Genomic DNA, 72,089 nt, shown 5'->3' on the forward strand with positions numbered 1-72,089 from the left:
ATAATATTGGACAGCGGATGGAGTCTGAAGTGTATGAAAAAGAGTTGTGGACACTGGGATTATATAGACAGGGATAAACAGAAGTGCCTGGATTGGCTTTGAATTTTATTTTATTTTTTGCCCATGACAAAATGTAATCATTCTATTCCAGAGTGGTTGGTGGAATCTGGAATGGTTCTTACTGTATCAGAGGCCCCCAACTCACATGTTTGTGGATCTCAAATGTGGCAATGCAGTACTGATGCAGAGAATACTGACTCTGATGGATAGATGAATCCTGTTGTATACTTCCTCCAAAGTTATCTTCCCCTCTGTCTTTCTCTTTTATTTGTATGGTGATTTAAAATTTCCTTAGAAGTTAGAAGTATGTTCCTTAGAGTTGAACATACCTTATCATTGAGATGAGGCTGGCATTGGTGTCTTTCTATTAAATAATTCTCTGGTGTTCTGCAGTTTTATCGTGGTTTCTGATCTAAAAAAAAGCCCAGGAGAGAAATTACATCATTCCATCTTCTCCGTGGCCCAGGAAGCTTGGAGTTTGGATGTGGGAGAACCTCAGTTCAGACCACATAGAAAGGTGAACCTACCCAAGTTCACACTTTTTGAAACACTGCCTGAACCAAAACACAGCCATCCTTTGCAATTCACACTTCTCTGAATTTTGCAATGCCTTTTCCCAGTCAAGCACTGTGTACAAAAATGCATATATTATGGTAAAGTGTGCATAAATATTAGTGAAAATAATGAACAGAAATCAGATTGTATTCCCAGTCTTTGTCTTCAGCCGTTCCCCCATATATTCATGAAATATATTTTCAACAACAGCTTAGACACACACTATATTATTGGCTACATCCAATAACCAGGTTTGATTTATTCCAGTTTATGTATTTTAGACCATGTTGCCACCACATATACTGCTACTGGCTGTTCTTTTTTTAAAAAAAATAATAATAATAATTTTTATTAACAGGCCAATCACATCACATTATCCAAATCACATTAGTTCCAAATTATACAGCCAAATTTTAAATTTTGTTGGGGGTACCCATACATCAAGCTCTGCACAAGTCCAAAACTCCGAACGAGTCCAAACATCACTTGTATTACTGCTTTAATTAGACAGTTCTATCCAGTTCAATCCAGATAGTCCTTTATTACTTTCTTTCTCTTCTTGTTGTTATCGTATATTCCTTTCTTTGCGATCTCTGATAATTTTCACAAGCAGGTGAGCAGGCATCCTCTGTGTGGGTTTTGTACCCTTCCAAAATCATATCGTCCAGGGACAGCCTCTGTTCAACGCTTCCATAAAAAGAATTAATCTTCGGTCTGTCCTTTACTTTTCTCAGGCTTGCCAAATAAATCAAATGAGTCAGGAGGCTCTGTCAGGTCAAACTTGGGTTCCAACATTCCTTCTCTTTCGAACGATCCTGATTCTCCTCCCCCTGTCCTTCTTTCTCTGGCAAGCCTGTCTTGGCGAGACGCCATTTTTTAAAAATTTCATAAAAAATTTCCTCATTCTTACCGTTCACCAATCCTCCCTCCTGTTATAATCCATCCCACACAGTTCTTGAATTTCTGCTTGTGATTAATAAAAACGCAACGATCTTATTTCTATCTGGGGTGAAGGGTTATTAATATCACATCGCAAAGAAGAAGAAAAAAGTTTTTTCCTCCACCCCCCCTTCATTCCAAACATACAGTCTCCTAGTGGTGATTCATCAGAAGATTTACTTATCCATCCGTCACTCCCGGTCACAGAGATCCATTACTCAGCAGTCTTATCTCTCGAACATTACTTGATATATGTGCTTCAGCTTCATCCAATCGTATGTTTCCAATTATAATTCCGAGCTGAAGCTAACCAGCACGCGCTAATTGGAATCGGCGTCAGGAAGATCTGACTTCACCGAGGGCTCGTGCCAAGTGTTCGGCACCCGCATCTCTCGGATCAGGGGGTGCATTGTGAACACCGCTGGCAAGGCAGCGCCCCCCACCTCCTGGGGGGGAGGGTAGGAAGACTGCATACTTCCCATAGCAGCCCCTTAATTAGCTCGTGTGGGTCAGAGAGATGTTATTATCAGCCATCTTCCAACGCACCACCTGGTTTCCCCCGCTACTGGCTGTTCTTATCTGTCTGGGGTTCTTTGCTACAACATGCCATAACCAATGATTTCAATAAATGGCTGTTTGAATAATTATAAAACTCCACTTCTTTCCCCTGGCCTCCTCTTCATCTGCAGGGTCCTTTCTCCTATCGACAATTCCTAATACAGTTGTCATTTTTATACACCAGCTTCAGACTCATTGATGTCTTGGATTACACATACCCCTTTTCTATTATATTCAGTTTTTGTCTTTAAATTTTGTTCTCACAAACTCATTTTCCCACCAAGCTTTTCCCTTCTCTGCCACTTCTCAACTTTCATTTCACTTGCCTGGATCATCCTCTCAAAATATCACATTATAACAGCAACGTGTGTAGACATCTGTGCCTACTAAGCATTTAGATTTCATCTTTCTTCCTGTTCACCTTCCTTTGCTTCCTCCAAGCTTCTGGCCTGATTTTTAGATCCGGAACAGGAATCCATTGTTTCCTGCCTTGTGGTACTGTTATCTACCCTTGACTCTATGGGACAGGGAAGCCAAACTCTAAATGAATGAAAAATGCAGAGTGCTTCTTATGATAATCATTGCTGAACAGAATGCAGAGGAAAAGGAAAGTCTAAAGGCAATATACAGGGAGAAAATAGTCAATTACTAAACAAAGCAACCAAACTCACCGAGCACTAGTTAAATGTTTTCTAAATGATATGGAACAAAATCAGCAGAGGAGCAAACATGCAAAACTATAGACATATTCAGAACAGATGTCAAGAAACACATTTTATGTTTGGCATATTTCCTCAAGTTTGGATTAATCTCTGGAACCAGATGGTATTTATCTGTAGCAGGAGACCATCTCCCTACAGAAATGCAAACATCAGCAAAAAGCAAAACAAAACAAAATCCACGCTCCCCCCCCCCAAAGCTAACCCTTCCACCCCACAAAACTAATATAGGAAACATAGGTTTCTGGAAGATAGAATGCAATGACAATGGTCACATGCAATATATCAATAAGCATTATTCTGTTTCATCTTCAAACGTGCTGATTCACAGAGATTTTATTTTATTTTTGCCAGTGAGCTGTAGATTCCTTTCGAACAGAAGAAAGTGAAAAGTGACTTTTTCACAGACCAAAATTCACGGAACTGTTTTAATGGCATCAAAGATTTGCGTTCAAGGATTGATGCAATATTAATGTATCTTCTTAGTCATGTGCAAAGTCACCAGGAATAATTTATTTATAAATTTCAATGTCGTGGTCCTAAGCAATATATTTACATCAGTGAATCAGCATCAGTAGTTGATGAATCCCATGGGGCACCAGAGATTCTTCTCTATTATCTTGCTCTCCTTGCTTTCAACTGTCCACTTAGGTTCACATGTTTTCCCACATGCATTTTTGATTTTGAATTGTGGTGCTGGAGGAGACTCTTGAGAGTCCCATGGACTGCAAAAAGATCAAACCTATCTATTCTGAAGGAAAGAAACCCTGAGTGCTCACTGGAAGGACAGATTCTGAAGCTGAGGCTCAAATACTTTGGCCACCTCATGAGAAGAGAAGACTCTCTGGAAAAAACTCCGATGTTGGGAAAGATGGAGAGCACAAGGAGAAGGGGATGACAGAGGACGAGATGGTTGGACAGTGTTCTCGAAGCTACCAGCATGAGTTTGACGAAACTCCAGGAGGCAGTGGAAGACAGGAGTGCCTGGTGTGCTCTGGTCCATGGGGTCATGAAGAGTTGGACACGACTAATTGACTAAACAACAACAATGTATCATGGATTTGGGATGCCACTATGGCAATACACTTCCACATGATCATCTTCTACATGACCTGGAGCACGGGCAACCAATGTGATGCCTTCTAGAAGTTGCTGGGCTATAATTCCTGTCATCTTTAACCAATGGCTGTGCTGGCTGGGTCTGATGGGAGTTGAAATTCAGCATCGACAACTGGAGGGTGTAGTGCTACCTACCTCTGACGTGGAGCTTTTAATCTAACTATAGTGATGTGGGAAACAAGGAAGTATATTCAGTAATACTTGAATAACAACATACTGGCCACACACATACTTCTGATTTTGTCTCATGCAGGTTTACAAATGGATGAAGTCACTAGGCTTTGCTGTGGAAGAATTTTAGTGAAGTTGCTCATCCTCTTGAATCCACCAAGATTCCCAAAATCTCATGGGTTCTGAAGAAGCCAATCGCTGCATCTAAAACGGATGCTAGAATCGCCACTACAACTTGCTGTACACATATAGAAGGTTTTGTGTGGTCAAGCAGTATCGTGGTGCAATGTCAAGAAAGCCAACATACCTGTCTGGCTGCTGTAAATCCAAGAGCTTTGAAGCGGGCAGGTCTCACTATTCTCCAAGCTAATCGTATTCTTAATTGTTTGTCGGAATTGGAAAATGCACGGCAATTTGTATGGGTGAAAGCTCTCAGACAAATGATGAGATAATTACTTGAATATGCATTGATTGTGCAATTGGCCGGATGATTTTCTATCAGAAAGTGTTTGGGTTGAAAGGGAATAAAGGATTGTAGTACCTTGGAGAGATCCAGCTTGCAAATGAGTGATCCAGACATGGAGGACTATTAGCCCCAGACCAAGCCTTCGTGTGGCATGGATGTCATTGCTGTTGCCACCACTGTTTGTACTGAGATAAGAAGGGGAAAGTTTGCATTTGTGGGAATAGCCATCATCTCTCTGTTTCAATGCACCAAGACTTGGTGCAAGCCTAGCAAAGATAAATTTGGGACCGTGTAGACCTTTTTCATAGAATTATAGAGTGGGAAGGTTTCCTGCGGGTCATCCTGCAATGAAATAATCTCAACTAAAATATCCATGACAGATAGCCCTCCAACCTCTGCTTAAAAACCTCCAGTGAAGGAGAATCAACCACTTTCTGAGGGAATCTGTTCCACTGTCAAACAGCATTTTCCATCAGAAAGTTCTTCCTGATGTCTAGTTGGAAATTTCATTCTCATTACTTGAATCCATTAGCTTGGTCTTACTCCCTGGAGCTTGAGAAAACAAGCTTCATATTGCAATGTGACAGCCATTGAGATGTTTGAAGTTGGCTATCATAAGTCTAAGCGGTGGGGTCAACTATAGGGGTGGAAGAGGCTTCAGCCCCCTCAATATTTCTGGGCAGCGCCACCAATATTGAGGGGGCCACCATCCCCCCACTGCCTCTGGGCGAGCACTGGCCCACAGTGTGGAGGCAGAAAGCATGAAGGGTGATTTTTGCCCTCCGTGCCCCCCACCCTCAGGCAAGTGCTGACGGGACAGGCGAGGCAGAATGGGCAACGAATGGGGGTGGGACAGGTCAGGTGATGCCAGGCCCCCACAATGTGGGGAGCAAGTTGGCGCCCTTGCCTCTCAGTCTACTCTTTTCCAGGCAGCTGCACAACAGACGCCACTAATTCCAACCAGGAGCCATCTCAGATGATAATGAATTCCACAATTTGGCTGCTGGATGCTATGTAATGTTATATATTTTCTGGAATCAAGAGCAGTTTTGCATCCACATGAAGATCTTTACAAAGCAGATATTTATATCAACGTATAAAAAACTTCCAGCTTTAAACAAACAGAGGTTGTTGTTGTTGTCAACCAGAGCCAGGGCCTTTTCAACACTGGCTCCAGCCTGGTGGAACGCTCTGTCTCATGAGACCAGGGCCCTGTAGGATCGGCTTTTTTTCCGCAGGGCCTGTAAGACTGAGTTGTTCTGCCTGGCCTTTGGCTTGGAGTCAATTTGATTCCCTCCCCCTCTTTCTTTTTTTCCTTTCTCCTCCTGTGATGAGACTGCATTTTAATGTTTCAATTTTTTAATGTATTTTAATCTTGTTTTTAAGTTGTATTCATTCAACTTGTTTTTATTATTGCTTGTTAGCCGCCCTGAACCCGGCCTTGGCTGGGGAGGGCGGGGTATAAATAAAATTTATTATTATTATTATTGTTTTTTTTAAAAAAAAAAACACCTCCCTTCATCCATCATTGTAGTCAGTTCTTCATGTCACTAATATCTCAGCAACCTGCAATGCCCATTCTGGTACATTTGGAAGACCACTCCCCCCACTATTGCGGGTAGACAAGAAGGAGGGAATTGGTTTGTTTCTCTAAATTTTGTGCTTTAGTTCTCCAAACAAGAAAATATGTAGAGATTTTTGTGTGAAGACTTCTCCCAAAGAATCCTGATAATTATAGTTTGCTAAGGGTGCTTGGGATTTTAGCTCTGTTTCCAAGATTCTTTGAGGGAAGCCATGTACAGTTTCCAAGATTCTTTGAGTGAATCCATGTGTTTTAAATGTACATAAAAGGTAAAAATAAAAGGTAATGGACCCCTGGACAGTTTAGTCCAGTCATAGGCGACTATGGGGTTGTGGCGCTCATCTCGCTTTCAGGCCGAGGGAGCCAGTGTTTGTCCACAGAGAGCTTTTCAGGTCATGAGGCCAGCATGACTAAACCGCTACTGGCACAACTGGACACCGTGACAGAAACCAGAGTGCACAGAAATGCCATTTACCTTCCTGCCACAGCAGGTAGTTATCTACTTGCACTGGTGTGCTATTGAACTGCTAGGTTGGCAGGAGCTGGGACAGAGCCACAGGAGCTCACTCAGTCACGGGTATTTGAACCACTGACCTTCTGATCGGCAAGCCCGAGAGGCTCAGTGGTTTATATCACAGTGCCACCCACAGTGCGGATGAGAATTGAGGGTCTGTGACTCAGCTCCATTTCTCCCTGACTTGCTTTCCCCCGCACTGTCTTTCGGTGGTGCCCGGAAGTCAGTTCTGTCCCCAGGCGGGGGGACAGATAGTCTTAACCAATGCCTAAACAACCACTCACGGTTTTGTATTTAAATAAAATTGTGGACAAAATTATGCCAAAAACCTTAAACAAAAATTAAGTGTGCGTTGTGAGTTATTTGGGGGGTGGCTTGGGGACCTCGACACGCAACAATTGTTCCCAATAATTGTTCATGCCCCACAGTCAACAGCCACAATCCACCATGGATATCTGATGTTCAAGCCACAGGTGGAAGTTGCACAAAATCAAGAAGGGTTTGCACAGGGGACTTTTGCCTTGCCTTGCAATAAAAGGGAATGCAAACAGGAGATCTCTTACCAGTTCTTAACAAAATGCTTCAAAGACTGAGGGCACTGTGAGCATCGCGTGTTTTGATGTATGAAAACACTGGGATTTTCTGCGTAAATTTTTGCATCTCATTGGGACTTTGCCCACAGTGACATTTTCCTGTGCAAAATCTGGCATTTTTTAAAATAAAAAAATCCGTCCATATATAATGGCAAGATCAAAGCTAGAGCAATCAGTATATTCTGATCTGATATCACAAAGGAAAACGTTGTGATATAGCACCATCTGCAGGTGCATAACAATACCATGTTTGCCCCAAGCATCGCTTGAAATATTTATGCTTCCCTACTTTTCCCTCCCTGAAGCAGGAATAGGGCATGCATTTTGCATGGATTTGATACACTGGAGACATAATTGCAATAGCATTATATAACTATAGAATCTGAGCTATTAGCTTATTTATAGTTACACGGCACAGAAGTGATGTGAAACAAAAGGGATTTTAGGATAAGCAATAATGTGGCTGCAAAGCTATCTGTAGTAGTTAAAATGTGCTAGTTGTACAATTTGTATGCACAATAGGATCTACTTTAGATGGTGCACCTTTCTGGAAAAAACAGAATGTTCAATATTAAAAATCAATAAGAAAACATGCACCCTGTATTATATAAGGAAATGGCTTGGCAAACCTTTGCAAGGGCACTTGGGTTTCGTGTGGAGAACTGACTGTGCCAGTTGGCAGATTTTGGCATCCATAGCCATGGTAAATCAAGGGTGCTGCAAGTCTTCAGTGTCCTTGTAAAGAGGCAACTGGAGTGAGATGCAATGAGTCAGAGTCCTTTTCTAGGCTCTAAGCCACACTTAGTTTGTCCAGGTAAGGAACCAGGAGATTGCTAGGAACGGAAGACAGGATTGCATCAGCATAGCAGTGCAGGATAATGCAGCTGTACCATGAAAACTGTTGGATAAGTCAGGTGAAGGAAATTTGCCTATATGGATAGGTGTCCTAGGCAGGTATTCGGCTTGAGAACTACTTGATATGTACATGGAATTGGCAGAAATGACTGGCAGAATCCGAGACCAGGGAGAAGAGTTGGTGAAAGAAGACTGGAAGAAATTTAAAGACTATTTACAGAAATATTGTAAAATTAATGAATGTTAGAAGGATGTTGGATAGAAACTAAGGGGTTTCCAGCTGTAATGGTTTAGGAGATATGAAAAAAAAAGGTTTACAAATGGGTAAAAGTTTAATGGTAAGGATTTGCTGAACTAACAAATTGAAGTGGAATACAAAGAAGGGAGGTATGAGGAGGTCCGAGGAAATAAGTGTATGGAAGTTATGTTATTGAAAATTAATGTGTGTTTTTAACTGTTTTTCATTTTGCATGTTTATTTTTCCTTTTTTGTTGTTGTTATATCTTAAAAACTTTCAATAAATATTTTTTTTTTTTTTAAAGAGAGAACTACTTGATATGCATGGAATGTGCAATAAGCCAGCTGCATATAATGGTTTCGATCTGCACGACAAACAAAGGACTTTTGATTATTTATTTATAAAACTCATATATGCTTAATTGCTGAAAGCTCTAAACAGTTTACATGGTATTTAAAACATACATTAATATTATCCATAAATGTTAGATGATAAACACAAAAACCCAAGTGTACATGAATCTGTACTTTAAAAATATATATTATGTATAAAAAGTAAATTTCATATTAAAATGTATGTCAACTTTGCATATCTGGATAGGGTTTCCAAAATAAAAAGGGTGACAAAAGGGTGCTGCCAAAAAAATTACCATGATACACTTTATGTGAATAAAATGTCTCAAACATGCACTATATATATGGGGAAATAGAAGTATATTTGAGAAGTGAAATAAAGACTCAGATTTCACACATTCCCACCAGTGGAGAAGGTGTCAGCACATTTTTAAGGTGCTATAAATATAGGGATCCCTTCTAGTTAGTTGAGAGGTTGGGATGACACATTAGAGCTGCAACCCTGCACAGACTCCCTTGAAAGTAAGTTCCATTGAAATCAATAGGACTTACTTCTGAGTAGACACAGAATAATAGACTCAAAGAACTGGAAGGGACCACAAGGATTATCAAGCCCAACTCTCTGCAATGGAGGAATCTCAGCTAAAGCATCCATGACAGATGGCCATCCAACTTCTGTTAAAAAACTTCCAAGGAAGGAAAGCCCACCACCTCTTGAGGGAGTCTGTTCCACTGCTGAACAGCTCTTTCCCCTGAATGTTTAGTCAGAATCTCCTTTCTTGCAACTTGAAGCCATTGGTTGGAGTCCTACCCTCCAGAGCAGGAGAAAACAAGCCTGCTCCCTCCTCCATGGACAACCCTTAAGATATTTGAAGATAGCTATCGTCTCTCAGTCTCATCCCAGCTTCTTCAAGCGCTCCTCAAAGGGCTTAGTTTTCAGACCCTTGATCATCTTGCTTGTCGTCCTCTGCACAGCTTCCAGCTTGTCAACGTCCTTCTTAAATTGTGGTGCCCAGAATTGGTCATAGTATTCCAAGTGTGGTCTGACTAAGGCAGAACAGAGTGGCACTATTACTTCCCTTGGTCTGGACACTACACTTCTGTTGATGCAGTGTAGGATAGCATTAGCATTTTTTGCTGTATCACACTGTTGACTCATGTTATCATGTGGTCCACCAAGACCCCTAGATCCTTTCTGCATGTACTGCTAGTAAGCCAGGTGTCCCCCATCCTATATTTGTGCATTTGCTCCTTCCTAAGTGCAGAACATTACATTTGTCCCTATTGAAATTCATTTTGTTAGCTGGCGCCCAGTTCTCCAATCTGTTAAGGTCATTTTGAATTCTGATTCTGCCTTCTGTGGCATTAGCTACCCCTCCCAGTTTGGTGTCATCTTCAAATTTGATGAACATCCCCTTAATTCTTTCATCCATGTCATTTGTAAAGAAATTGAACAACAATCACTTCCTCCCAAGTTTCTGAGCACTTCCACTTCAATCAGTTCCTTCCTATTGGTGAGGACCAGTTCCAAAATAGATGATCCCCTTGTTGGTTCTTCCACCTTCTGGGAAATTAAATTGTCAGCGATGCAATGGAGGAAAGTCTTTGTCCACTGCATGGAGAGCTGTAGCAGTCATGGATTTCCTAAAGGGCATGCAAGCGCTGGTGAAGATCAGAAAACAACTACAGCACACTTACAATGAAATTTAACATCCTACAATAAAGGGTCTTAGGTAGGGCATTGGGAACCCACCTTCCTAAGAAATATTTCTAGTCCTCTTCAAACTCTTTCATAATTTCATTTAAAATTCCTTGGAAAAAATTGCTCCAAGTAGACACTGCCAGATCCATTGTACGATTCCACTTGTTTGCACAATTTGATGGCAACTCTAATATGAGCCATCCATTGTAGATGACGGGATAATACAGAAGGTGATCACTTGCGGCTTTCTCTAGTTCTCCGATGTCTGCATAATGCTGAATGCATATGGGTTGGACACAATTATTGTTGATATGTTTACTATCATCTCAGTGGTTAGCAAACAGCTTTGCGGTGCCTTAGCCCCGAGTGATATTTTGATGTAAGCATCTCTGCAGATCTGCATTCAAACACTTTACTTGCACTGACAGCTTAACACCATTTTCTGATTTAAGATGACAACACTGGGGACAAAGCCCTTTCTGACAGTAATTAAATCAATTAAATCAAACCGTTTTGAACCCAGCATTGACAATAACCTTAGCTGGACCTGAAAGGTTGGGAACAGCAAACCAGGTTAAGCGCTTGGAGGAAGAGGGGAGTGGGGTTAAGTTGAATAGTGAATAAGATTTTTATTCATGTGAACATCAGATCCATGTTTAATACCAGTCTCATAGAGATGTAAGATTTTCAGAAACATCTGTGTATTATTGTTGAAAAGCTAAGACCTCCATCGTCTGCACACACTTGCCAGGGAATGTTCCATTGAAATCTATCACTTGAGGCTGTATCCAAAACTGTAAAAATGAAACTCTGATCAAAAAATGAGTCTCCCCTATCTCTCCTCCATCTGCATGTTCACAAAATCTGCTGCATAGGGTCCCCCAACCCTTTTGACCAGATTCAAAGGATGGGGGGTTGCAGACGAGAGAAGAGAGAGATCTGTTGTGCACAAGGAAATCTGTTGTGAGAGTGGCACAGGATCATTGGATAGAACCCTTGATTGATTGATTGATTTAATTAGTATTTAAATATTTATCTCTGGAGCCAACCAATCCTCAGTTTTCCAACGTAATCCATTCTGGAAGACCGTTCAAGTTCTGAAACAAAACCAAAGACTCAATATGGAAGCCTCAAAACGGAAGACTCAATACGGAAGACGCCTCAGAAATTTGACTTCCAAGGCGTGTTTGAAAATGGAAGCATTTACTTCTGGGTTTACGGCGTTCAAGTTCAGAAACGTTTGTCAATGGAAACATTCGAAAACCAACGTACCATTGTAATTAGAAGCATAGAAAAACAATATAGTATAAAAAGGCTAACATGAAATGAAAAAGAAATCAACAGTACATTGAAATCTAATTCAACCAGTATAAAAACCGTATCCAGAAGCACAGTGATAAAACATTGATAAAATCAACAAATGATCAATAAAACAGCTACAAAACCTCAATAAATCATAACCAAGTAAAGTATATCAAAAGTCATTTGGAAAAGGTGGGTTTTCAAAGCCCTTTCAAATACTGAAAATGAGTGGCCCAACCTTTGGAGGGAGTTCTATATAAGGCCGGAACTGTTTCTGAGTTGTTGTTGTAGTAGAACTCAATAAGATTTCAGAGTAAAGATCAGGCTGTAAGTTAGCTTTGAATCAACTGTTATTGTTTTCCTTGGGACTAAAATGTGCTTTTAATTCAGGTATACATGGCTCTGTTTTCTTTAAATACTAAGAATAAACCCTGAAGATAATCCAGGGAGTGTTCTCATTAGTTCAAACACCTGTACATGATAGAACAGAGGAGTACAGCATGAGAAGACAAGATTATTATCAGTCACAGTTTAATTAGCACCCATGAGACTTGGACATGAAAGGTCTCAGGTCTCTTGAAAACTCATAACTTATGTAAGAAATCATTTCTAAACACTGGGCATATGCCAGACTCTTTGTGAAATGCCAGCTTTCTTTTGAACGCATTATAATACTTTCGTGATCAACGATAACAGAGGCACTTTTTGTCCCACCCAAGTCCACGTGTGGTATAATATCAGTACAGTGGTACCTTGGTACTCAAATGCCTTGGTACTTAAACAACTTGGAACCCAAACACTGCAAACCCAGAAGTGTTCCGGTTTGCGAACTTTTTTCGGAAGCCGAACGTGCTCCGTTTTGAGTGTTACACTTCCGATTAACATATGAGAATGCTGGAGGTGAAAGAGTTAAACAGGTTACCCAATCAGGACCCAGGGGGTGGAGTCAGAGGGACTATAAAACCAGCTCTGAGAGGAGCAAAGGGAGGAGTTTGTTGGGAGTTGGGTGGTTGGTTGGAGTGGGAGTGGGAGTGGGAGTGGAAGTGAATTGGGATAGAGTCTGGGGGTAGGTTGAGTTAGTGTAGCGAAATAAGCTGAGTCAGGAACAGTTAGGGGCTAGGAAGACAAGTAAATATCTGAGAGGTGGTTTAGTGAGTGAGAGCAGGTAGTGGAAGTTATAGGACTGGATAGACACCCCATGATTGCAATTGACTGATAAACTGCAATAAATAAACAGAAGCTTATGTTCCAATTTAACCCTGACTGGACTCAGTATTGTACCAGGTAAGGCCTGGGTGGTGGCAGTGAGAAATAAAGCGGTGGCACAGGGATCAATAGACGGTGAAACGTCCAAGGTCCCTGTGTGATCACCACACCTTGGTACTCACATGCCTTGGTACTCAAACAACTTGGAATCCAAACACTGCAGAAGTGTTCCGGTTTGTGAACTTTTTTCGGAAGCCGAACATGCTCCGTTTTGAGTGCTACACTTCCGATTTGAGTGGCACACTTCCGTTCTGAGTGTTACACTGAGGTCTGTCTGTTATTTTGTGTTTTTGCTTCTGCAGCTCTTTTTGTTTTGCTTTTGTGACTGTGTGGAACCCAGTTCAGCTACCAACTGACTGATTGTGCGACTGCAGTACATTGTTTATTGCCTTCATTTTATGGATCAATGGTCTCATTAGATAGTAAAATTCATGTTGAATTGCTGTTTTAAGGGTTGTTTTTAAAAGTCTGGAACGAATTGATCCATTTTGCATTACTTTCTATGGGAAAGCGTACCTTGGTTTTGGAACGCACTTCCAGAACAGATTACGTTCAAGAACCAAGGTACCCTGTAATACAAGTCTTAATGGGCCCATAAATGATTGTCTCTGAGCATGAGGATCAGGCCAGATTGAAGACATGGTGTAGTAAATGCTTTATTGTCTTTTGTTGTCCTTTATGTTAGTGCTATGTCCTCAGATGTTGTACTTATTGAAGTTGTTCCACGCACACGTTGATTTAGTTGGGTACTGACTGGACACAGCTACAAATGCTAAGGCTGTTGAACAGACTCTTGGGCTGGGGTGTTGTTTGGGTTTCTTTGTTTGGGTTGGGTGTGTTGCTTTTGGTTTCTTGTATATTTCTCTTTGAACTTGTGATTTATGTGGAAATTGTTCAGTTTGGTTGTGCATTTTTTAATGTTTTATTTATTGTTCATGACTACATTTGTCATGTTATAATTATGGATATATATACCATATTTTTTGCTCTGTAAGACTCACTTTTTCCCTCCTAAAAAGCAAGGGGAAATGTGTGTGCATCTTATGGAGCGAATGCAGGCTGCGCAGCTATCACAGAAGCCAGAACAGCAAGAGGGATTTCTGCTTTCACTGCACAGCGATCCCTCTTGCTGTTCTGGCTTCTGAGATTCAGAATATTTTTTTTCTTGTTTTTCCCCTCCAAAAACTAGCTGTGTCTTGTGGTCTGGTGCATCTTATAGAGCAAAAAATACGGTGTATATATTTCATTTTGTAAGCTGCCTTATGCATGGTTTGAACTGTGGAAAGGTGGCATACAAATAAAATTATGTATGTAATTGTTCTAACTCACACTCCAACCTTAGGGTGAACAGTAGGAAGAGGAGGGTTATGATGGTAATGTTAATAATGTTATTCGCAAAGAAATATTTATGATGTAGAGGGTAGGATTATTGACTTAGCATGCTTCACTTTCTTTCCAAATTTCTGATGCAGATGTTGTCCATATAGCCCATTCCCCCAAATTATGAGAAACATTTCAACTAGTTAAATAGTCTACAAAACAGCATAAATTTATGAGAGGTTCATTGAGAATGCTGACTTTAGTGGCTGTGCCTCACAGATGCCCTTTATGTGTAAATGAAATAATCCAATATGAAAATGTTGATCAATTGCATGGCATATTCTGGATGGAAAAACAGATAATGATGATGTGAACTAAAGTTTGCAACAAAGACAACAAAAATTCTCCTCTTATAATTATTACTACACACTAGAAACCATTAGGAGGAAACCATATTTGTTTTTAATGAGAAAATGAGACTTGAGTGTGTGTCCTTTTAAAAAGTCTTTTCTGTCGTTGGATTACTGAGCTAATCCTTTAAGATAATAATAGTCGTTTGCCTACCTGTCCACTAATTCTGTCATGTTGCTGCATACAGAATAGGATTACTGATTCCACAAAGAACTACACTGGTTCTTCTGAAATATGTATTTTGTTAAAAAGAAAGAAAGAAGAAGAAACAAAAACCCACCGGCTTTTAAAATTAGGAATAATGAAATGAAGTCTTTACCTGTACACCAGTTAGAAGGATCTAAGTATACAATTCAGACATGACTCTATGGGGAGCCAAAGTTGAATGCCTTATCTCCCATTTGGATCACTGAATTTAGGAGTTGAAGAAGATTGCCACTTGTCTTGCTGAGGAGCTAATTACCCTAATTGATATGCATGATGGGCTGGACTTCAGCAGATGAATTCTGAATCAAAGAATAAGGCTGCAGTATAGTACCAACAGGGATGCGGGTGGCGCTGTGGTCTAAACCACTGAGCCCTAGGGCTTGCTGATCAGAAGGTTGGCAGTTCGAATCCCTGTGACAGGGTGAGCTTCTGTTGCTTGGGCCCAGCTCCTGCCCACCTAGCAGTTCGAAAGCACGTCAAAGTGCAAATAGATAAATAGGTACCGCTCCGGCGGGAAGGTAAACGGTGTTTCCGTGGGCTGCTCTGGTTCGCCAGAAGCAGCTTAGTCATGCTGGCCACATGACCCGGAAGCTGTACGCCGGCTCCCTCGGCCAATAAAGCGAGATGAGTGCCGCAACCCCAGAGTTGGCCACGACTTTTATAATACCATCAGGGACGTGGGTGGCGCTGTGCTCTAAACCACAGAGCCTAGGGCTTGCTGATCAGAAGGTTGGCAGTTTGAATCCCTGTGACAGGGTGAGCTCCCGTTGCTCAGTTCCAGCTCCTGCCCACCTAGCAGTTCGAAAGCACGTCAAAGTGGAAGTAGATGAATAGGTACCACTCCGACGGGAAGGTAAATGGTGTTTCCATGCACTGCTCTGGATTGCCAGAAGCAGCTTAGTCCTGCTGGCCACATGACCATCTGAGCCATCTGCGGACAAACGCCGGCTCCCTTGACCTATAGAGCAAGATGAGCATGCAACTCCAGAGTTGTCCATGACTAGACCTAACGGTCAGGGGTACCTTTACCTTTATAGTACCAACAAAAATTGTTGGTCATATTCATAACCCTTACAGTTTCTAGTTCATTTCCTTCCATCATGAAAATATGATGGTCTAGTTGACATGGTCTTGCTGGTATGCATGCCTTCATAAAGTTCTCCCTCATTGTTTGTTTATTGGCTGCATTTCTACTGTATAGTACGTGAGAAGCCCATATCACTCAGGCATTTCCCAAGACAAAGGTGGAAAACCTGTGGCCCTCCCTACGTTCTTGGAGCCCAACTCCCATCAGTCCCACTCGGCATAGCCAATTATCACCTCTGATTGGAATTGTAGAACACATATATCTGAAGCCACCACTCCCCATCTTAAGTGCCCTAAAGAGCCACAATGTTAGAAGATGGCAAGTATCAATTTTTTAATGGCGTCTGCCACACTATAACAATAAAATAACTACTGTAGCAACATGGATAGCCATTGTTAATTGGCTTCCTTTTTATAATGGTTAACTAAATCATCTGAGAACGTCATTCAGATGTTTATCAAGATAATTTCATTGGAATTGATACATAGCTATTGAACATACATTGCTTGCTGCTACACTAGACTTTTCTTACACGATCATGTCCTGTAAAGACATTTGTGACATTTTCTGTGAAAAGAGACAAGAAGAATACTTATTTTTTTCCCTAGCTCAACATTTCATTTTAGCAGGAAAGGACACAAAAAGGAAATGATAATGCTAATAAGGCTGGAATTTGTTTAAAGAGAAATACATAAGTAATAACATATTGGACTATAAGAAATAGGGGTGTAGGAAATTTTGTTTAGTCCACATTTATAAGCACACTGAACTAATTCATACCTCCTGGATCATGAAGCAATTGTTGATTACTGATCAGAAAGTAATTCTTCTTTGGATTTCGCAGTTCTCTGAATTTTATGACGCAGTTCTTTGTTTTTAAAAATGAACCAGAACTCTTTTTAAAAAAATTAAGAAGAAATGTATGCATATTTTACATCTCCTATGAAGATAGAGTTTCCCTATGTGGATGTAATGTGCTTGAAGACTTATGCCACTGCTTACTAGTTTGCCCAATTTATGAGGATTTAAGAACAGCTTTGTTCGAAGATTTAAATCTCCCAGTTGGGAGATCGCCTAGGTATTTGATTAATTTTTTCTTAGGGGATAGGTCTCTGAAAAGTGGTCTGTTTTGCCTTTGGGGCAGCCATTTTAAGGGGAAATGTTTTTGTAAATGGCAAGATAAATTCTTCAGGGAAGCAAACTCCTATCTGACAGAATGTCTGGTTCAAATAATTATTTTAACTTTGTAATGTACTTTATTCTGTTTTATGTATTTCCATGTCTTTCAAACAAAATAGTCAATACAAGTGACCTAGCACACCTGAGAGAATTCTGGTCCACCATACTTTTTGGAACGGATTATTTCATGGTCTTCAGTAGGGTCAATATATTCCACAATGTCCCCGCTTGTCACAGCAGGTCCTACTAGCTCTCTAAGCATGCATAATATGGCCTGATGTGATGGAGGATATACAGTGGTACTTCAGGTTAAGAACTTAATTCATTCTGGAGGTTTGTTCTTAATCTGAAACTGTTCTGAACCTGAAACACCACTTTAGCTAATGGGGCCTCCTGCTGCTGCTGCGCCGCTGCTGTATGATTTCTGTTCTCATCCTGAAGCAAAGTTCTTAACTCAAGGTACTATTTCTGGGTTAGCGGAGTCTGTAACCTAAAGCGTCTGTAACCTGAAGTGTCTGTAACCCAAGGTACCACTGTATTTCAAATTCAGATGATACCAGGTATCTAACTGAATGCCTTAGTATTCTGTACGTTTCCTAATAGACAATAGTTTTGGGGTCTCTTCTTCTGGGCAGGGTGGCTCCCACAAGGCCATTTTGGTCGTTCCAGCACAGTTGTATCCCTCTGCTGAGATCTGTGAGCCGCGGACCTGGTTCAATCCATATATTGGTGTCTGGCCTCTTTATTACCTGTTCCAGTCACAACCCACTTTTGATGGCTTCCTGGAATTTCTTTAAAGAACTGATAAACTCATCTAACATTGATTAACTGTGGGTAAAACTCAATATTTGTACAGCAGACTGTATTTATTTTGGTTGTAAATCAGCTGAAATGGATATAGTTATTTTCTCTGGGGTGGCTATGAGGAAAGCTATCCGATAATAACACCAGGGAACACTGGTAGGCAAACAGATGCAAGGAGCTTTATTTAAGGTCATTTGCCATAAAGGATAGTGAAATTAACAGGGCAGTCATTTGCATGTCTACTCAGAGCTATGTCCTATTTAGTTCAATGCTAGTTACTCCCAGGTAAGTGTATATGATCGCAGTCTAACAGTAGATAAAGGTAAGCTTTAAAATGTCATTTTCTTCTGGGGAACTGTGCTGGAAACTGTATATGTTCACAATGTGTATGTTCAGAGAGAGATCTTAATTGACTCATACATTGATTTCTGATTGTCTACACACCTAGAACGAAGACATGAGAGATATGTGTGGTTAAATGGTCACAGCTTTACAGTGGTACCTCTAGATATGAATGGGATCCGTTCCAGAGCCCCGTTCACATCTAGAGGTAAACGTAACTAGCGACAGCACGCGCATCACTTTTCACTGCTTCTGCGCATGTGCATGACATCATTTTGAGCGCCTGTGCATGCGCAAGCTGCAAAACCCGGAAGTAACGCACTCCGTTACTTCCGGGTTTCCGAGGTGCGCAACTTGAACGTGCTCAACTCGAAGCATATTTAACCTGAGGTATGACTGTATTCATTACTCTATAGATGATCTGCAGAGATCAGATCAAAGGTTGTTTGGCTACTTGTGGGCAACTTTAAACTAAGCTGGCTACCTTGAGGGCAAGTCAGATCTGAAGAGGTAGAATGTGAAATCCCCAAGTCTCCTCAACTGGGCAAAACTACTTGTCCTACACTGTAGCATTAAAGCCAAAAACCACCCAGGGAAAATAAATAGCAGTGTGGAGTAGGCAAAATGGGTGCTCCAACAGCTAGTCATGGGACACTCCTCAGAAAATGTTACTTGGTCCCCTGAATGGGTAACCAGCTAATTTCATACTGCTAAATGGGCCCACATCAGAAGAGGTCAGCTTCGGGGAATTCTGTGTCCTAAATAGGGATACACATGCCTTGGTGTGATTGGCCTCACTGGGCCATGTGACCTGTCCTTGAAATAAGAAGCTGGGGAAGTATCCAGTATACCTGAAGGAGCATCTCCACCCCCATCGTTCTGCCCAGACACTGAGGACCAGCGCCAAGGGCCTTCTGGCGGTTCCCTCACTGTGAGAAGCCAAGTTCCAGGGTTCCAGGCAGAGGGCCTTCTCAGTAGTGGCACCCGCCCTGTGGAACGCCCTCCCACCAGATGTCAAAGAGAAAAACAACTACCAGACTTTTAGAAGACATCTGAAGGCAGCCCTGTTGAGGGAAGCTTTTAATGTTTAACGGACTATTGTACTTTAATATTTTGTTGGAAGCCACCCAGAGTGGCTGGGGAAACCCAGCCAAATGGGAGAGGTATGTATGTATGTATGTATGTATGTATGTATGAATAAATAATCCCCAGCAAGGGGTGGGACAAGAACACTCCCATTCAGGCAAGAAGGGTGTGATCTTAGGTAGACCAGGTAGCTGGCAGCATGGCTCAAGCTATCTGGATTCCTCTTCTGCTCCTTCATCTGTGTACTTTGGTGGAACCTTCATAGCATTCTGGAACATCATTGTTAAGGGACTGGGACCAGTCTGCCATTCCACACATATAGACCTTCCTGTTTGTAACATCTCCAACAAAAGACAGTGGAGTTCACTGTTCCTTTCTGGGAAAAGGAGGCAACGTGTAAGTTCCTTTGAGACGAAGGCAGCAAGGAGCGATTGAGTTTCCTTACAACTTTTAGCCTGGCTCATGCATGACTTGCATGTAGGCCACACAGTAGCAACCAGTGTGGTGTGTGGAGGAGCTGGAAAGGTACCTCTCTGACACCAGCATCACTGCAGCTTACCTGCAGGGGGTGGCACAGGGTTGTGGTGAGGTCAGGGCTGAGCAGGTGCTCCTACTGGTATGCCCACACAACCTCAAGTTCACTTTTCCCCTGCCCCATCTCCATCCAGGCAAGCTGTGATGGTGACTCTGTAGCTTTGCGGAATATGTTGTCGTTTAGTCGTGTCCGACTCTTCGTGACCCCATGGACCAGAGCACGCCAGGCACTTCTGTCTTCCACTGCCTCCCGCAGTTTGGTCAAACTCATGCTGGTAGCTTCAAGAACACTGTCCAACCATCTCGTCCCCTGTCATCCCCTTCTCCTTGTGCCCTCCATCTTTCCCAACATCAGGGTCTTTTCCAGGGAGTCTTCTCTTCTCATGAGGTGGCCAAAGTACTGGAGCCTCAGCTTCACAATCTGTCCTTCTAGTGAGCACTCAGGGCTGATTTCCTTAAGAACGGATAGGTTTGATCTTCTTGCAGTCCATGGGACTCTCAAGAGTCTCCTCCAGCACCATAATTCAAAAGCATCAATTTTTCGGCGATCAGACTTCTTTATGGTCTGCAGAATATGTAGCTCTGCAAAATATGAAGCGAACCTGGAATCCCATGTCATGGAATTCTACTCACTATTGATCCAGAGCAGATTCCAATGTATAGTTAGTAGAGTAAAAACTTAAACACATTGCAGGATTCCCCCAAAATAGACCAGAGGCAATTATATTTCATCCAGAAGAGCTTTACTGCTACTGAAGGCAAATGAACATAATGGTCACAAAGCCAATATATTCAGGATTGGCACCATCCATAAGAAATCCAGTTGCAGCAGACTTAACTTAAACTTACAATAACTTATAATAGGTCTGACGCTAAGCATACTATGTGCAGAACACCACATCAGAAGGAAGTGAGATAGAAAGAAAAAGTGAAACCTAGGCCTTACTTTTATAGTCAGCAGTACCTTGACTGAAAGAGATAACAGAACAAGTTTAAACCAGCTATACTCAGCTTCTCTGAAAGAATAACCCGAACAACATGAACCTTCTGCTTGTTTCTTTCACACAAAGACACTTCCGGAAGCTTCCAGAACCCTCTTGAATTAATTAGAACAGGAAAGATCTCTAAACATCAGATCAATGCTTTCTGCACTAAGAAATGCAAATTGACACCCATCGTCTCGTCTTCTTTCAACTGGATGTCATGAACAGTTCTCTCTCTCTCTCTCTCTCTCTCTTTTTTTGCAAAACTAAGTTCTAAGACATAAATCATAATTAAATAAAAGCATCATTAAACGAGGAGGGGGAGAACCATGTATGCCACCTTGAGCTCCTTGGGGAAAAGAAGGCGGGAAATAGATGCAATAAATACACATATGCACAGACATGATTATAGGCATATATCATTATTATATAATTATTGAAAGGGTCTTTTTAACCACTTGCAGGGAAAACAAAGAGCCTTTTAAAGTAGCTTTGTTTAATGATTTGTTCTATTGCATATTTTCTCTTGTGGTTCACCACTGCTATTTATATTCTGGCTTGTAAGCTACCTTTGAGTACACTTGCCATCTGTTGGCCTGTTCACAAACAGAGCTCCTTCTTGCATTCTGCATCACAATGCCACAATACATTAACACCAGTTTTTGGTTTTTTTTTAAAAAAAGAATTGATCTATGCATCCTATTACCCTGCTGTGATTGATACATACATTTGCGATAAGTCTGCATGAAAATTTGTAAGCGCTTGTATGCAAAATTCTCCTGTTTTATATGCAAACAGGCCTGGTATATGCAATTGTCCCTTGACATAATGCATTTATGAATGCTATATTCATGAATATGCACATTTTAATTGTACTTTTCGCTAACGTGCACCTTTTTGCATACTTTATTTGGTTGGGCATCTTTACAAAATTACAAAATTCAGATAAATGTTGGGCAGCTGCTAAACTGAGTCCCGTGGTAGTTCAGCAGCAAAATCCAGCTAAAAATGTTGCATCTCAGTTTGTCCACTAGTTCCAAAATGTGTCTCAGTTTGACCACTAGTTCCAAAAGCACATATTTGGTAGGTTTGCAGTAAGATAAAAACTGGACAATTTCTCCCATATCCCTAATCAGAGGTGGTGATTTATTTGGGCGCATGGCAGCTCTGATACATCGCTGAACCTCACAAAACTGCAGCAAACACCTTTCCCCTAAACCAGTAGCTATAACTGACAGCTCTCTTTTCCAACCCCTGCCTTTTTAGGAAGCGATAGCAAAGTTTGACAGCTAATCAGGATTAAAAGAGGAGAAGGAAAGCACTGAAGAGTGTCTGACACTGTTTCTGTAGTGACCTTTCTAAGCTTAATAGCTGCAGGACTTCCTGCAGGTTCTACGCCTCCAGACCTCAGTGGCTCAGCTTGTCGCAATAACGTTTTGTACTTCCCACTTCCAGAATGATCAATAACGCTACGCAGACTCTTTTCTAGCACTTTTACTTCAAGCTTTCTCATGCAGCTTGAAGTTCTGAGGTGACCTAGAAAAAGGCAGGAGGGATGAGCAATCCCTTCCCCCCATCCTCACCTTTTAAAATAATGCTTTTAGGGCAGGAGGGAGATTCTCTGTGTTATTTAGCCAAACTAATTTGCTCGTAGCTTGCTTTCATTTCTGACAGTTAGTTGGCATTTTCTGGAGCGCATCTCCAAAGGTAATTGTTGTGCTTCGAGGGACCTTTCCTTGGCCCTCTTCATCTCATCACCTCAGGTGATGTGAAAAACAAAGAAGCAGCTTGCTGTTAAATAATAATTTTTAAGAGCATTTTTTTTTTAAAAAAAAAAGGGATTCTCTTTAGGGTGGAAGGAAACAAAGCTTCACTGAGAATAGAGTATATGATTTTTTTTGTTCCACTGTAGGAAGAAAAGCTACCTTCTCTGATGGGAAAGAAACAGATTATTCATTTTCAGTGGCAAGCAAATGTTTAGAAGAATGGAATTGGGATGTTATGTGTGGAAGCCTTGTTCAATGAAGAAAGCACACATCATATATTTGAAACATATCCAAAGTTTGTCAAGCGTACTGAGAATTGCAGCTTTCTGAGGAGTAAAGTATAGTTCCCAGTATTTGAGCTTTTTGCAGGTTGCTTTAAATCAGGCTTCCTCAAACTCAGCCCCCCAGATGTTTTGAGACTACAGTTCCCATCATCCCGGATCACTGGTCCTGCTAGCTAGGGATCATGGGAGTTGTAGGGCAAAAACATCTGGAGGGCCGAGTTTGAGGAAGCCTGCTATAAATGTATGGTGTGTACATTATGGGTCAACCCATTTAGGATTGCACTATACAAGGTACATAAGCACCATATAGTTATGTCAGTAAGAGCCATATAGTAAAGTTCATATAGATCTGCTTGTGTTTTTCACTTTCCCCCTCCCGATATTACCATCACATCATAGGGAGAGCAGGGTTGAATCTCTTGGCTCCACCACCTCCATCATCTCTCTCACTGGCTTCATCAACATTCACATGTTGGGAAGGGAACCATTGAGCAGGGAGCCCATAGAGGCTGCTCATGTGATTTAGAACCCTCCAATGGCACCCAAAAAAGGTCTCAGTAAAATCCACAATATGTGAGAGACAGTTTGTTCTTCCTGCTCAGTTCCTGTTTGCACCTGCTCAGCCTCTCCTACATTGAACACCCCTCAGTTAACCATGTCCACATTTCCTTGGATAGCAAGAAAGCGACTGCGGTCTCTTCTGAATGGAGGAGAGGTGCAGAGAGCTTATCTTCAGAAACAAGTGAGGTGCTGCCTGATATAGAAACTGAACTTGGGGGCGTGGGTGTCCACAGGCCATTTTGCGTGTTGAGTCCCACAATTGCCACCCCCAAAAATTCACACTTCACACATCAATTTTTGTTTAGGTTTTTGGCATAATTTTGGCCACAACTTTATTCAAATACAAAAAATGTGAGTGGTTGCTTAGGCATTGGTTATGACTATCTGTCCTTGCCCTCAAGGACAGAGCTGGCCCTTCCGGACACCAACGGAAGCCAGCGTGGGAAACAAGTATTGGGTGAGAAAGTGAAGCTGGGCATCAGTCTCGCACTACTCACCCTCATGTTCCTGTGGGGCTTGCACGGCCCAAGTCCGACTCCAGGGACAAGGACGAAAAGAATGGCAAGCCCCTGGATTCCTTTAACGGAATTCCCTTCGCATCATTTGGAGGGATAGGCACTTACCCCTCCAAGCACGAATTTAATCAATGCCTAACCACCAACCTTACAAGTTGTGATGATTTGCTACGCAGTAGGCGAAAACCAAATGGCACCAGCCAATCAGCCAGATGGCAAAATTCCTACCAGGCCCCTGCACCAAGGCAGATGACCCCATGACAGGCATAGCAAGGTCAAGCAAACAAGAAAACCACCCTATTAAAGGGAGGGAGGGCGGGTGATCCGATGCAAAACGGCCAAGAGGAAGTCCAACGTCTGGCCCCTGTATATAAAGACTCTAACCCCTCCTCCAAATTTGGCAACAACAAAACTGCCCCAGCAACCCAATCTTAACCCCTTAGGAGGCTTGGGTTTCTCACAAATCTGCCTAGTCATGGCAAGGTGGCTTGTTACCCCAACCACAACACGTACTCTCTGTTAGGGAGAACACGCTTTGTGGTCCTCTTTTTTGCTCCTTTGAGTGTGGCAGCCATTTTGTGTTATGCCAGTTCCTCCTAGCAGCCAAGAGGGAGTGTAACCCTATCTTCAGAGGGAGTGTAACCCTATCAAGAGCAGGCAGCCTTTCATCCATCTAATCTAGAGAATCGCCCACTAACAGTGCCTTAGTCTTATCTGGACTGAGCTTCTGTTTATTGGCTCTCATCTAGTCCATTACTGAGGCAAGACAATGGTTCAGCACATCCATTGCCACGCCTGCAGATGTAAAGGAGAAGTAGACATGTGTATCATCAGCATATTGCTGATAGGTAAAGGTAAAGGGACTCCTGACCATTAGGTCCACTAGTGACCGACTCTGGTATTGCGGCTCTCATCTCACTTTATTGGCCAAGGGAGCTGGCATACAGCTTCCGGGTCATGTGGCTAAGCCGCTTCTGGTGAACCAGAGCAGTGCACAGAAACGCCGTTTACCTTCCTGCCAGAGCGGTACCTATTTATCTACTTGCAATTTGATGTACTTTCGAACTGCTAGGTTGGCAGGAGCAGGGACTGAGCAACGGGAGCTCACCCCGTCGCAGGGATTCAAACGCCGATCTTCTGATCAGCAAGCCCTAGGCTCTGGGGTTTAACCCATAGCGCCACCCGTGTCCCTTCATACATACACCTAATCTCCAGATAACCCGACTCAGCGATTTCATGTAGATGTTAAGCAGCTTGGGGGGGGGATTGAACTTGAGGAATGCCACATTGAAGGCTCCATGGGGCTGAAGAACACTCCCAATGCATCACCCTCTGGAAATGACCATTCAAGTAGGACTGGAACCACTGCCAAGTGGTGCTACCCACCCCTAACTCAGACAGTCATTCTAAAATGTTGTTGTTGATGATGATGATCTATTGAATTTATATATCAAAAGCCACCAAGGGGTCAAGGAGAAATAACAAGGACACATCTCCCCTGTTTCTCTCCTGACAGAGGGTGACCAAAGCAATTTCTGTGCCAAAACCAGGACGAAACACCAATTGAAATGGATCTAGACATACAATTTCCTCCAACAGCACCTGCACCTGGTCCATGAGCACCCGTTCAAGAACCTTGTCCAAGAAGGGGAGATTGGCAACTGGTAATTACTGAGATTTTCCAAATATAGGGAGGGTTTCTTGAGGAGTGGTCTTACCTCTGCCTCCTTCCAACAGGCAGGGACCACTCCCTCTTGCTGTGAGGCATTAATCACCTCCCTGGCCCAGCCAGCTGTTCCCTCCCTGGTTGCTTTTATCAGCCAAGAGGAGCAAGGGTCCAGAGCACAAATGGTCACTCTGACAAAGACCAGTACCTTGTCCACACCTTACTAACTGAAACCCATCCAACATAACAAGACTAAACAGTGCTCTAGAAACGTCTCGAGATTCATCTGCTGTTTGTTTGTTTGTTTATTCAATTTATATATTGCCCTTCATCGTAAGATCCCAGGGCAGTTCACAGAATAAAATATAGGACAGTGCTCCTTTAAGGTAAAGGGACCCCTGACCATTAGGTTCAGTCGTGGCTGACTCTGGGGTTGCGGCACTCATCTCGCTTTATTTGCTGAGGGAGCCGGCGTACCGCTTCCGGGTCATGTGGCCAGCATGACTAAGCTGCTTCTGGTGAACCAGAGCAGTGCACGAAAACGCCATTTACCTTCCCGCCGGAGCGGTACCAATTTATCTACTTGCACTTTGACGTGCTTTCGAACTGCTAGGTTGGCAGGAGCAGGGACCAAGCAATGGGAGCTCACCCCGTCATGGGGATTCGAACCGCCGACCTTCTGATTGGCAAGTCCTAGGCTCTGTGGATTAACCCACAGCGCCACCCGCGTCCCTGCTCCTTTAAGAGCATGCATCAAAATCTTTAGCTTGCCCAGAAAAGCTTCTCCAGCTGCAAAAGAAGTTAATTTCTGAATAGTGTGACATTCTTTTTTATTATTACTGAGTGTTGGGTTTGTTTTGTTTTGTTTTGTTATTAAAGTTGGCCGTTGTCTTTCCCTCTCTCTTTTTGGCTAAGTCATCAATGCTGCCCTTTGCAAGAGTTGTCTCTTTTTCAATTCTGCAGTCTCTCACACAATGCAAAAGTGCAGGCTTTGCAAGAGATGAGATGGGCAGTGGCTGCACTGCAACTCATATAGCTGAATGCCAACAGGTAATAATAGTGACTGGCACCTTTGCTTTTCAGGCCCACAAATGTAAGCTCTGCTAGAGTGTGCTGAGGCTGGGCGTTTACTGAAGACAAGAAAAAGTTCTTGAAAGTTAGCAATTAGTTTATAATAATGTGCAGAAACCTTTTGGATACATTTAGTAGCTGAAAAGAAATGAAAGAGGGATTTGATCTCCAGTCTTGGACAGAGCCTGGTTTACAGTGGTGCCCTGCAAGACGAATGCCTCACAAGACGAAAAACTCGCTAGACGAAAGAGTTTTCCATTTTGGAGGTGCTTCGCAAAATGAATCTCCTATGGGCTTGCTTCGCAAGACGAAAATGTCTTGTGAGTTCCTGTGGGGTTTTTTCCCTTTTGCCCCCCTTTTTCTAAGCCGCTAAGCCGCTTATCAGCTGATCCGATAAGCTGATAAGCCGCTAAAAGCCGCTAAAAGCCACTAAAAGCCGCTAATAGCGCTAATCCGCTAATCCGCTAATCTGTCAATGGGCTTGCTTCGCAAGACGAAAAAACCGCTAGACGAAGAGAATCACAGAACGGATTTTTTCGTCTTGAGAGGCACCTCTGTACACCTCTGGAAACTTCACTGGACTTCTAATGAGGATTTGCACATGTGGAGGCATCACCTCATACAGCCCTAGGCACCAGGAGGAGAGAAGGACCATATGCTTTGATGGGAAGCATTGAAGATCAGTGCAAGGCCCTAGGTGCTGCATGTAAAAGCATCTGCAAGACACTACTATACCTTGAGTTATGTAAATACAATCCTGGTAACACCACACACAACGTAACAGGCTGTTTTTGACTATGTAACTTCTATTTCAAACACAATTTAACATATTATATCTCACAAAGCGTAATTCCATAGACCAACACATAATAATAATAATAATAATAATAATAATAATAATAATAATAAAAATAATAAATTTTATTTATATCCCGCCCTCCCCAGCCGAAGCCGGGCTCAGGGCGGCTAACAACAATCAAATAATCAGTCAAATAATCACACAATCTAAAAATATTTCATTATAAAAATTAATTAAATCAAATTGATGGCAACCAATTAAGCAAAATTCTGTGCAGGTTGCCAGAGGAGGGAGTCAGGCTGCGCTCTGACCAAAGGCCTGGCGGAACAACTCTGTCTTGCAGGCCCTGCGGAAAGATGTCAGGTCCCGCAGGGCCCTAGTCTCTTGTGACAGAGCATTCCACCAGTTTGGAGCCGCAGCCGAGAAGGCCCTGGCTCTAGTTGAGGCCAGCCTAACCTCTCTGAGGCCTGGGACCTTGAGGATGTTATTATTTGCAGACCGTAGGTTTCTCTGTGGGGCATACCAGGAGAGGCGGTCCCGTAGGTACGAGGTCCTAGGCCGTATAGGGCTTTAAAGGTTAAAACCAGCACCTTAAACCTGATCCTGTACTCCACCGGGAGCCAGTGCAGCTAGTATAGTACCGGATGAATGTGCTCTCGCAGTGAAGACCCCATAAGGAGTCTCGCCGTGGCATTCTGCACCCGCTGGAGTTTCTGGGTCAGTCTCAAGGGCAGCCCCATGTAGAGCGAGTTACAATAATCCAGTCTGGAGGTGACCGTCGCCTGGATCACAGTGGCTAGGTCAGGACGAGAGAGATAAGGGGCCAACTGCTTAGCTTGGCGGAGATGAAAAAATGCCGCCTTTGTTATAGCTGTAATCTGCGCCTCCATAGAGAGGGAGGTATCGAAGATTACACCCAAACTCTTAACGGCCGGTGCTGGCACTAATTGCACCCCCGCAAGAGATGGGAGTTGCCCGCTCGATCCCCTATCGTCCCGCCCCAGCCAGAGGACCTCTGTCTTCGAAGGATTTAACTTCAACCGGCTCCCACGTAGCCATCCAGTCACAGCTTCCAGACATCTGGTCAGTGTGTCTGGGGCCGAGTCAGGATGGCCATCCATCAACAGATAGAGTTGGGTGTCATCAGCATACTGATGGCAACCCAGCCCAAAACTCCGGACAAGCTGGGCGAGGGGGCGCATAAAGATGTTAAAAAGCATCGGGGAGAGAATTGCACCCTGAGGCACTCCACACACCAAGGAGTGGCGTGATGACAATTCCCCCCCCCCAAGCGCCACCCTCTGTCCCCGACCAGAGAGAAACGAGCGCAGCCATTGAAGGACTGTGCCCTGGATCCCCACGTCGGCAAGGCGGTGGTCCAGGAGTTCGTGATCGACCATGTCAAAGGCTGCTGACAGATCTAGAAGAATCAGCAGCCCCGACCCGCCTCGATCCAGCTGCCTGCGGAGATCATCTGTTAGGGCGACCAGAGCCGTCTCGGTCCCATGACCAGCGCGGAAGCCGGACTGGAATGGATCCAGAGCAGATGTTTCATCCAGAAACCTACCAAGCTGTTCAGCAACCGCTCTCTCAATCACCTTACCCAGGAATGCAAACAGAACATATCCAGAGAAATTAAAGTCCAATGGATGGTCAGGAGATGAAGTCCATTCAGTTCCTAAATTGGCATATTGGCAATAACCACAATATGGTATGCTTATCTTATGGTGTTCCATGTATCACTGCTTTGAGGATTCTAACATTCCTTGTATGTAGATATCAGATCAGATGGAAAACTTGAAGGTATAGCATGACAAGGATGATTGGTTATTGCCAATATGCCAATTTAGGAACCGAATGGAGTTTATCTCCTTACCATCCATTGGACTTTAATTTCTCTTGATATGTTCTGTTTGCATGATGTGTTGGTCTATGAAATTACACTTTGTGAGATATTATATGTTGAATTGTGTTTGAAAGTTCTGTTACATAGTCAAAAACAGCCTGTTACGTTGTGTGTGTTGTTACCAGCATGTAAAAGTATCTGCGAGTAGCTCTAGAGAGAAATGAAGCCCTGAAGAGTCACTTCCAGTCAATGTAGACCATGGATAGGCAATCTTTGATCCTAGGGTCATTTGTGGACCATAATCCCATTTCAAAAAGCAGCTACAAACTATCAATTCAGATCTTTGGCAAGAGTGAGCTGTCCCTCACCCCACTGGCTGCTGGGTGGGGAGAGGGAGGGAGGGAGGGAGGGAGAGAGAGAAAGATGGGTTGCCACTTATACTGAAGTGATTGCAACTGATGAGCTATAAATGAACCAAAGAAAGTTCAGCTATGAAACCTTCCTTGGATTTCTGTGTGCTTATTCTTACTAACAGCAGCTTAATTAAATAATAGCATCAATGCTCAAAGAATGTAATTAATGAGTGGCAACATCCAAGTGTACCCTAACACCCCATAAGAGAAGTAATACCACATTACCATGTGCAGAGTGGATTGCCAAGATAATATTAAATCCATCTTCTGAGATAGTCTAAGTACACCAATAGTGCTTGACTCTCAGGTGGTTCTTATCAGCAGTTGAACAGCAACAAAAACATCCAAAATGACTATCAAGAGATGGTAAGTGGCAAATGAGTGGCACTTGGGCAATAAGAGTTTAAGATAGCTAGAACAATGGGCTATCCATTTCCAAAGTGCAGCTCAAAACATGCTCTGTCATATGTGAATAACTCCTTGTCCAAGAAAACAAACCAACCAGACAAAAGCCTTTCAAAAACGTCCACAGTTTCAATGCATTTGGTGACAGCCACGCAATATGAGCCACCCACGAGCCCCATTGATTTAAGTGGGTGGTAAACATAACATTCTTCTATTGAAACCAGTGTTTAAATTGGCTGTCTTGCTCACTCACTTGCAAAAACAAAACCCCTCTGTGATTTTTAATAGCTCTCGCAGATCCACTTTAAGATGGTGGTTAACTGTTGCTGCTTTCATCCATCTGTCTTGGGAGACAATGGAGAAGTGCAGCTTTGAGGGTGAAGACAAACTGTTGGAAGGTTATGGCACCTGTTGTGGTTATAGAGACCAATATGGGAGAGATATGTTTTGTTGCAGTTGGGGCACACAAAGGGGCCTGGTCATGCTGCTGCAGATGCACCATAGTGTTTCTTCTCTGTGTGCTCCTCGCAGCAGTCATTCCTCCTCTGGCCATTGCTGTGGATACACAACCCAACTGTCTCCAGGCACTACAGTGATCTGCAAGAAATTCCCACATAGCAAGTTTGATATTGCCAGCCTCCATGTCATGTTTGCAGACATCTTTGTAATGCAGAGTTGGTCAGCCAACAGGCCTGGTGCCTGAAGCCAGCTCCCCATAGAGCACATCCTTGGGCATCCTGACATCTTCCATTCTGTGCACATGACCAAGCTAGTGTAGATGTTACTGAAACAGGAGTGAGAACATTCTGGGAATGTGGGCTTGGGAGAGCACACCTTTGTTTGAGACTCTGTCCTGCCATGTGATTCCCAAAATCTTCCTGACACAACACACGTGGAAGACATTGACAGACCCTCCAATTACCCCAATTTTCCAGGGACAGTCCCGAATTTACAAAAACCACCCCAATTTCTGATTTGATCCAGGAACGTCCTGCTTTTCCTTAAGGTAAAGGTCACTCCTGACCATTAGGTCCAGTCGTGGCCAACTCTGGGGTTGCGGCACTCATCTCGCTTTATTGGCCAAGGGAGCCAGCGTACAGCTTCCGGGTCATGTGGCCAGCATGACTAAGCTGCTTCTGGCGAACCAGAGTAGCACATGGAAACACCGTTTACCTTCCCGCCAGAGCGGTACCTATTTATTTACTTGCACTTTGACGTGCTTTTGAACTGCTAGGTTGGCAGGAGCAGGAACCGAGCAACGGGAGCTCACCCAGTCGCGGGGATTCGAACCGCCAACCTTCTGATCAGTAAGTCCTAGGCTCTGTGGTTTAACCCACAGCATCACCTGCATCCCGCTTTTCCTTAGGATGCCTCTATTTTCACTGGAGTAATGTTGGAGGGTGTGTGTTGAGGCTTTCAATAGTCAATGGACAAAGATGATGGGAACTGTAGTCTAACAACTACGGAGAGCCACAGGTTCTCCACGCCTACCCTAGGGCAGTATCCACCTAAATCATAATCAAGAGTATGTGCTTGCTCTGTGTTTAATGATATATATCACCTCTATTTTTTGTGCTGCATATACCAACTTTTTCATCATTGGAATCAACTGATGAAATGATGGGCATTTTCAGCGTCACTCTCCGCCTTTCAAGATATTGATTGGCTTTTAGCATGTGGTCATAAAAACCATGTACCGATTTCAGAACAACCCTGATGGGAGAAGGAGGAAAACCCCAGATCTCTGTGGAAATAGATGTAAATGATCAAGGTCAAGAAAAGCATTAACCATGAAATGTAACCAACTCTCTCTGAAACATTTATATTTTAATTATGATTCTTCAAGAGTCAAGATTTTTATGTGCAGATAAATCTTGGGTGACTATAAGGATTGGAAATTTCAGCAGCACTCTGGTAAAAAGCAAGATATTTCTCCATGAATTTGTCTCTTGGCCTACTGGCATGAGCTCCAGAATTGACCTAAACCCAAATGAGTGTGGGATGTGATCAAACGTAGATATTTCTGGACATCCAGAGCTTGCTAAACTAGTCCTAATGGGCTTTCAGAATGGCTCACAACAAAAGTGATTGTGCATTACTACAGAAAATGCAGAATAAGGAATGCCCTTGCAGGTGAGGGGTGCATAGCATTATAGGACTATATATTCTACAGAGAGATTGAGGAGATTATCTCCTATCTGCAGGATGAATTAGTACAATTCATTCTGCCACCTTATATCGTGCTGCATGTGTACAGATTCCAAGAAGGTGATTGTTCCTTTTCTAACCTTTACTCTTATGCAGGAGATTCTGTGATAGCGTCACAGAGGACATATGAAGAAAACAAAACAAAGGTCCAGGTATGTAGGATAAATGCAGTTCTCCATGAGTTGCGTATCAGAGTTCTGAGCCAGAAGAGGAAAACTGTTACCATGTAAATAAGGTACATTGGTAAGGTAAAGGTAAAGGGACTCCTGACCATTAGGTCCAGTCGCAGACGACTCTGGGGTTGTGGTGCTCATCTCGCTTTACTGGCCGAGGGAGCCGGCGTACAGCTTCCGGGTGATGTGGCCGGCATGACGAAGCCGCTTATGGTGAACAGAGCAGCACACGGAAATGCCCTTTACCTTCCCGCCGGAGCGGTAACTATTTATCTACTTGTACTTCGTGCTTTCGAACTGCTATGTTGGCAGGAACTGGGACTGAGCAACGGGGGCTCACCCCGTCGCGGGGATTTGAACCGCTGACCTTCTGATCAGCAAGCCCTAGGCTCTGTGGTTTACGGTATCATAAGTCAAATATTTGCTAGTCTTGTAATGCTGACTGCCTTGAAAATGTTGCTGTAGCTCAGTGGTGGCCAAACTCAGCCCTCCAGCTGTTTTGGGACTACAACTCCCATCATCCCTAGCTAACAAGACCAGTGGTCAGGGATGATGGGAATTGTAGTCCCAAAACAGCCAGAGGGCCAAGTTTGGCCACCATTGCTAGCTGGAGGGGGCGGTTGCTGTTTCCCTCCCCAGCTGTGCCCCCTGTTACAAACCACTGCGATAGATTTTTATGATGCAACAGCACATCAATGTTTTTTATAAATAAAATAATTCTAAAATAGTTGTAATGGGTATGGGGTTGCTTGTGCGTAAGTTGCCGCCTCTCCTGGCTATGTTGCCTTGTTAAACCTTTCTGTCTGGACAGCCCTTCAATTCGTGGCTGCCTCAGTCGCTAGCAGAATCCGTCAGTGGGCGTTTCTTAAACCTCTTCCAACATAAAAGTTGTTTGACTCCCAGTCTCCTCCTACTCTCTCTGCATGGAAGTCTTCTGCGCAGGGAGGGCACGGGTAGCGGAGGACCCGTACTCTCCCCGCTGGTGTCCAGTGAAGAGTCCTGGAGCCCTCTTGCCGATTCCCCCATCTGCCCCCCTTTATCCCTGGTGTAACGTTGATTTGCTTCCCCCTCTGCTGAACTGCCTCTCTCCCTGCTTGGCCCTTCTCCAGCATCATTTGAGAGCCTTCCCTCTGCCTCAGGCTCCGATGTCAGTTCCCTGACAATAGTAGATCTCGAAGTGCAAAATATAGGATGCATCTTAATGCATATTCCAATAACTTCAGTTTTGGTAGTGAGCTCACCACGCCCAGTCACTACTGAGCCCATGTTTGAGAGTGTCTAATCTGAAAATGATTTCCGGCTCAGGAGCTGTTGTTGGCAGTGTCACACTGATTGACACTGTAGGGGGGTGGACTAGGTGACCCCCAGGGTCTCTTCCAACTCTACAGTCCTATGATTCCAGGATATGTGAGGATCCTCTGCCAGAAAGCATTCAACATGCTCATCTCTTGGTTGGAGAGGAGACAAATTCTTCATCTGCCTTAGAATCCTACCTTTCCTTTCAATTTCAGGATGCTTCTTGTGTCATGTCCAATAATCCCCAGGAATAAATTTGAAATGAGATAGATAGATAGACAGATAGATAGATAGATAGATGATAGATTGATAGAGTGATCTATGGCTATTTCTCTTCCAGTTATCCTGGAAGCAGCAGGTAGATAGAAGCACACAGGAAACTGAACTAACACTTTTATTTATTTATTTCATTCTGTTAAGATGATGGTTTTGCAGTACTAATTATTGAAATGTGGGGTAGAAAATAAAACTGTGACAGGCTTCCTGATCTCAATGATTAATGCAAACTCACTTCTGGAAGAAGAGATGCAGCTGATGTTCTCCATTGTGTCTGTCTGCACATTCTATATTAATCTGTTGCATTACAATGAAGTGCTCTACTGATCAGTAACAAATTGGTATGACGACACTTCTTTTAATAGCTCTGTGGTTTTTGTAATCCTGCAAAATGAAATGGCAAAGAGTCAGTGCAAGCAGACAGGAGTATTAGCCACAACATTGATTTATTCAGTAATAGAAAGAAACAGATCTTATTTTGAAGTCTGATCTGGACCTTAGAGTGAAAAGAGAGTTTAGCTCTCTTTGAAATGATGAGAGGAACACCTAAATGATTACCTTTGCAAGCATTCCCCCCTGTAGTGTATCAAGGTATTTAGGCAGCTGAGGTCGAGGATTATGTGTATATCCTTTCCCCAACCTTACTTAAAGCCACAATCACTTTATTACTCAATAACTGAAGGGTTTTTTTCAATAAAAAATTATTTGACAGTGATGTCACAGCAACATCATTTTTTTCAGTTGAAGCAATTCCAATTAAATGATATTATTAAAAAATGTGCTGTTTTTTAATTCAGTGATAGTTCCCCTCCCCCATACATCCAGCTGATGCCAAAGCATGTTCCTTCAGAAGAACAGTATTTTATTCACTAGACAAGATGCTTTAAAAAAAGGATTCTGAATATTGAAACATCTGTCTTTGTTACCAGAGTATGGCAAATCCTCATATAGAAAATCCAGAATCAAAATTAAGGAACAAAATGTCTGAGTCTCTCTCTCTCTCTCTCTCTCTCTCTCTCTCTCTCTCTCTCTCTCTCACACACACACACACACACACACACACACACACAGAGCCACAGGGAATCTCAATAGGGAACAAGTCTACACTATGCGAGGAAGATGGGATTAATCATTTATTTGCTTCCACATAAGAATAGCTCCCCCCCCCCACTACTTTATGTCCCAGGTGGAAAAGGGTCATAGGACCACAGGAAACATACTCTCCAACATTTCTCCAATGAAAATAGGGCCATCCTATCCAACAACAACAGCAACATTTATACTTATACCCCACCCATTAGACTGGGTTGCCCCCAGCCACTCTGGGCGACTTCCAACATTTATTAAAACATAATAAAACATTAAACATTAAAAAACTTCCCTATACAGAGCTGCCTTCAGATGTCCTCTAAAGGTTGTATGGTTACTTATTTGCCTGAATCACATAACTCCATACCCTCCAGGAATGTCCTAATAAAAAGTGGGGTATTCCAGGATCAGATCCGGAACTAGGATGGCTTCTGTAAATCCAGTACTGTCCCTAGAAAATAGGGAAAGTTAGAGGGTCTGCTTGTAGCTTGGTATTGTCTATATCAGGGGTCAGCAAACTTTTTCAGCAGGGGACCGTTCCACTGTCCCTCAGACCTTGTGGGGAGCTGGACTATATTTTTTTGGGGGGGGGGAAATGAACGGTTTTCGCCCACCCGCAAAGAGGCCTGAAGATGCTTCGCTTTACCTATCCCAGTTGCCGTCCCAGTAGCCGCAGTTGGGCTTCTCCAGCCAGCCAGCTGCCATGGCAGGGTAGGAGGCTGCGTTGGCCAGTGAAGACAGAAGCAGCAGCCCCGGTGGAGGAGCCGCGGATGGAGGTAGGGGAACCGGGGTGTCACCGGAGCTTTTACCCACTACCTGCTGCTGCTGCTGCTTCCTGAGAGGCACCGTGGAGAAGAAGACAGAGCCGCCCGCCAACCCGCAAGCGGCTACCTTGGCCTCCGCAACAACCCGCCTGAATGTCATGGGAGGAATGAAGGAAGGAGGGAGGGAGGCGGGCAGTGACAAAGGAAGTGTGCAAGGAAGCGGTGCAGGAAACAGGCACAGAGAAAGACAGAAGGGCGGACTGAGGGAGAGGGAGGAGGAGCAGGAAGAAAATGCAGCAGCAGTTGGCAGCCGATGTCACATGCCCCCTTCATGGTGCTGCCCTGCTGAGGCGGGCAGGTGGGCAAGCCAACTCCCACCGTCAATGGAGCCTGGCATGGGACAAGATTGCTCTGTCCCTGAGGAGAAAAGTGCCGCCATGCAGCGGCGTAGCGTGAGTTGTCAGCACCCGGGGCAACGCAAGTAATTTGCGCCCCCTAACCCGGGGCAAGGCATGTCATTTGCGCCCCCCCTACCCCCTAACCTGCGAGTTGCCGCTGGCGCTGCTGCCCAAACGAGGCCACTTGCCCGGAGGAGGAGGGGGGCAGAGAGGCGAGGAAAATGCAACGGCCCAGCAGCTGCTTCAGCACCGGCGGAGGCTGGGCTGTGAGGAGGGGCTGCCTGGCGCGTCCTCCGCGGCGAGCGCTGAGAGCCGCTGCCTGCCGGGCGCCTTCAGCCGGGCGCTGCGAGACATGTGGCTCCGCTACAGCCTGCGCCCGAGGCTCTTCGGCGACTCCGGAGGCAGCGAGCGCGCCCCCCCAGAAGTTGCGCCCGGTGCGGCCGGCACCCCTGGCACCCCCCACGCTATGCCACTGCCGCCATGTGAGGGAGAGGGAGAGGGAAAGAACGCATGCGCTGGCGATCCACGCAATGGCGATCCAAGCAGCGATTCCTGGACCATCTGCAGGCCGGATCTATTGGGCCTCATTCAGCCCGCGGACCTTAGTTTGTTGACCCATGGTCTATATTCTAATTGGCAGTGGTTCTTCATGATTTTGAGCAGGGTTTTCTGGCAGCCATACTTTAAAATCTCATCAAAATAAAAGTCCCCCTTCCCTCCACTCAAAGAACTTTGGCCCAAGTCACGCAAAGAAGCAGCCCAGTGATTTTTTTTGAACCTCCCAGCACTGTGGAACTGACGCAGAGAAAGCTCCATCTCTCGTGCTCATGTCTCAAATCTCCAAAGATGGTACCGAGAGCAAAGCCTGTAATTTGCAGACACTGGTCTTCAGTCGAAATGGTAGAGCTCAGATCCAATTTTATTGTGTCAGCAAGACCTAGGAGCAGGCAGTAAGAGGCCCTGCAAACTTTCCCAGTGAAAAGCTATCAGGCCCAGCTTTCTGCCACCTTTGCAAATGTTAAACAGAACTGAAGCACTAAGCTCTTAAGACTAACACAAAAGGCACATCATGTGGAGACGTTGACTGCAGTTCATTTTGTTATCTCTGCTGTGCTTTATGATCACATTAGTCTTGATCAGCTTTCAGGACAGTGGCACTTGCTTAACTGTAGCTGCAAAGTCATTAGTGCATATGAAATGGATTTAAGGTTTCAGGAAAGCTCGAACGATAGCATTCCAAGGGCAAAAATGTAATTTCCTCCCAAACGTCTGCTCATTTCCTCTGCCATTGTCCATTGCATGAAACAATACAGGATTCGACGCCGATACTGTGCTTTGCAAACATAGGAGGATCTCAAAATTGATCATATCAGAGTGTGACAAACAATTCACGAGTCATGACTCTGGTCAGATATGCACCAGAAACCGCAAAAAAATCCCTCACAAATACAACAAAATCACAAGCACAGGGCGGAGGGGAGTTAGAAACACAGCTTGCACTATTTTTAACCTTTAGATAGTTGGATTTTCAGTCCAGTTCAAATAAGAATTATAGGGAGAAAGCATCACTAAAAATTGCTCAGAGCAAATGAATTTTTTAAAAACAGTCAAAATAAGCAATTTCATTTACTAAAGGCACACTTGGGAATGCCACAGAAACAGCTCGACAAATTGTCCAGCTCTCTGAATCACTGCTGCTAATCGAAGCTACAATACACAATACAAAAGCATTTATTTGCTTCTAAAAGTTCTCAATGTGCCACAAATTCTGCTGGATTACTATTGTGCCGATTTCCTTTCTCTCCCTTCCCTGCCTTGTAGCCAGATATTTCACTGAACACATGAATGCTGCGCTTGCCAACTCACTTTTAAAATTATTATTCTGAAGATTGGGGCGTGGACTTTGTATAGACATAGCTCAGCTGCTTGAGGATAAATATCAGCTACAAACAAACTAGATGGTATCTGCTGGAAATCAAATGTTCCTGTGTTAAGAAAAGCTATTCAAAATCAGGCTGTTGCCTTTTCTGCCATTAGTAAAGCTCATCAATCTTCTTCTTTGGCGATCACTTATAGCCAAGTAATATTGTCTTCCATGAACATGATATTAACAGTGAGTTTGTAAGTGTGGAGGCCAATTCTTGATCCATATGTCCTTCCACAGTGGGGACATAGGTTTCTGGGTGGGAGTTGATCATGGTGAGGGTTTGCCTGGAGGGTAAAGGCTGTTCTCCAATTGGAGCACTCACAGGCCAGTGTTTCCCAGTTGCTGGTGTTTATACTACGTTTGTGGGGCATCTGATTCTCCTAGGCTTCCATATTCCTGCAAGAAGGCAGATCTTGTGAAATCAGCAGTGGGATCTTGTTCTCTCACCTTACAAAGTTCCACCTGGTTCGCTATTGCATATGTACATCATTCCTTGACAATTACAGAAAGCCTGCAACATTGGAGCATCTCACTTATGTGCATTTAGCTTTATGTTCTTGGCCAAAAACCCCAAAGAATCAAAAAGGGGACAGAAAGCAGGCAGGTGTCCAAGAAAAAAGACTTTAGCTATCCCACCCAGCCCTGAACCCCATGTGTTTTGCCCATACAGTCATACCTCAGGTTGAAGTAGCTTCAGGATAAGTATTTTGGGGGTTGCTCGCTGCGGTTACCTGGAAGTAACGGAGTGCGTTAGTTTCAGGTTTTGCCGTGTGCGCATGCGCAGATGGTCAAAATGACGTCACGTGCATGCGCAGAAGCAGCGAATCGCGACCCGCGCATGTGCAGATGAGCGGACGCAAGTTGCATTTGCTTCTGGATGCGAACGGGGCTCCGGAACGGATCCCGTTCACATCCAGAGGTACCACTGTACGTGATTCTGGTTGGAGGCACGATCCCCAGAACATAATCCCCATGAAAGTGGCAGGCTTCCTGTTGAGAGCATCTACCACATCGGACATTTCAAGGCCTTTTCTACCATTTCCACAGTCTTGGCTTCCACCTAATTCAGCCTAAGTTATACTTAGAGTAGGTCCATTGAAACTAATGGCCCTTACTTAGTCAAGTTCATTAATTTCAATAGGTTTACTGTTGGTAAAATTTAGTTGACTTCTATCTCAACATTTCTAACCACAGCTAAACAGATTGCAAAGAAAAGCCTACTTTTGGATTTTTTACCCACGAAGCACTCATTTCCCATACTTTTACCAGAAAATAGATAGTAAATCTTCTTTATTGCTTAAAAAAAAGAACACCACTATTTAACTTAGATTTGCTTCTAGCAATCCTTAATTACATTCTTATCATTTCAAATTAATCTGGTAGTGTTTGCTGTGTGTCTAAGAGATTCCTTCAATAACCTTTCCCTATGACTAAAGGGGTTGGGAAAATAGAATATAATCAGATTGATTTACTTTGAAAGCTTACAAAAACTTGTGCAGAACTCTAACCAGCTATAAAACCAGACAGACCAAGATAATTTTTATGATCAGTCAGCTATGGTTTAAATTATGTATTTGTCAAGTGACAGTAATAGAAAATTTGCATGTGCTTAAATAAATGAACATATGCAAATAAATGGTGGTGGTCAACTGTTCTTTCCAAGAGAAATGGAAGCCTAGACTCAAAGAGATCTCTCAATACATGACCCAACGAGGGTGTGGCCCTTCCAATAATTGTTTTTCTGAGAGCTATTACATTTATGCTAATAATAAACATATGGTAAACTGGACAGGCTCTGAAATCATGTCTAGAATCCAGTTCTGCCACCCAGGATCATTCTTCAACAGAAAGACAATGCAGTATGTGATATAACACACCATTTTATCTCTCCCACGAAAGCCTGTTCAAATGAACTGGATATTTGTGGACCCATAGGCTTGCCATATGTTATTCCTGATATGTTCTGGTTTTCGGTTTCCTGGTTTCCTGACATGTTCTGGTTTTCGGGTTTAAAATGAATGAATGAATGAATGAATCTTTATTTGCGTCATCCATCGGCCATAGCAATAAAACAACAATATGATATACAAAGAGTAGAACTAAAAAGTCAATTATATAAAATACATTTTAGGGTTTTGAATCAATAGTCAAATGGCGGATCTTATTCTGATTGCCTCAGCTAAAAACCTTGCAACCTTTGCTGTCAGATGCTCATCTTGGTCTGCCAAGAGAAAGGACACTGTGGCAGTGGTTGGGCAACCCGGAATGGACAATAAAAGAGGGGTGATAATCTCAATCCTCAAGTCTTTATAAAGAGTGCAAGCCAGAAAGGCATGCGCCACCATTTCAGTACTATCATCTCCACAGGGACATAAGCGTTTTTTCGTGTGGAATCTGTTGGAATCGGGTGCAAAAATGATGTCGGGGGGGATTTTGCCGAATTGGCAAAATGTCAGGGAAAACCCGGATGTATGACAACGTAATGGAAAGCTCCAAAAGCTTAAACTCACTATTTTGGGTTTGTTTCCCCCAAAAAACTCAACAAATTTTGGTGGGTTTCTAAAAAAAAAAAAAAAGGCTGATGTCAGGAACTTTACTTTTTGAAATATGGTGAGCCTATGGATCTATTATGTATGCAAAGCTATGTTAAATTCCATCATGCTCTGAGAATGCTATGGGTACTGGACAAAGAAGTAACCATATATGCAGCATATAGTAAGTTCTTGTAAGTAGCCACTCACTTTGCTTTTTCCAGTACAATGAGCTACAGATTCAATTCTCCTATGACTACACATGTCTATTTCCTTGGAGCCCTGTGTTTAGGAAAGTCAACTGCATACAACTTGGAACTGAATTTGTGTATTTCATATTGGGGTGTAACTGCTATCATAAGCACTCTTAGATTTTGTTTACAAAGGAATTTTGTGCATATGTAGTAGGGTTGCAAATGGGCCCGAGATTTGCCCTGCACTTGCCCTGTTTTTTGTTTTTTAAAAAGTCAGATTGGTTTCTGAGTCGCTCTCTGCCCTGTGTTCTTTTTCTGTGATTTGACTACTGAAGCATTCTGTGTACAACAAAGCTCTGACCCAATCACTCTTATTTGTAATATTTCCCCTTTGGGGGCAGAAGCAGATGAAATTTGCAGGCACAAAGCCCTTCCAGAGTGTGTTAAAATGGTGAAATTGCAGGCCCAGGGGCTTTTGTGGAGGAAGTAAAACAAATTCACTTTCCTCCATCATCCATATTAGGACAATACTTTTATCAGGCCAACAAAAACTTCAAAATCCATACTTTTTAAATATTTTTGAAGGAAGAATAAGAGTTCATCTCTTACTGTAAAACAATTAAGTGATGTGTATTCTTGCTTGTACATTGAGAAAAAGAAATAGCAACTTCAGGTTAGCCAGTATAGATATCTAGTGCTTGTTTTGTTGAGAAAGAATATTCTCCATTTGGCATTACAGGGTGAGGCTGTGCTTAATGTTGCCTGTGAAGATTTGAATTCATTTGCTCTCGACCCATTCCAGTCCGGCTTCCGCGCTGGTCATGGGACCGAGACGGCTCTGGTCGCCCTAACAGATGATCTCCGCAGGCAGCTGGATCGAGGCGGGTCGGGGCTGCTGATTCTTCTAGACCTGTCAGCAGCCTTTGACATGGTCGATCACGAACTCCTGGACCGCCGCCTTGCCGACGTGGGGATCCAGGGCACAGTCCTTCAATGGCTGCGCTCGTTTCTCTCCGGTCGGGGACAGAGGGTGGCGCTTGGGGGGGGGGGGAATTGTCATCGCGCCACTCCTTGGTGTGTGGAGTGCCTCAGGGTGCGATTCTCTCCCCGATGCTTTTTAACATCTTTATGCGCCCCCTCGCCCAGCTTGTCCGGAGTTTTGGGCTGGGTTGCCATCAGTATGCCGATGACACCCAACTCTATCTGTTGATGGATGGCCATCCTGACTTGGCCCCAGATACACTGACCAGATGTCTGGAAGCTGTGGCTGGATGGTTACGTGGGAGCCGGTTGAAGTTAAATCCTTCGAAGACAGAGGTCCTCTGGCTGGGACGGAGCGATATGGGATTGAGGGGGCAACTCCCGTCTCTTGCGGGGGTGCAATTAGTGCCAGCATCATCCGTGAAGAGCTTGGGTGTAATCTTCGATACCTCCCTCTCTATGGAGGCGCAGATTACAGCTATAACAAAGGCGGCATTTTTTCATCTCCGCCAGGCTAAGCAGTTGGCTCCTTATCTCTCTCGCCCTGACCTAGCCACTGTGATCCATGCGACGGTCACCTCCAGACTGGATTATTGTAACTCGCTCTACGTGGGGCTGCCCTTGAGACTGACCCAGAAACTCCAGCGGGTGCAGAATGCCGCAGCGAGACTCCTTACGGGGTCTTCGCTGCGAGATCATATCCATCCGGTGCTGTACCAGCTGCACTGGCTCCCGGTGGAGTACAGGATCAGGTTTAAGGTGCTGGTTTTAACCTTTAAAGCCCTATACGGCCTAGGACCCTCGTACCTACGGGACCGCCTCTCCTGGTATGTCCCACAGAGAAATTTACGGTCTGCAAATAAAAACACCCTAAAGATCCCAGGCCTCAGAGAGGTTAGGCTGGCCTCAACTAGAGCCAGGGCCTTCTCGGCCGCGGCTCCAATCTGGTGGAACGCTCTGTCACAAGAGACTAGAGCCCTGCAGGACCTGGCATCCTTCCGCAGGGCCTGCAAGACAGAGCTGTTCCACCAGGCCTTTTGTCAGGGCGCAGCCTGACCCCCTCCTCTGGCAATCTGCACAAAAATTTGCTTGATGGTTGCCATTAATTTGATTTTAATTTGATTTAATTAATGTTATAATGAATGTTTTAGAATGTTGAACTATTTTTATTGTTGTTAGCCGCCCTGAGCCCGGCTTCGGCTGGGGAGGGCGGGATATAAATAAAATTTATTATTATTATTATTATTATTATTATTATTTAAAGTAGCTAGGTGTTCCCTTACTGCTTTTCCTGTATTGGGCTACATCTTCTTTCTTGCATTGTTTATTCCATTATCACTAGGTTGGGCACTTCTTTCATTTTGAATAAAGACAGAGGCAAAGCAGGTGTTGAGCATTTCCACCTTTTCTCTGTCACCCAAGAGCATTTCTCTGTCTTCCCCACGCTGAGGACTTAGTACTTGCTTGTTCTTCCTCTTGCTTTGAGCATAATTGAGGAAACCTTTTATATTATTTTTAGCTTCTCTTGCAAGCCTGAGATCATTCTGAGCCCACCTGACTGGCCTTCCTGCAGCTGTTGACTACTTCATGATTTCCCCTTACTTTCATTCCTTATACATGTCCTACCTAAAAAGTTCAGCTTTAAGGGGGCTTTGGCTACTGAGCTGTAACTTAGGAGGGGGGAGAGATCCTCAAATACCCTTTTATTCAGCCCCAAAACAGAGGCAATGCACACTTCTAGTGGATTCTTCCTGCTTACAGCTTCTCAAATTAGCAGCACATCATTCGGAAGGATAAGAAAAACCTCCTGTCCCTTTACTGAGTTCCTTTAATCCATGAGAGACTTTCCTTAATTCAGAGAATGTGTTTTTGCTCACCTTCCTGTTCCATTCCATGTCTCATCCCATGGGAAACTTTTCAGTATTTGACTCCTGTGAATAGTTATGTTATCAGCCCTAGCAATTCAAGCAGGTAATCTAATAAGCACAGATGTTGCCTTGTGAAATCAGTTTTTACCTACCTCGACCAGATGTAATGTATTCATTAGTGCCTTTGGGTAATGTAATATTGATTTTTTTTTTTTTGGTAGTATAGACTATGAACTTCAAACTTGGAGTTTCTTAACATTAAAATACAAAATTAATTTAGCTAAGGCACAGGTGATTACATTGTACCATTAAGAATGCAGTTAAATCACATATTTATTGTTGCTTGACTTCCTCTTTTTCCTTCTTTTTATTACCCAAGTCTCCAATATTAAATCATGGCGGTGAATGGTTTTACTGACATGGCATTCATTGGCACCGCTTTCAGATCTAAAGAAACTGCAAGTTAACAACTGCTAAAAATAAGTTAGTCCTACTTACAATGCCATGTACTTGAGAGGTCCTTAATACTTTCATACTGCTTTAGAGGTTGATGTTGTTTTTCCTGATAGGCAGAAATTCAGGTTGTTGTTTTTGCTTCCATTAAGCTAAATGGCGGAGGCCTTAGCTTTGAATTTCTTCCTCGCCATATAACTCTTAAAGGCATAGGAAGCCTGCCAAACAAAAGATGGCAACTTTCATCTATTAACCAGCTAATGAAGAATGGGAAACAAATGTAAAATAAAATAATAACGATGTGTTCTTATACATGCTGCCCAAAACACAATATCCTGTCTCAGGCAGCCAGTGTGGTGTAGCTGGACCTAGAAGAACAGGATTCAAATCCTCACTCAGCCATAAAAGTCATTGGGTGACCTTGGGCCAGTCAATCACTCTTAACCTAACGTCTCTCACAGGGTTGCTGCCATGGGGATTAAATGGGGAAGGAGGAGAACTATATAAGGCATCATGAGTTAACTGAAGAAATAAATAAATGATCAGTCCAATACTCACTTGGAAAAAAGCCCCATTGAACCCAGCAGTTACTTTTCTCAGAAGCAAGCAGCCAGGAAAAACCCTGCCAGTCTTGGTATTTTGCCTGCACCAGTGGCAGCAAACCTCTTGAGAGTAGGAGAGGCTAAGACATTAGTGGCCAATTCACTATTTCCAGCACATTGCTCTTTAAGAGCAGAATCACTGTAGGACCAGGGTACAATAGGTTGCTTTGAGGGCTATTCCTGGATGGTCATCTGAGATAGCTCAGTCAGTAGAGCATGAGGTTCTTATATCTCAGGGCTATGGGTTCAAGCCTCACCTTGGGCAAAAGATTCATGCTTTGCAAGGGGTTGGGTTAGATTACTTTTGTGGTCTCTTCCACCTCTACAATTCTATAGCTGAGAAATGGCTGGGTTGACTCCAAGTGTCCCTATTTTCCAGCCCATCCCAACTTCTGATTTGATCCCTGAATGTCCCACTTTTCCTTAAAGGTAAAGGGACCCCTGACCATTAGTTCCAGTCATGACCGACTCTTGGGTTGCGGCACTCATCTCGCTTTATCGGCCGAGGGAGTCAGCGTACAGCTTCCGGGTCATGTGGCCAGCATGACTAAGCTGCTTCTGGTGAACCAGAGCAGCGAATGGAAACGCCATTTACCTTCCCGCAGGAGCGGTACCTATTTATCTACTTGCACTTTGACGCGCTTTCGAACTGCTAGGTTGGCAGGAGCAGGGACCGAGCAACGGGAGCTCACCCTGTCACAAGGATTCGAACCGCTGACCTTCTGATCGGCAAGTCCTAGGCTCTGTGGTTTAACCCACAGCACCACCTGACGTCCCTATTTTCATTGGAGAAATGTTGGAGGCTATGAAGTTATCCAATCCCCGAGCCATCTGAAGGCAATCTGTATAGGGAGTTTTTTTAAACAAACAAACAATGTTTTATTGTGTTCTTATATATGCTGGAAGCTGCCCAGAGTGGTTGTGCCAACCCAGTAAGATGTATGGGGTATAAATAGCAAAATTACCATTGTGGAATGGGATATCCCTATTTTCATTGGAGTGACTGGCTATGGCAGGGGTGGGGAACTTCAAGCCTACAGGCCTAATGAGCCCCATCAGGCCTTTCTATTTGGCTTAAGAGGCCATTCGCCACCTGCCCTGCACCTGATAAGTGCTGTATGATGCTAGATGCAGCGCAGATAAAGGCAGGGCTTGGGTGAAAGTTGCATTTCAGGTACCACCAATCAGTTGATGGGTAGTTCCTGCATCAACCTTTGAGCAGTGCGTCTCAGGCACCAACTACCAGTTGATTGTTTGCACTTCAGAAGTATACATACACAGCTTTCACTGGGCTGAGAATCAGCTGGTTTTTGACACTGAGGAAGCCCTGTCCCCAGCGCTTCCCAAGCATCGATGATCAACTGAATTTGGGAATGCGGCATCCTTTTAAAATCATACTGTTGGATTTCAAAGTAGATGACCAGAATTGGTCACCTGGCAACACCGCAGCAGCAATAATAGATGGCCAACCCTGTATCCTGTGTGTGTTGAGATCTGGGAGTCTAGCACTCTCCAATGCAGGCATAGGCAAACTCGGCCCTCCAGATGTTTTGGGACTACAACTCCCATCATCCCTGACCACTGGACCAGTTAGCTAGGGATGATGGGAGTTGTAGTCCCAAAACATCTGGAGGGCCGAGTTTGCCTATGCTTGCTCCAATGCTTTTGGGGAAGCTAAATTTCAAGTGGCTTTTAGATAGGCAATGAAATTCAGCTGTTGAGATTTTCTATTGCCTTTTTTTGGTATGGATGATGTATTGTGTTTTATAAACTTTTCTTTTTAATTCAGAAGTTTCAAGGGGTTATTTCATTCAGTAGCAAGTGACATGTTCTTATTTTAATGTGTAAGCTGCCTTGGAGGATTTTTAATTCACAAAGGTGGCATGAAAAGTTTTAAAATAAATAAAAGCGCAACAAATAGAAGGATAGATAAATATAACTCATTACGGGAGACAATTAAATGAAATAAAGCACACTGCAACAGCAGCAGCATATAAACCAGATGGCAGGCAAGTTGGGTCCAGATTCACTGACAGCCTGTCTAATTGAAATGGACATATGGATGGGAGAGAAAGGAAATAAGAAACTGACAGGTTTGGTCAGGGACCAACACTGTAGCCTCACAAAGCCCTGGAAAGCTAGTCAGCTGGCAAGTTTGTCCTAAAGCCTAACGTGCAATGACGCATTCCATTTCCCCATGTTAGAAACAGCATTTGATGCCCTAAACCATTTCAACAGACTAGGGGTTGTATCCAGTGAGGGCACACAGGGTGCTGCAGGCAAAAGGAGAGGAGAATTACATTGTGCAAGTGGAGGAGGTCTGTCGCACAAATGGAACAGCAGTGTTGAATACAACCATAGGGCGGCAATTGAATAACCCCAAATTTCATTGGATTGAGCACAATTTAGTTCTAAGTAAACATGGGTGGCATAGGAAATGCAGAATTGCAATCCCAGTGCCATTTTCTAGGAAATTAGTCCTGTTTAACTCAACAGTGTTTACTTCTGAGTCAACATGCATAGATTATTTGACATCAGGGCCCCTCCTGTGAATATTCTGCCATCAATCTGCCTGTGGGAGGAACTGTGAATTTTTGTGATAAACCAGACATCTTATGCAAGACTTGAAGATAAATCTCTACTTTTCAGGTTGGTAATGGCTGAACAAGAAGCAAGCTTTTGGGCTTGCTGATTGGAAGGTTGGTGGTTCGAATCCTTGCAACAGGGTGAGCTCCCATTGCTCTGTCCCAGCTTCTGCCCACCTAGCAGTTCAAAAGCACACCAGCGCAAGTAGATAAATAGGTACCGCTGCGGCAGGAGGTAAATGCCATTTCTGTGTGCTCTGGTTTCTGTCATGGTCCTTCGTGCACCAGAAGTAGTTTAGTCACGCTGGCCACATGAACCAAAAAGCTGTCTGTGGACAAACGCTGGCTCCCTTGGCCTGACGCAAGATGAGCGCCACAACCCCCATAGTTGCCTTTGACTGGACTTAACAGTCCAGGGGTCCTTTACCTTTTTACACACACACACACACAAAATGTGTGTGCCCCCCCCTGCTTGAGCCCAAGAGAGGGTTTAGTCCTTTTGCTTTCAAAACTCCTTCACACAGTACATAGGTTATTAATACATAGCTTGGCTGTCCTCATAAACTGCTCCAGACAGTGCCTGGAGTCACCATGCTCCCATGTTCTCAGTCAAAGAATCAACTAACAGAATAGCGGGTCGACTCCTTTCCCCATTACTGAGTATTCTTTGTGAAATGCATTTACAATGCAAATATTAATAGGAACCTCCCCAGCATGGAGGTACTTTTCTCCTAGATTTCATCAGGGGGAGAGCAGATGTTCCTGAGAAGAGGTTAATCACTGCCACACTGTCAAAGCCAAGACATCACTACATTAATTGCCAATGTGGTACCCTCCAGATGTAGTGGATTAGAACTCCCATCAGCCCCAGTGAACATTGCCAATTTTCAGGAATGATGGGAGTTGTTGTCTAGCAGCATCTAGAAGGAACTGCACTGGCCACCCCGGGAACAGAACATGAGTAGGCATCAAGCACAAGTTAAGAGAGTCTGTTCCAGTATTCTAGGGTGGTATATCTATATGTAGCGATTTGCTCTAAATGTAAGAAACTTCATTCGAACATGCTAGAAAGCATAAATTGTAAAAAGGCAGGCTGGAACTATGTTAAGTCAACAACAATTATGTGTCTGTTTCTTTAAAAAGGGTTAATTTTGAGAGGACATTATGAGGAGGGAAAATGGCCAATGTGAAGGATATCAACCCACTCCCTTTCAAATCGTAGTCAGTATTTGCAAATATGTAAGTTTATAGGTAAGACTACACTGCAATGGATTTTTATTGAAACCAATGAATGTTGAATAAGTCATAAAAAGATTTATTTTCGCTCTGACACTTTTATATATCATTTGGCCATTCTGTTCACAGTGGAACACTCATACCCATGGCAGTGAAAGCACTTGAAATACTTTAAAACAAAATGAAGTAAGCTTTCTTTATTATCTATTGAAATGTTATATTTAAATGCCGCACGTGCACTTTTCTAGGAAAGAAAAGAAATCACTCCCTCACTGTCCAGTTTCCCCAAAAGAAAAGAAAAAACACACCCATGAAACATCTGCCAGCGTTGTTGAAACAGATGAACATGCTTGTTCAATCTGATTGTACAAGTGTGACCTTTTCATTGAGAGGTTGTTAAGAAAGTCTCGAGTAAAGTACTGTTTCCACCCCTTTCTACATTCTCATCTTTTTAGACAATCCTTTTCAATTATATGGTTGAAGAGGCATGTTCCTGGCATTCTCTTTATCTGAATTCTCCTTAGCTGAGACCCCAAAGTTCCAAGTTTCCCAGTCTTGTTTTGGAAAGCATTAAGAATCCTCCATTGATCTGTTCAGTTCTATTCAGGCTTTGTTACTCACCTTATTAGAATTGTGGGGGTGGGGAGCAGGGTCAAACTTCCTGCCCTTCTGTTGTTCCCTGATGTCATAATGCATAAGCTTGCTCCTCTGTTACTCTCAGCTCCCTCCAACTCATCCGACCTTGTTCAGTGGGGACCCCAACCAAGCCATCGCCTATTCCCTTCAGATTGGGATACATCAACTGCAGAGTACCTGGGGTACCCAACAGAGCAGGTATTCAGACCTTGGGCATCCTGGTCTTCTGTTATGTCCCCAAAGAATCAGCATGATTCTATGATACTTACATTGTCAAAATATTGATTCCTGTTCATAGGTGGTTGGAGGGCAAGAGTGCTCATATGTGGCCAGAGTATGGCTGCATGGACCAGTCACAAAATCCCATTAGCACTGGGTTTGCAATAGTTCAGTAACTGAGCAGTTGTAAAATACCTTTTTTCAACATGGTTCAACCTTCGTCTCCTGAGGAGACCCCTCACCTGTTAATGGTTCATTAGGGTGGTAACCATTTGGGGATCTTGAAGGGCAAATGCTGGCATGCTTGGATTTTGTGCTTTTCGGCATTATTGGCTGGAAGTGACCATAGTTTGGTCGGATATTTTGACCAGAAGGGTGTGGAGGGGAGATGGTGACTCTAAATGACATCATTAGGCAAGGGTGAAAGTGAATGGGGAGATCTGTATCAACCTGCCTAGCAATGAGGGCAACACTATGCATTCTCTTGAGATGAAATATACAAGGACTGGTTCCCATAAGCCAGGTGAAATTCACTTGTCCAATTGGAGCAATGATATTTTCTTGGTAGAATGACCTGTATAACTTTACTCTCAGCAGGTAGGGGGTGAGGGGCTAAGCTTTTCCTCTTCAGTGGCAGGTAATGTGGGAATCTAACAGGTAGAGTAAGGTTAGGAGAGATTTTCTTACCTTATACAATATTTTGGACTTCCATCAACCACATCTGAAGATTTTTCAGTCTTTATCACTTAGCCTACATTTCTTAATTTCCCTATTACTTTTAATTGTCCTTAACTAATAACTCCCTTCAAAATCTTCTTCTCTGCAATATTTCACATAATCCTCCTTACAAAACTTCTTGCAGTCCTGCTAGCATAATCTGTTTATTACAACTGCTTTTCAAATAGTTCAAGTATTTACTCCAGTCCTCTGAGAATCTCTGGTCCCGCAGGTTTCAGATCCTTCCTGTCATCTTGTCTAATTCTACATAGTCCATTAATTTCATCTGCCATTCTTCTTTCATCGGTAATTCTTGTTTCCATAGGAGAGCATCCTTAGGCACCTTTAGAGGCAGAAATCCTGATGCTTCCTTCCAATGTTGGGAGGCCTGTTGGGATGGTAAGGATCACCTTGGGGAACAGTATTGTAGGAAAGGTCCTACAAGATCAAGAAAGCCACCCTACTGACACAAATGAGGGCTGCTTAAGGGAGAGGGCATGTCTCACTTGGATTGGTAGTTGATTAGTTACCTGCACAGAATGTCCCCCTGCAGATGTTGTTGTTTAGTTGATTAGTCATGGCTGACTCATCGTGACCCCATGGACCAGAGCACACAGGCCCTCCTGTCTTCCACTGTCTCCCGCAGCTTGGTCAAACTCATGCTGGTAGTTTCGAGAACACTGTCCAACCATCTCATCCTCTGTCGTCCCCTTCTCTTTGTGCCCTCAATCTGTCCCAACATCAGGGGCTTTTCATTTGTTTATAATTTGAATAAAATGGCCTTCATTTTAACACACTTCGCCTTGTGTCACATCTTCTTATTTCCATGGTTACACTCACAGCGTAACTAGTTTGCTTGCAGTTTAATGAGAACAATATTGCAAATTCTGATTAACTTTGGAAAGCGTCCCAAATTATTTTTGCATTCATGCCCATAAGGCCAAATTGGTTAGAGTAGACATTATAGCTGTTACCTTAAGCTTTGTATTATTAGTGTGCAAAAATAGTCTGCTCCTTTTTATGTTTGTAAGCAATAATATCACCTCAAGCAAACATAGTGATTTCAATTATCCTTAAGGCAAACTTTCATGTTACAACTTAATTATGGCCTCAGTAGCAGCTTTTCAGCACCATCTTCACATTAGCAAAATATCTACTCTGTCCTAGTCCTGTTGTGCCATTGCTACACCTTATCCACAAGTCTCTATTGGTACTTTTCCCCACAATCAAAGAATAATGAAAATAGTGATGGGCAGTCAATGACTTTGCACCTAGTTTATAACTGAGCCATTTTAAAGCATTTTCATTTTGAGCAATTTCACCAGAAATACCAACACACTCTCTCTCTCTCTCTCTCTCTCTCTCTCTCTCTCTCTCTCTCTCTCTCGCTGTGTGTGTGTGTGTGTGTGTGTGTGTGATGAAGATCAATCCAAAGTTTGCAAGATGTGTAGATCCCAAAATATTTGAGTGGATCTTCAGAAACAGAGCATGGACTAGAAACCTTTGGTTGGTTTCCATGATTAATTGCCCCGTTGCCCTGCCCCAACAATCTCTACAGAGATTGCAGCCCTCTGTAGTTTTAAAAAAATGTTTTTAATGTTTAATGTTTTGTTATGTTTTTATATACCGTATGCTGTGAGCTGCTCAGAGTGGCTGTGGCAACCCAGTCATATAGGTGGAGTACAAATAATAAAATTATTATTATTACAGATTATGGTGTTATCAAAACGATGACAGAACCTAAAGGTGCATCAGACTTTAGCATTCACAGTCTTTAAGAAATGAACTCCAAAAATAGGACCACAAATGGGGATCCTTCAAATTGAATAGATGGACCTGATTTGAATCTATTCCATCAATATCTGGGCAAGGACATTGCCTTGTGCTCAGGGTGTGGGGTGCTGTTTCCAAATCCACAGCTCCAAATGCTATCCCATTGCCTGAACTGTGACAATGACCTTAGGGGGTGGGACATACCAGATCTGACGAGTCAAGAGGAGTAGTCAATTGATGCAGGTGCCAGGAACTATTAGAGGACTAAGCAGTGAGCAAAGTGTAACCATTTGTGTGGTGAGTTCCCACCTCCCCCCCCTCAGAAATAGACACAAGACACCAGAGTTTAAGGTTAATGGGTCAAATTAGGCCACAACTTAATTGATTACAGGAATTGAGAGGTATTGGCTTAGGCATTGGTCCTATCAGCTAACCGGCTTCAGCCCACTTGGTTGAAGACGGGCAAGGGTTAACCACCAGTAGGCGGAGTCCTGCTGATGCACATCAACTAGGAGCTCCCCTGGGGTCACCGCTCGGGGGCGTGCCTTAGGCCCACACCTCCATAGGCTTAGGACAAGGCCACGCCCCCCGGAATCCTTTACCAGACTACCCTTCGATTTGGGGGGAAGGTGATGGCGCTTCCTTCCCCCCACCCTTGTTATCTGCATAACAACACCCCTACCAATGCCTAAGCACCAATGCCCAGGAAGTTGTGACATTTGCTACGAGGCAGGCAAAAAACCAAATGGCTGGTGCCAATTTGCCAAATGGCAAAAATTCCTACCAGGCCCCTTGACAGCGACCAACCAAAGTCCATAGCAATGTCATAGAGCCTAACCTAACGGGTGGGGGGATGGGAAAACCCGATCAGCTGGAGCACGGCGAGGAAAGAGGGAGATCCTCAGCTGCGCCGACGCTAAGTAGGGCGGGCCACGCCCCCTGGGCCAGCCGATTGGCTGGCCAGGGGGATGACGAGTTCGAGGATTGCCCAGTATCGCGGGGCTGTACGCCAGCCCCCGCATGCGTGGGGGAGGGGCATGAAGCCCTTAACCCCATCTCCTCTCCAGCTCGGAAGTGGCTTTACTGACTTTATTTAGGACAACCATGCACGTCACTTTCCAAGCTTCCTCTTCATCTGGAATGTTTAATTTTATGGTGAGAGAATGCATTCTTGCATTTCAAAGCACTATTGTTCCGCAACAGATGTTTATGAAAATCTTCTCTCTTGTAGTTACATTGCAAAACAATTATATCTGCGTGTAAAGGAAAAGCCTCGCTGCTAGGGAACTGTCAGTCACAGAGTAGGTTTCGTCTCACTGCATTGAAGACTGAAATGGCTGCACACTTTAAACAGGATAGTTTGTTTAATATCAACGGGCATGTCTGGATGCAACTGGAGCCCTGGTGGATCTCTCCCCAGGCAACTGCCAATAGCCTATAGCCATGATGGCTGCGCATTGTTGTTGTTTAGTCGTTTAGTCGTGTCCGGCTCTTCGTGACCCCATGGACCAGAGCACGCCAGGCACTCCTGTCTTCCACTGCCTCCCGCAGTTTGGTCAGACTCATGCTGGTAGCTTCGAGAACACTGCCCAACCATCTCGTCCTCTGTCGTCCCCTTCTCCTTGTGCCTTCCATCTTTCCCAACATCAGGGTCTTTTCCAGGGAGTCTTCTCTTCTCATGAGGTGGCCAAAATATTGGAGCCTCAGCTTCAGGATCTGTCCTTCCAGTGAGCACTCAGGGCTGATTTCCTTCAGAATGGATAGGTTGGATCTTCTTGCAGTCCATGGGACTCTCCAGAGTCTCCTCCAGCACCATAATTCAAAAGCATCAATTATTCGGCGATCAGCCTTCTTTATGGTCCAGCTCCTACTTCCATATGTCACTACTGGGAAAACCATGGCTTTAACTATACGGACCTTTGTTGGCAAGGTGATGTCTCTGCTTTTTAAGATGCTGTCTAGGTTTGCCATCACCTTTCTCCCAAGGAGCAGGTGTCTTATAATTTCGTGACTGATGTCACCATCTGCAGTGATCACGGAGCCCAAGAAAGTAAAATCTCTCACTGCCTCCATTTCTTCCCCTTCTATTTGCCATTACCTCCAATATTTGAGGAGTTTCACCTCTGAAAATCAGCAGATGGAATCACAGGTGAGGTGAGTGCTGCTGTTTGTGGGCTCCTCATTGGCGTCTAGTTGGCCACTGTGGGAACAGAATGCTGAATAAGTGAGCCTTTGGTCTGATCTTATGTTCACTGCATGATTCATCCAAATATTTATATATTAGCCCACCTATTGCCATGGCAATTTGCTTTCCACAATCCAGAAACATTATGTCTAGCATTTTCCATCCGGAGACTCTGTTTGATGTGAAGGTCACTTGTGACCTTGAGAAAGGAGATACTTTCCAATTCTCAGAAAATAGGATTCCGATTACCAGTTGTACATGCTGCATTTCACTTGCGTCATATTAAGAATCTGTTAACCCTACTTCAAGTTATTTCAAAAGAAATTACCTTAAGTGCATTCTCCCCTCTGCTCAGCTGGTCTTGTGGAAGCCGTATATTTCCTTCTCTAGAAAATCGGTATTTTGTCTTGATTTATAAGGCTTCGATGTTATCTCCTCAAAGGTAATTTGATTCCTGTCTAGCCACAAGGTGTAGTCGTTAAAATCACTCTTTTTCATATCTGGCCTCTTAGCACATTTCCACAAACCACCGTTCCTTCCAGCATTGCCACTGCCTCAGCACAATCAGAATGAAAAAGAAAGAGAGAAAGATGTATTAGAAACCATTCCTTTCCCCTGTCATCCGGATTAAGGCACAAAACATATTTTAATGCTCACCGCCAGCAAAGGCACAGAGATTGACTCAGCCTTTAATTAGGGCTGCCTTGCAAAAGGAACCTTGCTAACACACGGTGTATTTTCACAAAATATGCTGCATGTCCCGACCGTTATAAGAATGGAACAGTCTCTGGTTATTATTGTAGAATGGAATTGCGGTGAGTAAATGATCACCCCAAAATGACAGCCATAAAACTTCAGCTGGGTGTTTTGACTGTTTACTAGACACTCATCGTCGTATTATATGTTGCAAACACAGGATTTCCAATACTGTAGCTGCATTGTGACATTGGCAGGGGAGAACTGGTGGTTATGCCTTATACTGGGAGTCAGACCAATGACTTATCTAGCTCAGAATTGGCTAGACCAGACACCCATAAACTGCTGCCATCTTGATGGTTTGGACTGCAGCTCTCATTAGTCTTGTAGGCTTGGGCTGATAAGCGTTGGAATCCAACAACATCTGGAGCAGTGTTTCCCAAACTTGGGTCTCCAGCTGTTTTTTACTACAGTTCCCATCACCACTGACTACTAGTACTGCTAGCTAGGGATGGTGGGAGTTGTAGTCCAAAACAGCTGGAGATCCAACTCCCATTATCCCTAGCTAGCAGGACTAGTGGTCAGGGATGATGGGAGTTGTAGTCCAAAAACAGCTGGAGACCCAAGTTTGATCAGGAGGGTACCAGATTGGACAAGGCTGGTCTATAATGACTAACAATGGCTCTCCAGATTTTCAGACATGCATCTTCCTTACACTACTTGGAATTGCCAGGAATTGAAGTTGGGAATTTCTGAATGCAAAGCATGGTCTCTACCTCTATAGTCCTTCCTCTAATTAATGTGAAACATCTCTCCCTTGATTCTCTGTTGCCAATAACCACCAATCCATCGCTACCACTTCCTCTTCATTCAGACCTGTAGCTGATTCTCTCCTAGAATTCAAACAATCCTCCTTCCCATTGTATTATATCTGGGCAAACCCAGGTTTGGTTTTTCCGAAGGTCACTGTAGTTTCTCTGTTAAAGCCACTTCCGACCTCGGGAGGAGGTGGTGTGGCGGGCTTTACGCCCCCAACACATGCACGGGGGCTGCCTCTCAGCCTCCGTGCTATTAGAGGAATCCTTGGCCGCATCATCCCCTGGCCAGCCAATCGGCTGGCCCAGAGTGTGTGGCCTGCTCCATATAAGGCAGGCGCAGCCAGGGATCTCCCTCCTTGGCCACTCACCTGCTTTGGTTTCCCACCCGCCCGCCCTTCAAGGTTCCCCTTCTGACCTTGCTATGGGCTTCGGTTGGTTGCCGTTAAGGGGCCTGGTAGGAATTTTTTCCACTTGGCAAATTGGCACCGGCCATTTGGTTTTTCGCCTACCTCGTAGCAAATCGTCACAACTTCCTCAGTATTGGTGGTTAGGCATTGGTATGGGTATGAGGGGGATGGGGGGAGGAAGTGCCATCACCTCCCCTGGATATTGAAGGGTAGTCCAATAAAGGATATCGGGGGGGGGGGCATGGCCCTGTCTGAAGCCTATGGAGGTGGGGGCCCAAGGCACGCCCCCAAGCGGTGACCCCGGGGGAGTGCCTAGTTGATGTGCATCAGCAGGGCTCCCCCTGCTGGTGTTAACCCTTCCTGGTCTTCATGCAAACAGGCTGAAGCCGGATAGTCTGATAGGACCAATGCCTAAGCCAATACCTCTCATCACCTGTAACCAATAAAGTTGTGGCCTAATTTTGCCCATTAACCTAAAATAACTGTGTCAAGTGTCTTTATTCCTATGGGGGAGGCGGGAACTCGCCACACAAAGGGCAGCTATCGTGTTCTCTCCATAAGCACAACAGCTGATCTCTCAACTCTAGGCTCACCTAAACCCCAGAGCTGCCTCAAAAATAATTTTTAAAAAGATTATCAATATTGGCCATCCATCAATCAGTCCCCGCTGCAATGCTTCCAATATTTACCGTAGATGTTTAGTTTACCAGCATACAGGGTTTCATCCTCAATCCCAACAACAGTGTTGTTCTGACACTTTTAATATTGGAAATGACAAGAGTTTCTATGTAAAGCTCTCTCGCATTGCAACTGTACTTTAATTTGTTTAACAAACAGTGTAAATGTTGTTGTTGCTGTCAAGACTAAAGAAACTGTTGACCCAGAAATAAAGAAGAAGAAAAAGGGGGGGGGGAGAAAAGAAAGAAAAGCCATATGCTAAGATGTAAGTTTTATACAAGAGAAATGTGCCATATGGCACTGGATTTGCACCCCTGTCAATGCCGCCTTGAAAGCAACCCATGAAATACGATCATTCGTATCATTGCTCCTGTCACTCCTATTGGAATCTGTGACAGCAAAGAAAGAAAAGTGACAATGACGTGTAATAAGGTTCTGTAGAACAAAAGATACCTTATACTACCAAGAGGAATGAACAACTGGATCTAGAAGTCAGTTGCAGGTGGCAATTAAGATGCGGTTTATTAATTGCCATGTGCTCGTAAGCATGATCTCTTTTCAGAAAAGAGTTGATGACTCATCGCTCACTTCCCTGGGTGTTCAAAGTGTTTAAATACAATGCTGCAGATAATTATCAGCTTCCACCAAATGTGCTTGTTAGTAGCACTGGAATTAATTTAGGTATTAATTATGAATGGTATACCTTTGGGGAAATGCATCAATCTAACTATAACACACCTGTCTTCAGGCAGGTTGATGCTGCATCAAATTCTTTCGCAAAGGTTTGCCTTCCAATAATGCCAGCGCCTTGTAAAGGTAACCGTAATCATTGGGTGTTAACACAACAGTTCCTCCACATTTATATATTGCCCTATCCCATACGTTCAAGGCTCCTGGTAATATATTTTCCTCTTCCTTATTTTATGCCTCCCTCTGATAACTCCTTCCTACACATGATAGATCTTTCTTTTTTAAGTGATCTGAAGATAAATTGTGAACTTAATGCCCTGAATCTTATTTGGAATAACTTTTAGAGAAGGACGCCAGTTCTTTGTTGAATTACACTAAGTGCATCAGAAAACGTAAGAACTTACAGTACTGAATCTGGATCTTGTTAGTATTTGTACTGGTACCGTATTTATTAGAAATGGGATCCTCCTTAATGAGGGTCCTGGTTGTGTACGGGTCCCTGAGACACCCCCTCCCCACTGGGTTATAGGTGGGGGGCATGCCCTAGGCCTTGTCTGTGGGCCCCACAATCACGCCAGGCCGTTTGAGCCAATCCGATGCAGGTGGCGTGATTGGGGGGAGCTTTAAAAGTGGCAGTGCGACGTAGCTGAGGCACTTGCTGCCAAACACCCACTCTCCTGTCCCTAATTGTTGATGTTGCTGCTTTGGACTTGCTTCGGATATTGGTTGGTCAGCCTGTTTTGGAACAGGGGCCGGGTAGGAATTTTTTTTCCATTTGGCAAATTGGCACTGGCCACTTGGTTTTCGCCTACCCCCTTAGCAATCGCCACAACTTTGTAAGGTTTGGCGGTTAGGCATTGGCTTAGTGAGGTGTGTGGGAGGGGAGGTCTGCCATCACCTGCCCCTACATGAATAAGAGTAAAGGAATCTGGGGGTCCTGGATCTCATCCGAAGTCTGCTGGAGGGGCTAGGGCCATGCCAGGACCCCGGAACCCCGGAGTGAGCAGTTGATTTTCATTGATGTTTCTCCCTCGTTTGGTGTTTACCCTTCCAGACTACCTGCCAGAGAGGCAGGAGTCAGTTATAGTCAGTTGCCAATGCCTAAGCCAATACCACTCACTTTGCTGTAATCAGTTACAGATAGGTAGCCGTGTTGGTCTGCCATAGTCAAAATAAAAAAAATCCTTCCAGTAGCACCTTGCTGTAATCAATAAAGTTGTGGCCTAAATTTTGCCCAATAACTTAAACCAAAATTACATGTCAGTGTGAAGTTATTTACTTGGGGGAAGGGCTTGGGGGCCTCGGAGCACAAAATATAATTTGCAGAGAATAAATTGTATTGGGGGAAAAGAAAACCCATGCAATGTAATGTAACAGCTGGAAAATCTTCTGACTCCAATCCAGGTCACAGAAATGCTGAATTTGTTACCTTTAAAATCATTACCTTTAAATGTGAGTATGTGTGTGTTGGGTAGTGATAGAAGGGGTGGGAATTAGAGATTGGCTGGTTGTTGCACTGAGTTTTGCAGACTCCAAGAACGTGCTGCTCAGAGGAGCTGGTGAGGGCAGACAGGTTATAATTTATGGGCTGCTTCAAAGGAGTTTTAGAAGCAAGAAGACCCTCTCTTGGGCTCAAGAGAGTGAAAGACATTGCATTGGACTTCGTATATCTGCACATTACTGCTTTTAATAGTTGCCATCCTCTAAGAAAAGAGTCATCTTAAAAGCCTTGTGTGTGGAGTCTACTTCACGGCTAGGGCTTTGAGGGTGAAACTGCTGCATCAGTCTGTATGGCATCGGTCTGTATGACTCAGAAAAAAGAGATCTATTTCAGTTTCCCACAATTTCCTGCCTTTGCTTATGCAAGGGAGTCTCAAATGTGCCATTCCAAATCTCTCTATCTGGCCCTTGGGAGTCTCCACAGGCCACACCCCTCCCCAGCCACACCCACTTTTCCCAGGCCACACCCTTCACAAACTATGTTTGACACCTTCCTTGAGTGTTTTTAGCTGGCTGGAGTGTGTCATTGAACTCTGATATTGCCTCTTGCTCCTCCAGATGAAGGATAGAGAGGGGTGTCTGAGTGTGTGTAGAAACTAATTGAATGTACTAAGTTAACATTCACATTCCTTTGGCTGCCCATTTTTGCTTCCAGCCTCTCTTTCCACTAACATCTGCTCCCTTGAAGATATTGTGGGTCTCAGGCTGAAACAGGATTGCCCACCCATGGCTTAGGCTTTTCATCATTAGGCAGAGTGAAGGTGGATATTGCGGGCAGCATATTTTGCCATATATATATATATATGCATTCTTCAAATGAAGAATGATATAATAAATAATCAAGAATAATAATTTGGGAACTCCAAATGTGTCAACCATCCATGAATTTGGTCTTTCTGGTGTATACCACTTCAAATAAAATGGAGATAATTCCTTTAGGAGTTTAGCATCCTCACAATATCATTATTATGCCTGACTTTAACTTTCTGTATGTGTACAGATTTCTGTTGCGGTTCATTTCAAAGCTTTCATGCTAATGATCTGTCTGATTTATTCCCCAGCTCAAAGTATCTTTGCTTCACAAATGGCATTTTTGAAAAATAAATTCTAATCCCAATTGCTCACTAACTATTCGAGAAGAAAGTTGCTTGTGTTCCTGTTCCGGAAGTCTAATTGAAATAATAAATAGTTCTGTTGTTGTTGTTTCTGTGTTTCTTTTTCTTTCTTCTTCTTTTTAAAAAAACCTCTCTCCCTTTACCTCATAGCCAGGAAATATAAGACAGTAGATGTCCTCTTATAAGCTTTATAAGTATCACAAATTGCTGATGAGGAAGAAAAAAATGTGCAATTAAAAAACCCAAAACAAATTTGTGTTTCTCAGTCTATGAAGCTCAGTATACTTCTCTGCTTTCACAATTAAATTAGCAAGCCTTCTCTCACTGACTAAGAGTCTTCTATCTTTAGTAAAAGCTCTGTTCAAACAACCTGATTTATACACAGTAAACGACACCCTAGGTGCTGGGGCTAGAGGAAAAAATTCACTGGCTACAGCCATATCTCCATCCCTATAAACTTCCCTGAGCTGGAGCTCCCTCACACATGCTAGAACCCTCATTTTCCATTATTGTGATTCTATCAAAATGCTGCATTGAAACATATTGAAATCTGGGTGTACACAATGCAGATTAACAGAATACAATTCTGGATAAAAATGTGCAAAGTTTATACGGACTTGAAAGAGTCATCCATCACCACATCAAGATTAAGAAATACCACCCTGCCCCCTTTTGGAGATCAACTGGTCCTCTTCTGTTTTAACACTAAGACCAGGGTCTGCTCTGGAGGGATTGGAGATCTTGGAGGGCAATGCTTTCTGTCAGATGCCCCACTTGTGGGCTGAAGAGGCCCAGTGCCCCTGCCCATCACCAATTGAGGTTCACTAGATGTAGTTCACACTGTAGAGGGACCACTTAACTTGGATATCCTCAGTTCTTCATCAACAAGCAGGTGAGCTGGTTGATCAATGAATATATGCTCAGCGCCTGCACCAAAGCTTTCCATCTGTAATCAAGTTGCATGTCGAGGTCCCCAAGCCACCCCTCAAAATATTTCACAATTCACACATATTTTTTGTTTAAGGTTTTTGGCATAATTTTGGCCACAACTTTATTAAAATACATAATCTGTGAGTGGTTGCTTAGGTGTTGGTTAAGACTATCTGTCCCCACGCCTGGGACAGAACTGACTTCCAAACTCCCTTGGAAGCCAGTGAAGGGAAAACAATATTGGGGAGCAGTTGAGCTGAGTGACAGTCCCTCACCACTCACCCAACCTGCTCCCTAGGGCTTGCCAGCCCTGGTCCCATTTCAGGGATTGGACAAAATCGTGGCAAGCCCCTGGATTCCTTTAACGGAATTCCCTTCCACACCACCATTGGAGGGGCAGGCCCAGCCTATCCTTACCCCTCCTCCACCAATTTTTTTAACCAATGCCTAACCGCAACCTTACAAGTTGTGACGAATTGCTAAGTAGTAGGCAAAAACCAAATGGCACCAGCCAATCAGCCAAATGGACAAAATTCCTACTAGGCCCCTGCCCCAACGGCAGACGACCCCATGACAGGCATAGCAAGGTAAACCGGAACTCAGGGCGGGTGGGCGGGTGATCCGATGCACTCAGCGAAAGAGAAAGCAAAAGCTGAGTCCCCCAATATTTAATGCCTTTGGTCCCCCCCCCCCAATTGCTACATGCAATTTGCCCCAGCAACCCGGCCATCCATTCATTGCCCCAGGCCAGCTCACTTACCTGCATGGCAACAGAGGGTTGGCTTGGCAGACCCCACCGCAACACGTGCTCTCATTTCAAGGAGAACACGCTTTGTGGCCAATTTTCCTCTAACACACAACTCTGGGTATTTATTTGATGTCTGCATACCCCACCATGGACTCACCGTTCCTGAGCCCACAAAACCTTCTCCCTGAGCCTATTTTACACGGTTGAAGCTAGATGCAATACAAAGGGAAAGCTCAGTCAAAGGTTTGCTTTAGCTTATTAACCAGCAGCTTTTATGTGCTGCAACTTGAGATTCGTTGTACATAAACTGCAATGCCGCACTCAAGAGGACATGCACACACAAAGTTGATTGAATGATTGATGGATTCTGGGTCACGTAAGTAGGGCAAGATGAGTCTGGGGATTTGGGGAAGTGTGTAATACTTTATGTTCCTGTCAAGAAACTCCAAAGCTTGACAGTTGAAAGGCGTGGGCAGAAAGGCAGTGGAACAACAATGGAAAGCCACAGCATGTACTCATCCTCAGTGAGGGAAATTAAGCATTTAATGTTTTTTTTAATGAACTTAGGTGCATTGTTTCATTTTGTTTTAAGTAAGAGTAAACAAAAAACAAAAAACATTCTCACTTTTACTCAGATTTGGAAACCATTATCTCATTCCACAACAAGCTCTAAATGAAATTTGTTAAGTTTATTGTACTAGTCATGGCAATTTAATAAACTCTATAGAAAAGTACAGGGACACGGGTGGCACTATGGGTTAAACCACAGAGCCTAGGACTTGCTGATCAGAAGGTCAGCAGTTCGAATCCCCGTGACGGGGTGAGTTCCCATTGCTAGGTCCCTGCTCCTGCCAACCTAGCAGTTCGAAAGCATGTCAAAGTGCAAGTAGATAAATAGGTACCGCTCTGGTGGGAAGGTAAACGGTGTTTCCGTGCACTGCTCTGGTTCACCAGAAGCGGCTTAGTCATGCTGGCCACATGACCCGGAAGCTGTACGCTGGCTCCCTCAGCCAATAAAGCGAGATGAGTGCCACAACCCCAGAGTCGGTCACGACTGGACCTAATAGTCAGGGGTCCTTTTTACCTTTTTTAGAAAAGTACTCATCCATTCCTCTATTTATTCTTTTCATCTTTATCATTCAGAATTTGTATACCATTTAATGGTAAAAGCCTCTACGTTGCTGACATCAAATATGAAATATGTATTAAAACTATCAATAGGAAGAAGAAAAACTACCTTACTGCCAAAGAATCAGAGACCCAGGGCAACTCATGGAGCTCACTAACTCCATGACTGAATGAGAGCTGAAACACAGTTCTGTCCCATCCCAGCACTTAAGTTGCTATTTTGTAGAGTTGTAAGGAAAAAGGCAATCTGACCCTAGGGAAACTAGGCAGAATGACAGAACAACTCCTTCAACATATCCTCCTTCTCCTTCTCCTTCTCCTTCTCCTTCTCTCTCCCTTTTCTTTTTTGCTTTTTGGAGAGAAAACTCTCTTTAAAGCTCTCTCTGTTCTGATTTCTTTTAAAGTCAAGCACCAGCACTATGATTTGGGTTAGAAATCAAACAGGCAGCCAGTGATGTCAAAATGGAGAAAATGGGCTGTGCAAGTCAAAATATTGGCAACTGCATTCTGGCCTTATTTAAGTACTGGGGATAGTGGTCCATTGACCTGAATTTAGCCACCCCCACCTTCTAACCAGCCTGGATGGTGGCTCTGGCTGTCACCTTGCTCATCCTTATGCTCTGCATTTATAGGACTCAGTGGAGAAAAGATTATGTGGATAAAACTAAGGTTAGATGGCACTGCATGCAATGGGTTCTTTCTGAGCTTGTCGCTGGTTTCCGGCTCCTCCTATAATTGACCTCCCTGCCTTCTGCCAATGGACAGCAGCTACTACTGAATTTAAACTTCTGAAATAACCAGATTACTAGGCGGTATCTTTTTTTGTATGGGGGGGGGACTTGAGAAATGTTAAATTATGGCCCCCCAAAAATTAGCTCCTCATGGCAGAGGAGTTGTAGTTGTTTTGAAAGCATTTGTGTGCAATTATTGTCAGTGTTTTCTACCTGCAGCGAAGCAGAAAATCCTGTCACTTGTTAATAAATGTGAATCGTCATAGAGAGCCTTGGAACAAAAAGGTCAAAAGCCTACCCTTCATTTGTGATCCCATACTTTGAAATGTTTATTGCTCTTAAACTCAGACGGTGTGCAAGCGGAACTGCTCATTTGCAAAGGAAAATACGAAACAATACAATGCACCTGTGTGAATGGGTGAAGCTTCGTGAACCAGAACTGAAAGCAGGGTGAAAACAGAGCACTGTGGGTCTGGAGGCTTTGAGGTAATATTTTTAACATTGGAACAGATGGAGTACCCCATGGAACAAAAGTGCAATGGGATGAAATAATCTGTAGGAGTTGAAATGTTCAGGTGCTCAAGGGTTATAAGAAAATACATTTCCCCCATTCCCATGTCCAGCAGTGTTGCTAATGTAGATGCTTCACCTTTCTCTCCATTTAGCGTTCACAAATTCATATTCCAATACATCTGCTGTCCTCAGTTTACATTACACTGGTACCTTGGTTTACGAACTTAATCTGTTCCAGAAGTCCTTTCTTAAACATGCTGCTGGTGCCCTTCCACCATTCGGATTCCGTTCTTAGACCAAGTTAAAGTTCACAAACCGGGACACTACTTCCAGTTTTGCAGCGTTCGTAAACCGAATCGCTGTTCTTAAACCGAGGTACCACTGTATACTGAAGGGCAGATGTCCAATGGAAGACCGAAGGAGCCTCAGAAAACTCAAGAAGTATCAAGAATGTAAGTTGAAGTGAAGCAAACTCTTGTTTAAAAGGTAAAAGGACCCCTGACCATTAGGTCCAGTCGCGGCCGACTCTGGGGTTGCGGCGTTCATCTCTCTTTACTGGCCGATGGAGCTGGCGTACAGCTTCCGGGTCATGTGGCCAGCATGACTAAGCCACTTCTGGCAAAACCAGAGCAGCGCACAGAAATGCCATTTACCTTCCTGCCGGAGTGTTACCTATTTATCTACTTGCACTTCGTGCTTTCGAACTGCTAGGTTGGCAGGAGCAGGGACTGAGCAATGGGAGCTCACCCCATCGCGGGGATTCAAACTGCCAACCTTCTGATCTGCAAGCCCTAGGCTCTGTGGTTTAACCCATAGCGCCACCTGCACAGCATGGGTATGAGGAGTGTCTGAAAGACATCAAGTGTTAAGAAGAGATAAATGGTCTTCACAGGTTTTGTTAAGGCTTTGCCAATGATCCACTGTGAGTGTTTTCTCTTGGGATAATTTGCAACATGGGTTTGATCTATCAATTGCTCTTTGTTGGGAATGGAAATGTAGAGGCCTCTGGGGCTTTTTCTCAGTTCAGGAACTCCACAGCTAGGGAATAGGGAAGGAATCTAATTCATTTCACATTTAATAGCAAATCTATCAAATCTGCAGTTTATGAAACAACATGAGAACTTAAACACAGGCATCTTTGGAAAGTGCACTTATCTGAATTTTGTGATGCAGTTCTCCAACTAAACTATCTATCGATATTTCAGGGAATTGTGCCTGAAAATAAGATATGGGTGAAAATAACAAAGAAAAGGGCAGTATATCAGGGGAAATTGCTTGCAAAAATGTGTACATTAGTCAGAACTACATTAAAAATGTGTTCGTGGGGAGAAATCCACAGTAAAATGCTGATGAATTTCTTGAGCTTTTTTTTTTAAAAAAAAATAAAAATATGATGCAGAAATGTGGAGAACCAAATTTAAGATTGGAAAAAATGAGAAACGGAGAGAACCAAAATTGACAGATCCTCCCAGCTGTGTCCAAACCCTCACCAGCTAGGTCTCTTCCACCCACTGGCAGAGGAACGGGAGTGCAGAGGGAGCAGACTGCCCCCAGCACCACTATTGTGTTGGGGTGCCATCACGGCGCCCCCCCAACATGCGCCACACACCTCCCCCATGCATGCCAGGCGCCACGCCCCCGCAGACGGTGCATCACGTGGGTGGTGTCCCACGCCCCTGGGATGCATGCCACGCCCCTGCGGGTGGCACACCACGCCCCACGATGCGTACCACGGCCCCAAGGGCATGCACCACACCACTGGGGGCACCAGCCATGCCCCCGCCTGCTCTCCGTCTCTGGTAGCAGAGCATGCCGCTTCACCACCAGTCCACCCCTGGAACAGTTAGGGAGCCTTCCTAGTCTCACATGACCCCCCTCCAAGGTTTATTTGGACCTGGCTCTTACACACATGCAAAAACATTTATAAGGTCGTTGGTTTCTTTGCCTTGCTCAGATGCAAAGAAGGACAGGGTTCTTGCACCTTTTACAGTTCTGTTATTGCTGCAGAGAATATAATGGGATGAAGCTTTTCATGGGGTATACAGTAGCCCTTTATCACATGGATGGGTTAATATGACAGACTGATTCTAATAACATAATTTGATCAACTTTGTCACCCAACATTCCCATAAAATGAAGTTCCAGGAATCTTGGGTGCCGAATCTTCAGCAAGCAGCAAGAACACATAAATATCTCCATGGCATGAATTCCATTGTTTTAAGACTCTGATTCACCTTTCCACTCTGTCACTAAAACCCTGATTTGTTTAAAAGTTGTCGAAAGCATCTTAATTACTTGCTCATCCGTTTATCACTGTAAGACACTGAGATCCAGCGCCGAGGGCCTTCTGGCGGTTCCCTCATTACGAAAAGTGAGGTTACAGGGAACCAGACAGAGGGCCTTCTTGGTAGTGGTGCCCACCCTATGGAACACTCTCCCTTCAGATGGGAAGGAAATAAGCAGCTATCCTATCTTTAAAAGACATCTGAAGGCAGCCCTGTTCAGGGAAGTTTTAAATATTTAATGCTGTACTGTTTTTAACATTTGATTGGGAGCCGCCCAGAGTGGCTGGGGAGACTCAGCCAGATGGGCGGGGTATAAATTTATTATTATTATTATTATTATTATTATTATTATTATTATTATTATTATTAAAGTCTGGGTCTATGAAGCTTACAGCTGAGGAGGAGGCGAAATGATACCGAGAAAAGTGAATTGTGTGAGAAGGCAAGATGCTGCTGGTATGTATGTATTTTGTTATGGAAATACAATGAAACATTGTGCATATTTATGGTAAATCAGTTCTCGGAATTGATTTTAGTCCTGCTTAATGATAGAAACCACACGGTTGCATTCTAAGTGTTCAAGGTAAAAAAGAAAAAAAGGAGATGTCATTTCAAGTGCCTATTTATTACACATTCATTGTTCGCAGTAAATAGCATCTGTGGTTATTATATCAATCTTATCATAAACGCCAGTAATTTGTAGGCAGGCAGAATAGCTCAAACTGTGTTTCGGCAGCTGCGGTGGGGAAGAAAGGGGACGAAACACCATCCCGGTGCATTAAAATTTCATCAAGCCTCTCTTCCATTCATGTTCTACACTTTCCCCCCATTCATTTCTTCGTGGGTTTCTTGTTGTTTTTACTGCTGTTGTTCACACGGACGACGTGGAGAAATGATTCATTACATGAGAGAATGCGGCCATCTGTTTACTTGAAGCAGAAGCACAGTGCACAGGTTTTGGATAAGTTCCAGAACTGGACTCAACATAAAAAAGAACGAGATAGTCTCTTGGTGTAGGCAGTTGTTTGTTGTAAACATAGTTTTAAGTGTTCTAATTATTACTGTCAGTTAATCTTTTTTCCTGTCTGTGGATTGTCTCGGGCACTGGCATCTAGGCTTTGCTGCATCCCACATGAAATCTGGACTTAGTCATGGCATATGTTAAGGGGCCTCTTCCTTCATGAAGCAGAAACTGAGGATACGAGGGCTGGCCTAGCTAAGACTGTGTTAGCCCCTCAATTCCAAAATTGCTCCCTTCACTCCCTTGCCAACCCATATATTGTGGAGCTCTTATTTCCCCCTGCTTCAGAGTTTATTACTGGAAGGAGTATCTCTCCTGGTTTCAGAATGGTAAACGCTCAGAACTTTAGTCAGAAATGTCATACTGATTCATAATATAAACAGTGGTTTTCATTGCCGGGTAATAAATATGAGCTATAAAAACCTAAATGAGAGTAACAGTGCCATAAATTATCAGTATGTTATGTTATAAATGTGGAATAGTCTTTGAAGGGTTTTTTATTGCTGAGACACAGCGTATACACTAAAAAAAAGGGCCTTTTGTTAACAGTACTATAAAATAGCAGCGGAAAGGAATGTAAGCCCAAAGAAAACTTTCTAGACAGAAATAAGCATGACCCCCTTTCTCACAGCCTCATTGTACTGTGCTTATGGGGTAGAGAGTGTACTGAGGCAAATTTTTACGTTAAAAATTCTGAAAATGTTCTTTTGCAGGTGGGACTTTGAAAGAGGACAATTTTGCACACACACACAAACACACACACAATTATCTGGATATTCTCCAACATCTGTGAGGTGGCTTCCATTTTTCCTCTACAGTTCCATGGGGAAAAGTTATGTTTGCTGTTGCTACTATTAGTTTGCAGAAAAACCACCCCCACTGAGGGAAAAATACTTAAAAGTATTGATGCCACCACTGCTGATTATTATGAGCTTCTCACAACAAACTGTTGGAGAGTTTCACCTCCTTCCCTTGAAGAATATTTGAAAAAAATCCCAATTTCACTGCCTATGAATAGGATTGAAATTCTCATCATTTTCATTCTCCCCCCCCCAAAAAAAAAGAAGTATCCCCCCCTTTGATAAAATAGGGACAGCTTTCCACTACTTTCTTAGAGTGGACAGAAATCTCTTTGAAATGCTCAGGAAAGGGGTTGATTATAAGTTTCCCAGATAATTAACATTCAAATAAAATATAAGGGGCTTTCCTCACTGAGAAAACTATTATAACCGGAAAGAACAGGTCTTGGGTTTATTCTGATGCTTATGGTGAGTCTCTCTAAGAAGGCAAATTTGAGCTATTCTTTCTCTTGGTACTGAAACTACCCATGTGATATCGCAATGTGCTTTTCAAATTAGTTTGGTCTGTTTGACTAGCTCAAGCAAAAGTTGGATGTATGGAACTAATTGCATGGATCTTTGGACTGAGGCATTAAAATAGCATTTGCTGCCATAAGCTTCACTGGCAGGAAAATACTACTGTTGTTGTTGTTGCTGTTGTTGTTGTTGTTGTTGTTTTAAGAAGTATTAGCATTTTATTTGTCTTGCCATTTTATCACATTTTAAGTTCTTTTACCGGTTTAACAATAGAGAACTGTTAGTATACTTTCTGAAATATAGTTTTGACGATGTTTCAAACTTCTTGGACATAAATGAGGTTGGGTTAGAGTACGGCTTTGCCACCTTTCTTATGGGTTAATTATTTGCCATGGCATGTGCTTGTTCCTTGTTTCTTCCCCTCTCCCTATTTTGAATTAAATTTGCAACAGCTTTCTATTAATCCAAAATATACAAAGTCAGTTACAAATCATTTTGCTGCATATAAGGAAAATAAAACAGAATATAAAAGTTACAGATCTTGAGAGGATATGGTAATAATAACAAGTTTCACCAGTACAAGAAAGTAGTCAGGTTAAAGCAGGTAAGTAATTCTGATTGCTAATGCCCTCTTGATCTCTGTCCCTGTGATCTGGAAATGCATCAGTCCATGGCCCAAAATGACAATGCAGTTTCTCTCCTCTGGGTCCAGGTGGCATCTGAGCCAAAGCTCTGAGAAAATACTGCTGTTGATGACCTATTGAAAAGCTCTCTGTAGCTATGATTTTTATTCATTTGGTGATGATGAATCAGAGGAATGTGGGAAGTTGCCTTATACTGAGATAACGCATTGTCCCATTGTGTTCAATGTTGTTCTGGAAGGTTTATCACCTGATCAGATTAGATCAAGAGACAAAGCTGTTGTGGGGTTGCCATGGCACATTCTGCAACTTGGCAACCAACCTATGGGTCACATTTTAACTTTGATCTACGCACTGACTCATAGCTTATAGACTAGGCACATGAGATGATCTTATAGCATCACAGAGTTGGAAGGGATTTTTTGGCACTTCCTGCAACTTGGCAGGCTGCATCGAACCCATGGATCATGGGTTAACCTTGGGCTACATACTGACTCATAGCTTGTAGACTAGGCATAGTGGATGATGATCTTATAGAATCATAGAGTTGGAAGGGAACCTGATGATCATCTAATCCAGGCATAGGCAAACTTGACCCTCCAGATGTTTTGGGATTACAACTCCCATCATCCCTAGCTAACAGGACCAGTGGTCAGGGAGGATGGGAGTTGTAGTCCCAAAACATCTGGAGGACCAAGTTTGGCTATGCCTGATCTAATCCAACCTCCTGCAATGCAGGAATATGCAGCTGTCCATAATAATAATAATAATAATAATAATAATAATAATAATAATAATACATTATTTATAACCTGCCCATCTGGCTGGGCTTCCCCAGCCACTCTGGGTGGCTTCCAACAAAATATTAAAATGCAGTAATGCATCAAACATTAAAAGATTCCATAACAGGGCTGCCTTTAGATGTCTTCTAAAAGGCTGGTGGTTGTTGTTCTCTTTGACATCTGGTGGGAGGGTGTTCCACAGGGTGGGTGCCACTACCGAGAAGGCCCTCTGCCTGGTTCCCTGTAATGTAGCTTCTTGCAGTAAGGGAACCGCCAGCAGGCCCTCAGTCCTGGACCTCAGTGTCCGGGCAGAATGATGGGGGTGGAGATGCTCCTTCAGATATACTGGAATGAGGCCGTTTAGGGCTTTAAAGGTCAGAACCAACACTTTGAATTGTACTTGGAAATGTACTGGGAGCCAATGTAGGTATTTCAAGACAGGTGTTATGTGGTCTCGGCGGCCGCTCCCAGTCACCAGTCTAGCTGCCACATTCTGGATTAGTTGTAGTTTCCAGTTCACCTTCAAAGATAGCTCCACATAGAGCGCATTGCAGTAGTCCAAGAGAGAGATAACCAGAGCATGCACCACTCTGGCGAGACAGTCCATGGGCAGGCAGGGGCTCAGCCTGCGTACCAGATGGAGCTGGTAGACAGCTGCCCTGGACACAGAATTGACCTGCGCCTCCATGGACAGCTGTGAGCCCAAAATGACTCCCAGGCTGTGCACCTGGTCCTTCAGGGGCACAGTTACCCCATTCAGGACCAGGGAGTCCTCCACACCCGCCCGCCTCCTGTCCCCCCAAAACAGTACTTCTGTCTTGTCCTTACAAGGATTGAACCTGAAACCTTGGTGTTATCTAACCAACTGAGCTATTTTGTGCCAATTGCTGTTGAGGGTCTCCAGAAGAGGTCCCTGAGATGCAAAGGAATGCACCTGGAACTTTTGCACACAAAGAATGTGAGCCATATAACATTCTCCAAAGGGAAGCTGCTGTACCCATGACATCTCCCTGCAGGACATCTAGAAACCCAAGGAAGAATGTTGAGAAGTTACCTGAGCGTGAATGATAACTAATTTGTGGCTGAGGGGGGAAAGAACCTTGGCTAACATTTACAAGGCAGCTGCTTGGCACTTCTGGAATATCTCTCAAGCCGTTTAAAGGTACGATAAGGCAGCCTTAGCCAATGCTGTGCTTGGCAGGACAATACTGGAAGCAATCTGTATTACTCCTCTCCTTTTCTCTCTTTGGCACAGTTTTGATTTTATATGCATTTTTTCCCCCATTTCCACACTTTGTTAAACAAAGTCATACTTGGATGGGCATTTTGGTTTTGATTTACATGTCAAATGGTGCTGATTCCGAGAGCCGGCAATTATAATTTAAACACAGGCGAACAATAACACACGTCTAAATGTGTCACCTTTGAATGGCTTCTGAAAGATGCTTAACACCCATTCAAACTCTCAGAAACTAGCAAAAGCCCCCTAGAGTCAGTTTAATAATTTCAGAAGGTAAGAAGAGGGTCAAATATGATGTCTGCTCTCTCACATGGAAAGTTATCACATCAACAGAGTGTTTGGGGTCAGTGAGTATTGAAACCTGCAGTTTCAAGTGGAACAGACCTAGGAAGACTGTAATGTGTGTGAATGAATCCAAGGTTCTTCTGAGAAGAAGAAAAAGAGTTTGGATTTGATATCCCGCTTTAT

The 72,089-nt window shown here is 43.6% G+C and overlaps 2 long non-coding RNA genes across 2 annotated transcripts; both read left to right on the top strand.

The window, feature by feature from the left end:
• The first annotated feature begins 5,516 nt into the window (after nucleotides 1-5,516).
• LOC309541801 lies at nucleotides 5,517-35,868 on the top strand. The gene is made up of 3 exons (XR_014223947.1): nucleotides 5,517-5,601; nucleotides 32,576-32,631; nucleotides 35,298-35,868. It is a non-coding gene; the product is annotated as an uncharacterized lncRNA (long non-coding RNA).
• A 13,721-nt stretch (nucleotides 35,869-49,589) lies between these two features.
• LOC309541797 lies at nucleotides 49,590-60,330 on the top strand. The gene is made up of 4 exons (XR_014223945.1): nucleotides 49,590-49,686; nucleotides 57,958-58,063; nucleotides 59,076-59,123; nucleotides 60,233-60,330. It is a non-coding gene; the product is annotated as an uncharacterized lncRNA (long non-coding RNA).
• The last annotated feature ends 11,759 nt before the right edge of the window (nucleotides 60,331-72,089 follow it).

The sequence above is a fragment of the Podarcis vaucheri genome, assembly GCF_965113315.1.
Source record: "Podarcis vaucheri genome assembly, chromosome: 10".
In the NCBI taxonomy this organism is placed as follows: Eukaryota; Metazoa; Chordata; class Lepidosauria; order Squamata; family Lacertidae; genus Podarcis; species Podarcis vaucheri.